This window comes from Megalobrama amblycephala, linkage group LG14 (genome assembly GCF_018812025.1).
Source record: "Megalobrama amblycephala isolate DHTTF-2021 linkage group LG14, ASM1881202v1, whole genome shotgun sequence".
NCBI classification, from domain to species: domain Eukaryota; kingdom Metazoa; phylum Chordata; class Actinopteri; order Cypriniformes; family Xenocyprididae; genus Megalobrama; species Megalobrama amblycephala.
The window spans coordinates 24,381,458-24,449,580 of NC_063057.1; the positions used below are offsets into that span (position 1 = coordinate 24,381,458).

At 40.7% G+C, this 68,123-nt stretch overlaps 7 protein-coding genes and 1 long non-coding RNA gene across 8 annotated transcripts; 4 read left to right on the forward strand and 4 right to left on the reverse strand.

Annotated features, from left to right (window-relative positions):
- Positions 1-551: 551 nt before the first annotated feature.
- Positions 552-6,752, reverse strand: LOC125244595 (E3 ubiquitin/ISG15 ligase TRIM25-like; the record flags this gene model as incomplete). The annotated part of the gene is made up of 3 exons (XM_048154694.1): positions 6,093-6,752; positions 690-785; positions 552-605 (listed from the first exon to the last, which is right to left on the reverse strand). Coding segments are annotated over exons 1-3 (720 nt in total), but the record flags the coding sequence as incomplete, so codon positions are not given.
- Positions 6,753-9,591: 2,839 nt separating this feature from the next.
- On the reverse strand, positions 9,592-29,297 carry LOC125246133 (tripartite motif-containing protein 16-like). The gene is made up of 6 exons (XM_048156989.1): positions 28,671-29,297; positions 25,375-25,470; positions 25,055-25,288; positions 19,845-20,004; positions 19,680-19,727; positions 9,592-11,418 (listed from the first exon to the last, which is right to left on the reverse strand). Exons 1-6 carry the CDS (start codon positions 29,247-29,249, stop codon positions 10,892-10,894), a joined length of 1,644 nt encoding a protein of 547 aa, XP_048012946.1. The 5' UTR covers positions 29,250-29,297; the 3' UTR covers positions 9,592-10,891.
- A 5,260-nt stretch (positions 29,298-34,557) lies between these two features.
- On the forward strand, positions 34,558-37,329 carry LOC125245403 (inhibitor of nuclear factor kappa-B kinase-interacting protein-like). Its single transcript, XM_048155973.1, is given in 4 exon segments — positions 34,558-35,196; positions 35,270-35,387; positions 36,378-36,650; positions 36,652-37,329. Coding segments are annotated over 4 exon segments (948 nt in total). The 5' UTR covers positions 34,558-35,017; the 3' UTR covers positions 37,030-37,329.
- Positions 37,330-37,809: 480 nt separating this feature from the next.
- LOC125245404 (inhibitor of nuclear factor kappa-B kinase-interacting protein-like) lies at positions 37,810-40,517 on the forward strand. Its single transcript, XM_048155974.1, has 2 exons — positions 37,810-38,310; positions 39,433-40,517. Exon 2 carries the CDS (start codon positions 39,681-39,683, stop codon positions 40,188-40,190), a length of 510 nt encoding a protein of 169 aa, XP_048011931.1. The 5' UTR covers positions 37,810-38,310; positions 39,433-39,680; the 3' UTR covers positions 40,191-40,517.
- Positions 40,518-42,509: 1,992 nt separating this feature from the next.
- LOC125245405 (cytoskeleton-associated protein 4-like) lies at positions 42,510-46,239 on the reverse strand. The gene is made up of 2 exons (XM_048155975.1): positions 45,679-46,239; positions 42,510-43,872 (listed from the first exon to the last, which is right to left on the reverse strand). Exons 1-2 carry the CDS (start codon positions 45,994-45,996, stop codon positions 42,724-42,726), a joined length of 1,467 nt encoding a protein of 488 aa, XP_048011932.1. The 5' UTR covers positions 45,997-46,239; the 3' UTR covers positions 42,510-42,723.
- A 4,838-nt stretch (positions 46,240-51,077) lies between these two features.
- LOC125244371 (sperm-associated antigen 1-like) lies at positions 51,078-57,599 on the reverse strand. Its single transcript, XM_048154463.1, has 10 exons — positions 57,514-57,599; positions 56,614-56,731; positions 55,113-55,272; positions 54,491-54,598; positions 54,337-54,407; positions 53,231-53,331; positions 52,721-52,826; positions 52,519-52,649; positions 51,530-51,636; positions 51,078-51,236 (listed from the first exon to the last, which is right to left on the reverse strand). The coding sequence occupies exons 2-10, from the start codon at positions 56,724-56,726 to the stop codon at positions 51,078-51,080; spliced, it is 1,056 nt and encodes a 351-aa protein (XP_048010420.1). The 5' UTR covers positions 56,727-56,731; positions 57,514-57,599.
- A 1,655-nt stretch (positions 57,600-59,254) lies between these two features.
- On the forward strand, positions 59,255-60,270 carry LOC125246226. Its single transcript, XR_007179787.1, has 3 exons — positions 59,255-59,376; positions 59,495-59,598; positions 59,730-60,270. It is a non-coding gene; the product is annotated as an uncharacterized LOC125246226 (long non-coding RNA).
- Positions 60,271-63,264: 2,994 nt separating this feature from the next.
- Positions 63,265-68,057, forward strand: LOC125246067 (F-box only protein 43-like). The gene is made up of 5 exons (XM_048156904.1): positions 63,265-63,350; positions 65,440-66,595; positions 66,672-66,774; positions 67,379-67,549; positions 67,760-68,057. Exons 2-5 carry the CDS (start codon positions 65,481-65,483, stop codon positions 68,006-68,008), a joined length of 1,638 nt encoding a protein of 545 aa, XP_048012861.1. The 5' UTR covers positions 63,265-63,350; positions 65,440-65,480; the 3' UTR covers positions 68,009-68,057.
- The last annotated feature ends 66 nt before the right edge of the window (positions 68,058-68,123 follow it).

The following is a 68,123-nucleotide window of genomic DNA, read 5'->3' on the forward strand; positions in this document are numbered from 1 at the left end:
TATAAGGGTTTTCCATGCAGGCTTTCCTAACAGGCTTATGTCACTATCGTCAGACATGCCGCTGTTTAAAGACGCTCAGCCTGATCCTTGAGCAATGCCAAGTGTGCCATTCTCACCAATTCTCACAATAAACACCTTTCTTACAGACCCAGATTACAGACCTCTCATGAGCCAGCTGTACATATGCGTATATCTGCATTATTCAGAGAAACTTCGCAGCTGAACATAATAACTCTATCTGATTAAATGTACACTGTAAAGCTGCTTTGAAACAATCTGTATTGTAAAAAGTGCTACATAAATGAAGGTGACTTGACTCTGTGAGTCTCTTGCTCAAGTCCACTATGATCCTGTTCTTCTAGATCTCTTACCTGCAGGAAATGGATGTGATCCTGTGTGTGTGAAAGCTGCTCCAGCTCAGCGTCTCTCCTCCTCATATCATTGATCTCCTGCTCCAGTCGCTCCAGTCGTCCTTCAGCTCGACTCACTGCAGTCTTTTCCAGATCTCTGATCCGCTGTGTGGCCTCAGAGCGGCTTCTCTCAATGGAGCGGATGAGCTCAGTGAAGATCCTCTCACTGTCCTCCACTGCTGTCTGTGCAGAGCTCTGTTAGGACACACATCACAATCACACAGTGGCTTCAGTGAGTCCTGACTGAGACTTCTCAAACTTCTTCTTCTCCAGACTCACCTTATGAGACTCCACAGCCTCTCTCAGCTGCTGAAGATCTTTCTCTCTCTGCTGGATCCTCTGCTGGAACGACCTCTGCGTCTCCTTCAGCTGGTTCTGGAGCACAAACCAATAACAGAGATGTGAGATCAAACTACTGTCACTATATCTGTCAGGGTTCTGTCACTTCAGTCTAGTTAGGGGCCAAGCCCCGAAGGGGCTGTAGCCCCTATTGTAATTGTACGTTTTCCCTTTTATTAGGGGCCAAGCCCCAAAGGGGCTGTAGCCCCTATTGTAATTGTACGTTTTCCCTTTTATTATTATTATTCTTCCTCCCGAATGGGAGTCTATGGCAGCCCTATCAACGGAACATGAGAAAATGATGAAATTTGGCACACTTGTAGTGATTGTCATGTCTAGAAATCTGACCAATTTTGGAGTCTCTAGGACCAACTCTATAGCGCCACCACCAGTTCAAAAATTCAACATTCTAAAGGTTATAACTTTTGAACCATTTGGTCTAGAAAAATACAATTTAGTACATCTGATTCGTCTCTTTATGCTGATGCTATTCAACTTCTTACATTAAGTCTCCGCCCATTACAGTAGCGGCCATTTTGAAAAGTACAGTATTCCGTTTTTTCGCTACTCCTCCTTCAAATTCTGTCCAATTTTGTACAAATTTTGATCAGATGATCTTTGGACTGAGCCGCATAGAAATGACTGAACAGATTTTTTTCATTCATCTTTGTTCAAAAGTTATAATGTCACGAAGTTAACGAGGTCGACCCAAAATTAGTATAGGGGCTGTATCTCGGCCAAACTTTGAGCAATCGAAACAAAAATTGGTACGCTTCATCAGGACCATGATCTGAGGGTCCATGCCAAACTTGGGAACAGCGCCACCTACAGGTCATGAGATATGAAAAATGGATATTTTTGCCAATAACTTTTGAACAGTTTGACAGAAAATCAAGATATTTGTGTCTATGGATTCCTTGGATCATGCCGAATCCGACGATACCGATTCTGTCAATATTGGATGAATCACGTGTCCGCCATTTTGAATTTTGTCATAAATTGCAATATCTTTTAAACAATTTGACATATCTTCACAAAAATTGGTACGTATGACCTTTGGAATGTCCTGAAGGTAGCTGAGAAGTTTCAGCACAGCGCCACCTACTGTTCCACAGATGTAATGATTATTGCAAAAACGCTTATAACTTTTGAAAACACTTTCCAAAATGTGTATGCTTTATGTCATTTTATTCCCTGGCTTATGCCGATTCCGACAATGTGTCATTTGTCATTTTCCTTAAATGTACCTGTCTGCCATATTGAAGTAAATGAAAAACAGCTTTTTCGCTACTCCTCCTACAAATTTTGGTCAATTTTGTCCAAAATCAGCTCAGATGATCTTTGGACCGAGCCGCACAGAAATGACTGAACGGATTTTTGATATTCACTACCGTACCCGAGATATTCATCTCTGAATGTGACCTTGATTGTGTTTGTTGTCTTATGCTAGTTAGCTTAGCATGCTAATTGCTTAGCATGCTAACCAGTTGTCATTCTCTTTAATGTGGCGCTTCAGTTATCAAGTTAACCATGAGCTTCATTAGCATTAAGTTAGCTTAGCATGCTAATATGGTTAGCATGCTAAGTAATGCTTTTTTTGTGAATTCTTTGTTACACTAAAAGTTCTCTTCCACAGCCTTTTGAATGTGCATCCTCAAGTAGCTCAATGTGTAAAGCCAGTTACCTGAAGAGCCCTGTATCCGAAGCTAGTGGGTTCGAATCCCAGGTGGAGCGTTTTTATGAAATAGTGTGTTTTGATTCCTTTACTGCGTCTTGGATTAGAAATAAATGCTTTTTGTTTCATGCTGTGTTCATTTTCATTTAAGCTTATGTACATTCTGAGTTCATTCTCGCCCGTAATTCTGAACCAGCTGTTTCATGTTTGTTCATTTTCTGCTGTTTTTCCTCTTCCTGCTCTGTATTGCGCTACAGCATGATGAGCTGCTGAATGATCTAAAGTAGTTATTAAGTATAACATTCAGTGCAGTTTTTTAAGAATTCTTCATTTTGAGTTCATTTTCACATAAACTAATAAACTTCGGCAGGTGTGGTAATATTCACCTGCACAGTGGCGAAATGAGATGAGAAATGGACTTTGGACCCGGAGGTCGTGGGTTCGAATCCCGTGCGGGGTGCCTTAATGCAATTGTGTGTAGTTAGTCATTTTGATACCTTTTTTATCCAAATAAGCATTGTACTAATCTTTATTCCTCTTCAATGAGATACAAGTGTTTTTAGTTCATTCTGTGTTCATTCTCTGAACTTCTATTGATTTTCATTTCATTTCCACCTGTCCTTCTGAACCAGCTGTTTTGCATGTACATTCAATTTCTGCTGTTTTTGCTCTTCCTGCTCCGTATTGCGCTACTGCCCCTTCTGGGGCTTGGCCCCGAATTGCTGCTTGCAGCTATATTTATTATTATTCTTCCTCCCGAATGGGAGTCTATGGCAGCCCTATCAACGGAACATGAGAAAATGATGAAATTTGGCACACTTGTAGTGATGGTCATGTCTAGAAATCTGACCAATTTTGGAGTCTCTAGGACCAACTCTATAGCGCCACCACCAGTTCAAAAATTCAACATTCTAAAGTTTATAACTTTTGAACCATTTGCTCTAGAAAAATACACTTTAGTACATCTGATTCGTCTCTTCATGCTGATTCTATTCAAATTCTTACATTAAGTCTCCGCCCATTACAGTAGCGGCCATTTTGAAAAGTACAGTATTCCGTTTTTTCGCTACTCCTCCTTCAAAATTTGTCCAATTTTGTCCAAACTTTGATCAGGTGATCTTTGGTCTGAGCCGCACAGAAATGACTGAACAGATTTTTTTTATTCATCTTTGTTCAAAAGTTATGATGTCACGAAGTTAACGAGGTTGACCCAAAATTGCTATAGAGGCTGTATCTCGGCCAAACTTTGAGCAATCAAAACTAAAATTGGTACACTTGATCAAGACCATGATCTGAGGTTCCATGCCAAATTTGGGAACAGCGCCACCTACAGGTCATGAGATCTGAAAAATGGCTATTTTGGCCAATAACTTTTGAACACTTTATTAGAAAATCAAGATATTGGTGTCTATGGATTCCTTGGATCATGCCGAATCCGACGATACCGATTCTGGCAATATTGGATGAATCATGTGTCCGCCATTTTGAATTTTGTCATTAATTGCTATATCTTTTAAACAATTTGACATATCTTTACAAAAATTGGTACGTATGACCTTTAGAATGTCCTGAAGGTACCTGAGAAGTTTCAGCACAGCGCCACCTACTGTTCCACAGATGTAATGATTATTGCAAAAACTCTTATAACTTTTGAAAACACTTTCCAAAATGTGTATGCTTTATGTCATTTTATTCCCTGGCTTATGCCGATTCCGACAATGTGTCATTTGTTATTTTCCTTAAATGTACCTGTCTGCCATATTGAAGTGAATGAAAAACAGTTTTTTCGCTACTCCTCCTACAAATTTTGGTCAATTTTGTCCAAAATCAGCTCAGATGATCTTTGGACCGAGCCGCACAGAAATGACTGAACGGATTTTTGATATTCATTACCATACCCGAGATATTCATCTCTGAATGTGACCTTGCTTGTGTTTGTTGCCTTATGCTAGTTAGCTTAGCATGCTAATTGCTTAGCATGCTAACCAGTTGTCATTCTCTTTAATGTGGCTCTTCAGCTATCAAGTTAACCATGAGCTTCATTAGCATTAAGTTAGCTTAGCATGCTAATATGGATAGCATGCTAAGTAATGCTTTTTTTGTGAATTCTTTGTTACACTAAAAGTTCTCTTCCACAGCCTGTTGAATGTGCATCCTCAAGTAGCTCAATGTGTAAAGCCAGTTACCTGAAGAACCCTGTATCCGAAGCTAGTGGGTTCGAATCCCAGGTGGAGCGGTTTTATGAAATAGTGTGTTTTGATTCCTTTACTGCCTCTTGGATTAGAAATAAATGCTTTTTGTTTCATGCTGTGTTCATTTTCATCTAAGCTTATGTACATTCTGAGTTCATTTTCACCCGAACCAGCTGTTTCATGTTTGTTCATTTTCTGCTGTTTTTCCTCTTCCTGCTCTGTATTGCGCTACAACATGATGAGCTGCAGAATGATCTAAAGTAGTTATTAAATATAACATTCAGTGCAGTTTTATAAAAATTCTTCTTTTTGAGTTCATTTTCACATGAACTAATGAACTTCGGCAGGTGTGCTACCATTCACCTGCACAGTGGTGCAATGAGATGGAAAATGGACGTTGGACCCGGAGGTCGTGGGTTCGAATCCTGTGTGGGGAGCCTTTATACAATTAGGTGTAATGAGTCATTTTGATACCTTTTTTATCCAAATAAGCATTGTACTAATCTTTATTCCTCTTGAATGAGATACAAGTGTTTTTAGTTCATTCCGTGTTCATTCTCTGAACTTCTATTGATTTTCATTTCATTTCCACCTGTCCTTCTGAACCAACTGTTTTGCATGTACATTCAATTTCTGCTGTTTTTGCTCTTCCTGCTCCGTATTGCGCTACTGCCCCTTCTGGGGCTTGGCCCCGAATTGCTGCTTGCAGCTATATTTTATTCTTGGTTTTGTGACAGAGCCCTGATGCTTCTGTATTATCTTGTCTTTGTGTGTGTGTGCGATCTCTTGTCTGTGTGCCTTGTTTCATGTTTGAAGCATGGTGTTCAGATTCCGGCACTCATGTCTAGTTTGGTTTCAGTTCTGTGTTAGGATTTGGACATTCATGATCCGTGTGTTTGTCTCAAGTGTGCCACACGAGTCCTGAAAAGTGATGCCTAGGCATCTTGATCGCCCCCACGTGGCTAGAAGCAGTATAGGTCATAAACCCCACCCTCTCCATCAAATGTAATAGGACGTGAGACAAACTAAACAATCAAATTACACTTTAAACATTTTTTTTACAGTCTATTTTTTACATGTCTTCTGTTGTGAGTACACAGGATGAGTGTGCACTCTGTCTTGTTGTGTTAGCATGTGGTTTCAAATGTTCCACTCACTTTTTTTGTCTGTCACTTCATTTAACTTGTTATTCTTGACAGAGATATATTTTGTCAAACAACTGGTGAATATTTTCTATAATTTTATGTTGCTTCATCAAAGCTTGTTTTACAAAAGTTTGTGTTGATCAATATGTTTATGGTGCCTTTCAATATATTTTCTGTTAAGTTCAATATGGAGCATAAATACACTCAACAGTGAAAGTCCACTTACAGCTACTGTTCACTTCTGCTGACATCTGCAGTGTGAATGATCATATGGGTGCCAATATAAATACTGTCAACATTATTTCACCAGTGTCTAGTTTATAGTTCATACCTGTTTCTCTGTCCTCTGTGCTGCAGCTGATACAGTGTCATGGTTTTTATGTTCATCCATCGTACACAGCACACATATAAACTTCTGGTCAGTGTGACAGAAAACCTCAAGGATCTTGTCATGTGTTTGGCAGATCATCTCCTGCAGTCGTCCAGTGGCTTCAGTCAGATTGTGTCTCTTTCTTTTAAAGAAACTCTCATGTTCTTCAAGGTGATTCTGACAGTAAGACTCCAGACACCCCAGACAAGACTTGATGGCTTTGTATTTTATTCCAGTACAGACGTCACACTGCACATCTCCAGCTCCAGCGTAACAGTCAGCAAGTTTTCTCTTCTTCAGTTTCTCCACCACTCCAGCCAGCATGGTGTTTTCAGCTAAAGCAGGTCTTGGACTGACGGTCTGTTTGCACTGAGGGCATTTGTAGACACTCATCTGATCCTCCTGATCCCAGCGGCCTGTAATACAGCTCTTACAGTAACTGTGTCCACAGGGAATGGTCACTGGATCCTTCAGGAGATCCAGACACACTAGACACTTTAACTCATCCTGAGAAATTCTGGCTTTTGCCATTTCACTGCTTGAATACAGAGACACTAACACACAACAGCTCAACTGCACTTCAGTTTCAGTTTCTCTGAACTTAAGAGTTTCCTGCTTCCTGGTTCTGTGTTTGAGTGACGTGTGAAAAACGGTGGGTTTCTGTCTGCTTTGGGTTTTCTTATTAATAAAAGAGATCTCCACACAATGATATAGTTGTGATGTGATTTACTCTCGGCTTCTCTCAGTTTCTGTATCAAAATATTAACAGAAACTGTCAGACACTACTAACAATCTCTTGGTACCATGCCTCTGAGAAGTGCCTGGTTCCCACAGGTGAAGTTCAGTGATAGAAAAGCTCTTATATAGGGATGTAAGGGTGCTGAAGGTGTGAGGGAGTTGTGATTTATCAGTGCTGTCATGAATTCCCGCACAACTCTGTGATGTAATACAAAAACATGAAACAGAAGATGCTTCCCTCTCCTCATTCATTGGGCATTTTTTTCAAAATGACAAGGACGTATACATCCCCCCAAGGTGAAAAACCTTCTGTGATCATGTATTTCACCCAATTTTAATACTCTTGAGCACATGTGGGGGATTCTGTAGAGCCGAGTTGTACAACACTCCCTATTAAAGATCAGGAGGTCATCATCCAGGAGTTAAACAGGACAGATGTGACAATCTGTCATGAACCTGTACACTGCAAGCCAAGAAGGGTCAGAGCAGTATACTTAAAATATACTATACTATATTCAGCCAGTGGCTGAATTAACCATATGGTCCATTTCATTGCCAACAATTCGAGCCTGTGAGCTGGATACTTAGACTAAGCATGATGAAGTGACTTTGAAGCAAAAACGATTGGCTTTGCAACCGCATTACCCTCCTGAACTTGGCAGAGCATGGCCCCAAATCCACTTGTTGAAGCATCAACAGACAGTATAAACTGTTTTGAGAAGTCAGTGTGGGCAAGCAGAATTTGTTTTACCAGCGCAGTCATTCAGATTCTCAAATGCCCCTTTACATTCATCTACCCAATCATCAGGAGTGACCTTCCGGACAACCCCTGATCTTTTTCCTACACCCCTTACTTTCCTAGGTTTCTTCTGGCCAGACATCAGCTGAAAAAGAGTCCTCGCAATCATGGAGTAATTCTCAATGAAATGTTGATAGTATACAACCATGCACAAAAATGATCTGATTTTACCAACGGATGGAGTAACACCATCAGTTTCTATAAAGTCTTTCTCTGATACATTCTCAATAGCCTGTACATTCAGTGGATCACTAGCCACTCCCCCTGTGAAAAAATATGGCCCAAAAATTTCACTGACCTGTGCAAAAACCTACACTAGGAAGGGGACAGTTTCAAATTATGATCCTTGAGATGTTGAAACACCATTTCAAGTCTCTGCATGCTTTCATCTTCAGTCTTTCCAAAAACCAAAAGATCATTCAGGTAACAGAGCAAACTCATGAAATTTTGATCACCAAAAAAATTTAGCATCATTCTCATGAACATTGCAGTACATCCCCCAATAGTTGCTAATACATCTACCTGGTGAGGGAGAGGATGTACATTCTTCACCGTATGAGCGTAAAAGTCAGTGCATAGCCATAAATCTCCATTCTTCTTCCAAACTAACACTAACACAAATTCACTGGATGATTTCCTGAAGATCAGGATCAGACGATTTTCCAGAATCAGGTGATCCTGATGATGATGGTTGCAACTGATACCTTGATATTAGAAATGTTAGTGGTTTCTCAAAAAAAAAGACCACTTGACACCAAACTTGTGCCGAATGTCCATCCTGCAACAGACTATCCCTGATAGCTTCGTCAATTTCAGATTCAATTTGTATAACAAGGTCACTCATTTCACTTGAGAGTACTGATTCAGCTTTAGTATACTCTGGATTACCAGGTTATGTGATTGGACTACAGCACATGTCTGGCCTGGTATCAACTTGTGATTGAAGTTCCCCACCCCTCCCAGTGCTTGCAAACTCAGGACCCATAAACTGAAAATCTCTGTCAGGTGTGACTAGTAATGCACTCCCTTTCCCCTACCAGCCATCATTACACTGTGTTTAAATGTGCTAAATGACTTTCCTCCTTATTTGCCATACCAAATTCCCTCAATTGTCTTAATACACTCACAAATAAGTTTAAAAATTTGAAATAAAATTACAATCAAATTAAATGGCCATTTACCTTTTCCAGTAAGATTTCAAAATAGTCCTGCAGATCTGCAACAGTCATGCAGACCAATGCTGATGTCAACACAATCCCAGCACACAATTCACACTTGCAGCGTCCCAGGCAGTCAGCAAAAAGGAAAACCAAACGACAGGTCATGGCACCAATTTGTAGTAGGATTCTAAGGATACAATGATGTAGTTGTCATGTGATTTACTCTCTGTCACGGTTCGCAGATGCATTGTTTCCTTCTTGTCGCGTGCTCTGTGTGTGACAGCAGTGGGTGTGTTTGTGTATGTATGCGTGCGAGTGTGTTTGTGGGTGTGTCCAGGCCACGTGGATCATCAGTGGATCCAGCTGCCACTCACACCATCCCCACCTGCTGCTCATTCACTCACCCTTTAAATACTCACCTCATTCTCATCTCCATTGTCAGATCGTTGTTTGGTGTCCTGTTCGTGGTTGTCTCGTCTGTTCCTGACCGGAGTCCCTGTTGTTCATCGTCAGTTCCAGTTTGATCGTCATCGTGTTCTCGTTTCATGTCTGGATCTTGGAATCATCTCAGCGCTGCTCTTCACGTCACGACCACGCTTCACCAACCGATCATCCCAGTCCAAGCCTGCCAATCTCATGGACTGTTTCACACTCTCTGCTTTTTCTAAATAAAAGGCGTTACTTGCACTTGCTTCCTGTGTTCAATCATGACACTCTCGGCTTCTCTCCGTTTTTGTCTCAAAATAACACAACATATTTTGCTTATGGTTTTGCTTAGATTATTCAAGTGTAATTTCTTCCAAACAAATTATTTCAAAATAAAATGCCCTTAAATTGTTCAGCAACAGCTGGAACTAAACTCTGTTGTGTCTCTGCTGTAAATTTGTCATAAATCGTCCACTAGATGTCATTCTCAGACAGTCACTCAAAGAACACAATTTATTGAGAATCAGGACAACAACTTTACTAACTACACTCAAGATTGCTTCAAATAGTATTACAAAAAAAAAATACAAAGACAATGAGTAGTCCAAGGCAAACACAAAATATAACATTACGCAGCACATTTCATAGTATGAACATGATAACATAACATTACATAAACAACTTTGAGATCAATTACATGCATCTCTCTAAGATAAATAACATAGAGAAAACAAAGTGAGTAGAGGTTTGAATTCCAAGATTGACGCAATGAAACAAAGAGACTGGAGGAGTGAGTTCCAGATCTACACTGAATGACCTGCTGCCCATAGAGGAGAAACAAAATTAAGTTGACAGTAAACCAATAAAAAAGGCATTGCTGTAGTTGAGACGTGAAGATATCCCTGCTGAAAAATCCAGCATAAACTAGCATGGATTCCTGCAGTGTTATGGGGACAAGCATTGTTTTTGCTTGCATATTTCTACATTTAACACGTTAATGGTAACACATAAACGAAAAACAATATAAGGTTAAATATGATTTATTGAATTATATGATTATAACTTCGTAATTTCTTTTGCTCCCTCTGCTAAAAGTAGAACTTAAAAAGTCACTGGTAAACTGGTAAAATGTTTTAATGCATCAAAGGAATTGTCTCCTGTTTTGTACACAAATAGCTTCAAAGAGTTTATGTACATTGCAAAGTAAAAAAATTCAGAGAAATGAAAAACAAGAAAAATGTCTAATAAAAGCATAATCATGAGCAGTTTGTTCCATAACAGGGGTTATGAGAAGGGCTCTTTCTATGTCATTGCAGTCAGGAGTATGAGATATTGTTAACACTAGTGATAGCATGCACATTCTACAATTGTTGAAAGAGAATTAATTCAATCAAAGTCAATGGCCAAGTTCCCAAAGGGTTTAAAAAAACATACGAAAGCATAAAGCTAGACTGGTTTGTAATAAGTAAATATGGCAATGCTCTTTTTGGAGTTGTTTAAATATAAGTGTTTATTGTCTTTCTGTGTCGAGCCTCTTATTTTGGATTATCTAGTCAACCCAGCATGTGACAGTCACTGATTCATCATGCAGCTCAAAGCATTATGGGTAGAACCTCTCTACAGTCTATTCTGATTCATCAACGCAGTTTTACTGATGATCCTTTATAAACCCTAAACCCAGGATAGAGCGGTTGAGTGAATGTGGTCTGGACTGTGTGGATGAGGATCATTGTGTCTCCAGAGACGCTGTAGAAGGACAGAGTTCCTGCACTGTGATCCACATACACTCCTATTCTACTGCTGATGATGGGCTTTACAGAAAGTTTTGTCTTTGTTTTATTGTGTCTGAATGAGTAACTGGAGGAAGAGCAGTCCAAACTCCAGGACTGATCAGAAGATCCAAATACACACTCATTACCCTTCCTGCTGATGCTCTTATATGATACTGATATATACACACCATATTCACCACTCCACTCAATCTCCCAGTAACAGCGTCGATCACACACACTCTCTCTACACAACACCTGCTGACACACATCAAATCTGTCTGGATGATCAGGATACGGCTGCTCTGTGTCAGTGTTTGTAATCACTGTGTTCCTCTCAGACAGACGAAGGCGTTTATTCACTGTGTTCAGATCCAGAGTGAGCTGATGGGAATCTGATAGAGATAAAACATCACAATTAGAAATTATAAATCTGTCTGATGTTTTAATGTACACTGTTAAAATGATTTTTGTTGCTTGTTAAATGTACTTAATTCAAATGAATTAAAACCACAAAATTACTGAACATTTTTACAACTCCTAACAACTCCTCTGTTCATGTGAGTTATTTTGTATGTTGTGCATGGTGTTGGAATCCTGGCACTTCGGTCTAGTTTGGTTTTGGTTCTGTGTCGAGATTTAGGCATTCATGCTCTGTGTGTTTTATCGTCTGTTGTGAGCACACAGGATTAGCATTCGCTCGTTCTCGTGTGCTCTGTCTTTTTGTGTGAGCGTATGCTCTTCTGTCCATGTGTGTTGTTGTGTTCTGTGTAGCAAGCAGTTTGTGTTTTCATTAGCCAAATGCTTTCACATTTTCTTGTGTTTTGTCGCATGTGGCTCGTATTTTTCGCTGGCTGCATGTTTTCATGTTATGTCTTGTGTGAACACGTGGCTTATGAGTGTTCTTATTAGCTGCGTGTGTGCGGCTTAGAGCACATGGCTTGTCATGTTTGCTTTTTGTGCCATGTGTACATTTCCGGAAGAGTTTGTGCTGTGGGTGACGAGTTTTCGTGCAGGAGCTGTTTGGTTTAATACAATGCTTAACAACATTGGCATATTTTACATAAAAGTTCAATCTTCAACAACATATATATATAATTAAGTATATATATATATATATATATATATATGTCACAGTTCCCAGTCATTCCTGGACTTCATTTCCCATAATCCTCCCTGCCCATCACCTGCACTCACTCCACCAATTTACTGGACTCAAGGCCGCCGGTTGCTACACACTCAAGGCCGCCAGTTGCTACGCACTCAAGTTCGCCAGTGTCTACGGACAAGATGGCCACTTCGCCAGTGTCTACGGACAAGTACTGTCCTACGGACTGTAGGCCTGGAGGCTGCCCCAGAGGCCATTCTTGTGCCGCCTGAGCTCCTTGCCCTGTTGGCGCCACCCAAGCTCCTTGCCCTGCCAGCACGACCCAAGCTCCTTGCCCTGCCGGCGCCACCCAGGCTCCTTACCCACAAGCCTGCTCTAACTCACGAGCCCGGTACTGCCACCACTGAATTCCCCAAGATTCCCCAAGATTCCCCAAGGGGGGGGGGGGGGGGGGGCATATACCTGTGGGTGGGAAACTTGTGGGTGGGTCTCCAGAACTTGGTGTCCCAGGGCTCCCGAACTGCCATGGCTGCCCGAGGCTCCTGACTCGCCAGGACACCTAGAGTCCTTGGAGACCTCCTTAACTGTCTGTACATCCACCCTCACCTGCCAGTAGGTCTCCAGGGCACCTACCCCCCCTCCCCAGTTGTTCCATCCACGGCGTGAGACGGGGGATGTTATATCACAGTTCCCGGTCATTCCCGGACTTCATTTCCCAAATCACCTGCACTCACTCCACCAATCACTAATCACCACACCCAGCTGCAGCTCATTTACTGGACTATTTAAGCCACTCGCAACCTCACCATCATTGTGAGGTCTTGTATTGTACAGTTACATTTCTGACCGTCTGTTATCATGTTTGCCTGCCTGCCTGTTGTTGACCCTGTTTGTTCCCCGTATACAATTCTCTGCTGCCTGCCCTTTGGATTATTTGCTCTGTCTTGTACTTATGAATGTTATCTGCCCACCCTGACCTATTCCCCGTTCTTCGACTACGATTCTGCCTGCTCTATGCCATACCTGTCTGCTGTTGTTCGACCATTGCCTGACTTCGAACACTGTATAATAAAGCTTGCTCATGGATCCTACGTCTCTCTGTCTCTGGATTTCCCAGCACTGTCTAGAAGGCAATCTGTTGCCAGTGTGTCAAGAGAGACCATATGAATTTTATAATGAAGCAGAGCGGGAATCAAGGCTTCGTTGTGTCAGCATTCTCGCACAGAGAAGTGCAATTACACAACAGAGGCGCTCTTTGGTTTTCAGCTATGGTAAATAATGTGCTCACTCACAGAATCAGACACTACCGCTTTTTATATCACATTTCCCATTATGAATTATGATATAATTTGGTTTGTTGGTCCGTTAACTGGGTCGGATTGCTTTCACATCTCAAGCGAACCGCTCCAGAGTTAATTTGAAGGCGTACTGAGACCACCTCTTCAAGGAGGTCTTGGTACGCTTGTTTGGTCCGCATTTGGTGCACACCCGAGTGCGATTGCTGCTTTCACACCTGCCCAAATGAACCGCACCAAAGGGGGAAACAAACTCTAGTACAATTCAACTGAACTAAATGAGGCAGGTGTGAAATCACCCTTAGTGTCCTAAAGCCAAAGCCTGCAATGCAAATACGATGCCTGAGACGGATGCTGTTCCAAATACGTGAAACGTCTGGGCCTGCAGGTGGAGGAAGTGACTGTAAGGCCAAATGATGATCCCCATCATTGTTGGATTATGTTCTGGAATTTGTATATAAAAGTGTATGTGAAGAATATAGTTCTGAATGTACAGTTGTCTTGCAATATACACAGAAACCATATGACGATCTCTTCTACACTACAGTGATTATCGGTGGAAGATGAGGCAAAAGCAATGCTTGACACTGGTTCATTGGATTGCACCAAGAGCTCCAAGATCTTACAGCAAAGTGTTGTCAAATCTTTTATTTGCCCCAACAGATTTGGTCAGATGTGGAGGTGACCAGGGTGATGATGTAATTCTTGGCAGTAACCTACTGAAAAATTAGATTCTTCAGCTGAAAAGAGTTGCTAATAAATGCCTCTGAATGTTGAGTGCGATATCAGGCTAATTGATCTACTGGACAATATGGAGAAATGGAGTAACAGTACTGTCCCTATCTTAGTAGGAACAGTAAAGATCAAAAAGGTAGTGTCACTCAAGCCTATGACTGAAAACTTAGTTTGGGGCAAACTGCAAAGCACTCATGATATCTTAGCTGGCAGCGCTGTCACTTTGAAGCCCAGCTGCATAAAATCATGGCCAAGGTCAATGCTAGTTAGAAAAACCGTAGCTAGTAGAACAAGGTCTTTTCTGGGTATGGTAGTGTATTACCAGCAGTTTACTGAAGACTTTTCGGCTGTTGCCCAACCATTGTTCAATCTTACTGCTGCAAGAAAGGTTCCATGTGGAAAATGAAAGTGTCAAATGTGTCAGAGAGAGTTGTCCACTTTGGATTGGACTGAGGAATGCAGTCAAGCTTTTTGCAAACTGAAGCAGGCTTTGCTTGATCAAGTCATTCTTGCTTTTAGTGGATGCCTCAAGTAATGGGCTCAGGGGAGTTTTTTCCCAGCTTCCAGCTGGTGAAACAGTATCTAGGCCAGTTGCTTTTCAAGCAAGTCACTTACCTATGCTCAGTCACGATACCCTGTGCATTGATTGTAGTTTTTTGCCATGAAATGGGCTATCTGCGACAAATTCCCTCATTGGCTCAGGGGTCAGAAGTTTACGGTTTGGACAGACAACAAACTATTAACATACATATTGTCAAAAGCAAAATTAGATGGTTGTGAACACAGATGGGTTGCTAAGCTAGCACCATACAAGTTTGACATTAAGTATGTTCCTGGTCCAAAAAATGTGGTTGCTGATGCCTTGAGCTGAGAGGCCTTTACTTTAATAGAGACATCTCACATAATGAATATTATAGCAATGAAAACACTTTCCCTTCCCACAGCCCTTGTTAACTTGTGTTAACTAATTAACCTTATTGTTAATTACTATTAGTTACTATTAGCAAATTTGTTGAGATAAACAGTCTGTTAAATTCATTTTACAACATTAATAAACACAAAAAGGACTGTTTGAGTCGAGTATTGTGCATTTTTCCCTTACTACTATTTTTTATTAGTTTTTTTTTAATTATTTCAATGGAACCGGAACCGGAATCATTAGGCAGAACCGGAATCGGAACCGAAAAATTTCTCACGATTCCCAACCCTAGACGTTGCAGGCCTGGTCTTTGAGTGACCTTTGAATGACACAGAAAAACCCACAAAGACACAAATAAACTGTATCAAATTGTTCCAAACATAAATTTTATATGATGTCCACACATGCTACATGTAACCAGTTATGCTTTAGAACACCCACAATTCATGTAAATGTGATAACTTTTGAATGATTGATTGAAAGAGTTTCTTGTTTGGAATGTATTTAAAGGTGATAGAGAGGATTTTTTTCGTCGACTGAGAATCCAAAGACTGTTACTGAGTTTTTGAAATGAGCGTATGCGTAAGAACAGCCCCCTTCCTTTCGAGGGAACGCCTCCCAAAACTCGTGCACGAGTATTGGAACACGAGTGTTTACCACCGGCATTCTCTGTATCATGTTAGTGGATTCATTATGTCGGACTCACCGCAGGTAACTCATAATCTGCAGTTGTTACTCCTGTCTCCAGACAAAAACATTGCATGCGGCGCCTGTGGAGTGTGGAAAGTTACTGGAGCGCGCAGCCGCGCTCGTCTCTCACAAGGAACGCCATGGCAGTGATTGACAAGCCAGAGGGCCAATCGTTTACGCGATGATCGCATAAATGATTGGCTGATTTTTTTAAGGCCCTACCTCGTGCACAGATGATGTATATTAATATTATTACTTTCAGTGCACCTAATAAATAGTCTTTTATCAGTTAGTAAAGACAGTTTCAAGTAATATTGCAAAAATGTATAAAACAAAACATCCTCTTTATCACCTTTAAATCTCTATTTTCTGTCCATATCATGGCTTGAATGAAATCTGTGTAAAATATATCATATTTTGTTTAACAGCAATCATGTCTAAACTGTACTGTCTGCCAAGACCGGCAATTCCAGAAGCCCGAGATAACACTTATTTGTGACCCAATCTGGCGAAATGAGTCGGAAGTCGCAACGTTCTATTTTAAGATATGGGCCGATAATGTGGAAAAACAATGAAAAAATCTTTTTTTTTTTTTTTTAATTTCAAAGAACAGACTTTCAAAAATAATCTCCCAAAGTTTCGTAGTCCAGATAATTGAGTAAAGGTATTTAAATGGCTATTAAATTTGACATGGTTTTACTAAATTGGCTGGAAATGAACTTCTCAACTCCTCTGTCACTTATGAGCATTTCCCGGTATCCCCTGAAACGTCACTATCTCTGCTCTACAAATATGGTGTTACACGTTGTATAGAATCAATCAAAAAGCTTAGAAATGTAAACACACTGACCTAAATGCTGATTTTTAACAATGGGAAGCCCCGTTTCGACTGACAGGCACGCGATCGGTCCAGCCATCCTCCTGTCAGACTAGCGCGCCTTATAAAATAAAACTCCCATTTGCGTGTCTCTCTTTAAAAGCTAATAAAAATTGAATCCATTTAGGTGGCACAAAAATTCTTTTTGCATACAAAACCAAAGACTTTAAACTTTCATATCAAGCCTCCAACATGCTTCTGTTGCGTTGTTTTCACCCTCTAATGAGTCTGAGTAATATTACAACAAAAACAGCACAACTGCTAACGGTGTACAAATGTGTATTTCACGTGCTCATAACTTCATGAAAAATGCACAGATCATAAAAATTGCACATCAATATTTAAAGCAGATTCTCAAGATTAAAATGAATCCAAAATCAATATAATATATTGCGTTGATCACAAGATATTACTCACGAAGTGATTTAACATGGCTAAAAACATGTCTCTCATCTCTCCGGGATGCAGTGTGTATCCAATGTTCCCGGACCCATCCATGTTCGTTTTCCAATGTGGAATAACACAAATAGATATCATTTTAAAGCTTAGAATCTCATCTTTTTAATGCATCTAACCATTTTCAAAAACTCCAAACGAGTGCTGAGAAGCACCTCTAAACCGGAGTTTACCGCCCGTTGGCGCCACCTGGCTGTGGAAAAAATGAACAACAATTTTTCAAACTATTCTTTATAATATCACCACGAAATTTGAACCAGATGCAGCCCACATATAGGAGAGCATCACCAAAAAAGATTTTTTTAGCAATCTTATTGTGTTCCTGAGTTATTCCATGTCAAATAAAAAAAGAAAATTATTTTTAAAAAATTATATATATTTTATATATTTACTTTTATCAGCTGTTTCTCAGCAAGAAAATGTCCAAATGTAATGTAATTTATATTTTCTTAAAATTTCAAATGTTTTCTATCAAATGATACCTACCTTTTGACTCTCCTTGCTAGAGTTTTGGAGTTATGAGTCTTTACTTTTGTGTGTGTCGCTCAGAAAAAAAAAACTCTTCAGGTCTTAAAGCCTTCAGGTCTTAAAGGGTTAATTCAAATAAATACTTTAAAATAATTTGAGCTTCAGCCTGGTTTAATAGCATTTATATATATATATATATATATATATATATATATATATATATATATATATATATATATATATATATATGTCTTTGGTCAAATTAAGCTGTGAAATAAATAGTTTATCCCTTTAAATGCAATGGATTTTGAAAGATATCAACAAAAAAACGGGCAAAAAAAACTTTAAAAGCGATTTTCTCAGGTTTTCAATTGGAAAAAGACGGCAGACGACCATAATTCAAATGGGTATATCTTTAAAACCGTTCAAGGTATGACTTTGACTAGGATATCATTTTAAAGCTTATTGTCTCATCTTTCCATTGATACCAAAATCTCAATTTTGAAATTTGGGTCACTGTGACTCATTTTGCTGGATCAGGTCACATTTTATGATCGGGCAGAGAAAAGCCACCTTTGAAACAAGACTATACCTCATTGGCCAGAACTCCTCAAAGAGGTGGGACAAACACCTAAGTTTAAATAGTTACATCACTAAGACAATAGAAGACTAAGACTAAGATGAAGACTAAGGCAGAATGTAACTAATCCTTGAACAAAGAAGAATATGGTTTAAGATGAAGGACAGATGACAAAGGACAGACAAGCAGCTCATTCAAGCCATCCAACCTTACTCACTTGCGTTCTCTTTTACTTTAACTTTCTTTTCCGTTGAGAGTCTCGTGCTCTAAGCAGGTTCTAAGTTAAGTTTTGCTGCAAAAGTTTAACCAACGACTTTTGCCACCTCATCTTTAAACTCCAGCCATGACAAGAGACTTTATTTCATTTGCCAGCACGCAATGCGATTGATTTTTACCTGACAACAATCCAGACCTGAAAAGATCCTGCAACAAATCATCGACTCAGAAAAATCCCTTTCTCCAAGCCAAGGGCGCCGACATGGGAATCCGCATTCAAAGAACAAACAAGCAAGTACCTCCAAATTCTAAAGCTGAACTGGTGCATTAAATTACTGTGGTTCATGGTTCATTCAGGTCATGTCTTTTGAAGTGCATATTTTGCTAGAAATCATGCTCATCATTTCATTCTCTCTTAAAACTCTTTCTCTCTCATTTCCTTTCTTTCTGCAACGTGTATGAATGTTTGTGTATGTGTGCGTGTTTGTGTTAAATTAGTTTATGTGTTAGAATAATCAATAAAGTCTCATGTAGATTTTTAAAAGAAAGTGTCTTGTATTATGTGCTTGTAAATATTAATGTCTTAAACTGTCGATCTTAAAGTTACTGTGCTATAGTCTTTTCACGATTGTATATTCATATCTGCTACAAGAGCTTATTACGGCCCGAGCAAATGAACGCTGGATGATTCAGTTGCTCGGTCGTAAACTAAACAACTCTTTTCTAAACAATTCCCTATAAACTAATTAACAATTTCATTTGAGCTGATTTTTTCCTACATTGTGTAGAAAGTTGCCCTTTTTATAATTTTAAATAATAACATCTCAAAAAGAGCAAATTTTTGAAAACTATATTGTTATTTTCTCTGTGTAAACTACAAAAACACAAATTTGTGAAAATGGCAATGTCATGAGGATACGTATGTGTTCAGTCAATATGTACATGTAGTTTTTCTTTACAAAGTGACATTACTAACTACTGGCATGAATAATACAGCATTTTTACATGGAAAACACAATGGGGAAAAAATCCTTTTTTTTTAATTCATTGTTCTGTAGAGACCAGTCTCTTTTTAAATGCTCAAATTTTTCAGGTTGATTCAATGTTATCATTTTTTTTTTTTTTCATTGTAGCCGAACTCTTCATGTTCAATATATCAGCAGTGTCTCAGTACATTTTACCAGATATCCTGTGTAAATCATCATTTACATGATCAACTCTAAAACTCTTCTGTCATGTTTTCTTTCTCCTTCTACATGAAGAACATGAACACACTCAGTGAGTTTTTCTGCTTGTTTTCTTAGTGACTTACATTGTAGGAAGTCGTTCCTGGTCCTGGGAACAATGTTGGTGAAAGTGACTGTGGAAATCAACAGACAAGAAGAGTGTGATTATCAACATTTCTAACATGATAATCTACATGACATGAGATGATGGAGGATCATTTCTGAGAGCAGATGAATCTCCAGGACTTTACCTCTGTTAGAGGTCTTCTTGAGCTCCTCTTTGCAGAAATCCTCCAGTTTGTCTCTCAGCTGACGGACAGATTTTCTCACTTCATCAAAAGAGGAGAGAGAACTGAAGGGATTGTCATTTAAGTCTGTAGATTCAGGAGGAGCTGAGAGAGACTGGTAACTCTACAGAAAACAGAAATCAAAGATCATCACCTCCACACTTCAGACAATAACCTTCACTACTGTCAGATTTGAGCAGCTCTTGTTGATCTTTAGTAACTCTCCTCAATCCAGCACTTCTCATATTCATAATGTAATTAGAACTACAAATTCTAGCATTTACCATTTACATTATATGTGAAATTTCTAGTAAATCACTTGGATGATAAAACATCTGCCAACAACATAAATGTAACTGATCAGGTTTTCAGGGTCGTTAAATGTGGCATAGGAGACGTTAAGACCGTAACATAATGACACTACACTTTATCAAAAATACACCATGTGCTAAAAAAATTTAAAGGGTTAGTTCACCCAAAAAGTAAAATTCTGTCATCACTTACTCACCCATATGTTGTTCCAAACCTTTAAGACTTTCCTTCAATTTCGGAACACAATTGAAGATCTTTTTAATCGAATCTGAGTGGTTTCTGTCTACCTATCACCTATCACTGTGACGATACAAAAAGTTCAAAAAGAGATCACAAAACTATAAGAATTGAGCAATTTTGTCCAAAATATTTTCAAGAGACACAATCGCTATATATAATGAACAGATTGAATTTAGGCTTTTATTCACATATAAACATTTATCAACTCATACATCAGTTGTGGTAAACGGAAGCTCAAACATGTTTACTTGATGTGCGAGTGTAATGGACGTAGACTGTGGTAAGACTGTCATGGTAAGAGCTGTGCGTGAAAAGCTCAGCGACTGATGCTAGAGTCTGCAGTCTTTAGCCTCCTTGTTAGAGCACCTGACGGGCCCAGGTTTGAGTCCCATTTAGTGCTGGCTGTTCGATCAGGAGGTGTTACATTGGTGCCATGACCTGGATGGGAGTGAGGTTTAGCGGGCTGAGTAACGGACGTAGGCCGTTAAGAGCTGTGCATGTAAACCTCACTCCCCTGATCTCAAGAGGCACTCTAGCAACTGATGTTAGAAACTGCGGTCCTTAGCCTCCTTGTTACCACCCAACTCCCATGCAGGCGGACCCGGGTTTGAGTCCCGCTTAGTTTTTTTATCAGAAAGTTCTATCAGAAAACTTGGACTAAACAGCTCAATTCATATAGATGAGTTTTACGATTTCTTTTTGAAGTATCAAAGTGGTTGTTGCATAGACTGTCAACAAATGGAGAGAAATATCAGATTTCTGTCATGGTTCATGGATTCATTTACTCGCCCTCGTGTGTTTGTTGTGTGTGTGTATGTGTGTGAGTGAATGATTTTGTGGGCATCACCCATTATGGTCTGATTGTGATCTGTTGCCAGCCGTGTCTTGTTTGTGCGTGTTATATAATGCACGTGTCTACATGTCGTCTTTGTCAGTTCGTTGCAGGCTGTCCCGGTGTCGTGCTCTCTGTTTGTCTCTCCCTGGTTCTCGAATTTCTGGACTGTAGTTGTGTGCCCTGCTTTCTGGGCTGGGTTGGCAATTTGTCCATAAAACATGGAAGTGATCCATGAACACTGCCTCCAGAGTACAGTTGGCAGGGGCTGTCCTCAAGGGAGCTTCATCGACTTTGTGGAGTGGGTGCTGGCTTCCTGCAGATCGCCGTTCACCGTTGGACCTATAGACAATGATGCCAAACATACTAACATGCCAGTGCCCAGCCAACTACACCCAGTCATTGAGGATCTACAGTCTGAGCCCACCACAGGCAGTAGGTTTGACTCCGCCGCGACGTTAGAGCCAGCGCCCACAAGAGCGACTGAGCGAAACATCACCAGAGCAACACATGTCTGACCAGGTGTGTGAGCCAGCTACTTCATCCATCGCCAAGGAGTGTAAGTGGAGTTTGAGGGGATGGAAGTGAACCCCGCCCACCCTCCTGCCACCACACTGCAATTCTGTGTTTTTGGAGAGGATTTAACCTAGAAAAATGTGGGGTATTCAAGTGTGTGCAGGGATTGTGAAAGCTGAATAGCAGTGCGCTTACTGCATGACAGCTAACATGGAGGCGCCGATGTGATCACTTGCACTCAAAATACTCCATTATTTTTGGTCATACTGGTAAGAGTAATACATCTTTTGAATCTGTCACTGTGGCAAGCTTTATGCGTGCACTTGAACGCTGATTAGGCTATGTAGGCTGTCACAGAGACGAACTCCGTGATTCCCTCCTCTGGCCATCGGAGGGAGCCCTCACCAGAATACTAATACACTCACACATACACCACACTACATTTACCATAAGCCTCTACCTCGGACTGATTACCCTGCCAGCTGTAACTCATTAGCAGGACTATAAAGGACTCTCAGTTCCATTCATGCTCCGCGAAGTCTTGTATTGCCACGGTGTACATTTCTGAGCGTTTATATCCTGTCTGATTGCCTGTTGCTGAACCTGTTGTCTCCCGTTTACGAACCATCGCCGCCTGTCTTGACCCTTGCCTTGTCTACCGTTTGTGAGTGATATCTGCCTGTACTGACCATTGCATGTATTCTGACCACTGATTCTGCCTGTCTCTGCTGTTCCTGTCTGCCCCTTTTTGACCCAGCCTGTCTGACTTCGATATTGTACAATAAAGCATGCAAATGGTTCCCAGCTCTAGTGACGAATCATTACATAGGCATTAAAGGCTCTTTATTATGATTTGTATGGTTTATTAAAAAATGTGTGATTAGTCGACTAATCACTTAAAATGAACAACTACTAGTTGACAAGAAATATCAAGGGCAGCCTTAATGTTACTGTTGTGTTTCATTTGCATGCCTTATTTGGATTATCTTCAGTGTGGGGGTTAAAATTAAACCCTTTTGAACCTGATCATCTTCTTCCCATGCTTTCTACAACCAAATTGTGACAATAGCAACATCTATCTCATCTTCAGTTATACTGTAAGTCATATAAGTTTTTAGTTAATGATGAACTAATCATTCACAAAACATGACTATTGTTACGTAATGGTGGTCAAACACACGACGAGGAAGAGTAAAGTATAATAAGTCTTTTCTTGATAATCCACAGGGAGAAACACAGAATCCAGAGCAGAACATACACCAACACATCACTTGCTACAAACGAGACCCGACAGAAGACAAGCAGGAACTAAAATACACTGACGAATTAACTCAAATAATGAACAGCTGTGGTGAATGTGATTAATGTCCATGGTAACTGATTGTGGTGGGAAAAAAGGAACACGTGACAAATGAAAACAAACAAACTGAAAGTCCATGTGAACGTGACAACTATACATTCATAAATTATTAATAAGTGGTATGCTAATGATTTACAAATGTGTTGTAATTTATCTTACAAGAAAAATTGTAAATTGAGATAAGAATCTTCTCAAAAATACTGCTTTATTATACCTGCATGTTTGTGCCAGCTTCACAATACATCAACAAATTATATACTGATAACTTACTAATGTTTTTTAATAATTTGTTCATGATTAATCATAGTTTGAGATAATGATATGACAACAGTTTTAATATAAATATTTCAATGATTTGTGAGTAATAATATGTAAACTATTAACTTATTAACCATCTACTAATTATCTGTTTTATTATTTGCTATGATTTACTATTACAACACATTTATCTATTATTAATCATTTATGAATGTATAGTCATGTTTTGTAAATGATTGGTTCATCATTATCTAATAACTGAATTAACAAATTATTTATAAAATGTTAGCATATCACAAAAATTATTTATGAATGCATAGTCATGTTTTGTACTGATTAGGTAATTGTTAACTAATAACTTATAAATTATAATTAAACATTATTATAAAGTGTTACCCATTATCCTAATCAAATGTATCAATCACCATCTTAGCTGTATATAACGTAAATGTAAATTGTTGAATTATAGGGCAAGGCGTCACAGGGTTGTCAAAAAAGGAGAAGAGATGAGGATCTAATTAATGAATCTGGTACTAAAGTCAGGAACAAACTAGTTTTTGTTTATGGATTCTCTGGCTCTACCTCTGACCTCTGAGTCCATTACTCCACCTCAGCCTGTTGACACATTGGCTCCAAGCTCCTTCAGCTCCTAGACACCCAACGGTGCTGTAAACAAACAATACACCATAGTGGTGCGAGGACCCTGAGAAGAGTCCACAGTGGCACTGGTGGTGGAGGATCTGACCGTGGAGGAGCCGTTATAGGAAGAGCTCATGTTGGAGCCAAAGGAAGATGGTGCCAGGGTAGAGCCTCAGCATTGGATCCGGTAAGAAGCAGGGGACCAACCGATCAAGGCAGAGCTGGAAGAGGTGGAGACCCAGACGGAGCTGAAGTGCGAAGACCCAGGGCAACACCACTGATCTGGAGGATCCACAGGCTCACGGGAGTAAGGATGAAGGAAAAACAGATGGAAAGCAAGCTTGTGGAGCCAAAGGGGTGGAGGGAAGTCCATGGTGAAACCAGGGTAATGCCTGACCAAGGCAAAGCCAGAGAGACTGGCTTCCATGGTTGGGACTTTTCTCCTCTTCGCCCACTGTGAAGGGGAAACCACAGCTGGAGAGTGTCAACTCCATGTACTTGCAGAATGTCCCTTTAGGGCTATCCCCAGGCAGGCACGCTTTTGTCTCCTCTTAGAAGGTGGTATGATACAAGAAACACAGGGAGTCATCTGAGAAGTGCACCATGTGATCTAGATGGAAATACTCATTGGTGTGATCCTCAAGGGAACGGTCAAACAATTATGAAAATGCATATTCATTTTATTAGGTATGAAGATCACCTGAAGCAACTTTAGTGAACATTACTCAAAATTGGTACTATCAATTTCACCATGAAATCTTGGCGCTAGTGGAGTTTGGCAGCTAAATATATTTTCCTGAAGAAAGAGCACTGAAAATAGTTTTCCAGAGCTAAACTGCATTTGTAAGTGTGTGTCTTTCAAAAGAAGATTATCAGATGAGAGTCTGACTGATTATATAATAACCGAACACACAGATCAACACTTCAGTCAACGGCTCATTCTGCTGTCATTAAATGTTTCTCTGTGGGTCTCTTGCTCAAGTCTGCTTTGATTCTGTTCATCTAGATCTTTGTTACCTGCAGGAAATGGATGTGATCCTGTGTGTGTGAAAGCTGCTCCAGCTCAGCGTCTCTCCTCCTCAGATCATTGATCTCCTGCTCCAGTCGCTCCAGTCGTCCTTCAGCTCGACTCACTGCAGTCTTTTCCTGATCTCTGATCCGCTGTGTGGCCTCAGAGCGGCTTCTCTCAATGGAGCGGATGAGCTCGGTGAAGATCCTCTCAGTGTCCTCCACTGCTGTCTGTGCAAAGCGCTGTTAGGACACAGATCACAATCACACAGTGGCTTCAGTGAGTCCTGACTGAGACTTCTCAAACTTCTCTTCTTCTCCAGACTCACCTTATGAGACTCCACAGCCTCTCTCAGCTGCTGAAGATCTTTCTCTCTCTGCTGGATCCTCTTCTGGAACAACCTCTGCGTCTCCTTCAGCTGGTGCTAAAGGACAAACCAATAACAACAAATGTAACATTATACTACTGTCACTATCATCATGTGGACAATTGAATCTAGTAACAGTAGAATTGGTAACCAATGGCAGTAGGTTAGAACTCCTAAAGGGTTGATAGATCATGAGCACCATAATATATGAATTTACATGAAGCATAAGGCCTGTTTCCCACTGCAAGCCTATGTATCATAAAAGCGAAACTGACAAAGAGCTTCACACTTACAGTGTTTCTGTTGCGTACAGAGCTGTAGCTCTATGTGACAAAAAGTGGCTTACTGGATCACTACATTGAGTATTTCTGTTAATAACTAATATCTGCCATCGGTTATAAAATGTTGATGGGGAATCAGTCATTCTAATTTGCATGAAGACGGGCATCACATTTCCATCAAAAACTGATTAGTCTACAGAGAACAGAAGTCGGTAACACGTTAGAATATTGATCCTTCATTAATGAATAACTACACAGGAACAAATAAGTAATGCACTATTAACACTCCAGTAACTACTATTAACTAACAAGCAACTCTGATTAATGAATTATCAAGTAATAGTGCTCAGTTGAAGGTGGTAGTTCACTATTAGCTAATCAGTAACTACTGTTTTTTCATACCTCCCAGAGAACTATAAGAACTAATTCCTTACATTTATATAGCGCTTTTCTGGACACTCAAAGCGCTTTACATATTGAAGGGGGAATCTCCTCAACTGTCACGGAACGGAGGAATTAAAGATGGCAGGCAGAGGTGAAGATCCAAATGCAGGGAGAATTTAATGGAAATAAACAATTCAAGCATAAATAAGGAACAAAATAACACTGAGAAAAAACAAAGAAAACACGAGAACCACAGACACCTGCATGACATCAAACAACGATCGACAGAGAACCAGAGAATACAAGGGCTATTTATACAGAGAGGTTAATGAGCTAAACAAGGTAAACTGACACAGCTGGAGCAGACTAATGAAAAAGGAAAAAACTACAAAACTACAATCTGGCCACAGGAAACAGGACAAAACACAGAAACTAGGCACAGAAAACTTCAACATAAAAGTCCCACAGAGCACCAAACACAGAACCAGATCTGACATTACTCCCCCTCAAAGGAGCGGCTTCCAGGCGCTCCACAAACAGTTCTAGAGGGAGGTGAAACGGTGGCGGAATGGGAGAGGGATGGAGGGTTAGAAACGCAGATTGTAAGCAGGTTGGGGACTGGGGCAGTTCGGGTAGCCAGGGCTGAGCTAGCGGATCCGGTGGCCAGTGTGGAGCAAACTGGTCAGGTGGTCTGGGTGGCGCAGGCTCAGCAGGAGGCCAGCCTAAAACAGAGCGGTCAGGTGACCAGGGTGGCGCAGGCCGATCGGGAACCCCAGCAGGAAACCAGGGCGGGACCGAAGGGACAGACCAGGGAGGCTCCATCAGGCCTGGAGTCCTGGCTGAGGGCCAGGGCGGTGCTGGAGGATTGGACCAGGAGGGCTCCATTAGGTCTGGGGGTGGAGCTTGAAGCATGGATGGCGCCGGCAAGGCTCTTTGGTGGCGGCGACAGGGCAAGGCTCTTGGGTGGCGCCGGCAGGGCAAGGCGCTTTGGAGGCACAAGAACGGCCTCTGGGGTGACCTGTGGGGTGGCCTCCGGGCTTACAGCAGGCTCTGGGAAGGCCTCCGGGCCTACAGCAAGCTCTGGGAAGGCCTCTAGGCCTTGAGGGATGGAGGAAGCCTTCTTCCTCCTCTTCCTCTGTTTACATGGGTGAGGCGGTGGCTCTGTGCCTACCTCCTCTGTGGGCGCTGCAGCGGGCTCACAGGCTGGAGTGGGCTCTGGAGGGGACTCATGGGCTGGAGCAGGCTCTGGAGTGGACTCACGGGCTGGAGCGGGCTCTGGAGAGGACTCGCAGGCTGGAGCGGGCTCTGGAGCGGACTCACAGGCTGGAGCGGGCTCATGGGCTGGAGAGGGCTCTGGAGCGGACTCATGGGCTGGAGCGGGCTCTGGAGCAGACTCACGGGCTGGAGCGGGCTTTGGAGCGGACTCTCGGGCTGGAGACTCAGGCGTGGAGGCCATTCGGGCTGAAGACTCAGGCATGGCGGCCATCTTGGCTGGAGTTCCCAGTCTTGACCCCATCGCAGAGACGCCAGCCGCTCGCACCAAACAAAGCTGTGTGTCCTCCAGATTTGATGCCAGTCTTAAATACCTATGTACCACCCTAATGTCTTCATCAGCAACGATCTCAGCTACTAGGAACTGTGTCCATGACAGTTGAAGACTCTGGCATGAGTGCTAATGTATCGACTCCCTCAGTCAATACTGAGCCGCTCAGTTCCAGTGCAAAACCCATGTAGCTTTCCAGCATCCAGTTAGGGTCCCATAGTGGCATGCGTGAACGGAGCAGCTCTGATAACCAAAAGTTTACAATGACTCCAGTAGTTACTAGAGAGTTATCATGTTTCTCACTTTAGAATACTGATCCAAATAATTAGTAATTCGTTCTTAAGTATTTGGTAATACTTCAGTCATTACTAGTGGGTTACCATGACCTTAATTTTAGAATTAATTATACATTATTCATTATTCATGTTAATTTTGAACCTGTATATAGTAGTTCTTAATAGTTCTCTGGGAGGAATGAAAAAGCAGAAGTTAATGATTAGCTAATAGTGAACTACTACCTTCAACTGAGCTCTAGTACTTACCAATTCATTAATCAAAGTTTATTGTTATTTAATAGTAGTTACTAGAGTGTTAATAGTGCATTACTCATTTGTTCCTGTGTAGTTATTTGTTAATGAAGGATCAGTATTCTAAAGTGTTTCCCAGAATCCAAAGTCCAAAGTGAAGCTATAAATGACTGAGTTCATATGGACTGAGACAGATTTACTGAACAGAATGTTTGTGTCTGTTACTGTGTTTAACTTACGTCATTCTTGACAGAGATAGATTTTGTCAAACAGGTAAATATGATGCTTCATCAAAGCCTGTTTTACAAAAGTTTGTGTTGATCAATATGTTTACGGTGCCTTTCAATATATTTTCTGTTAAGTTCAATATGGAGCATAAATACGCTCAGCAGTAAAAGTACACTTACAGCTACTGTTCACTTCTGCTGACGTCTGTAGTGTGAATGATGTTACCTGATCAGATGGGTGCCAATATAAATAGTGTCAACATTATTTCATCAGTGTCTAGATTATATTTTATACCTGTTTCTCTGTCCTCTGTGCTGCAGCTGATACAGTGTCATGGTTTTTATGTTCATCCATCGTACAAAGCAGGCATATACACTTCTGGTCAGTGCGGCAGAAAACCTCGAGGAGTTTATCATGTGTTTGGCAGATCATCTCCTGCAGTCGTCCAGTGGCATCAGTCAGATTGTGTCTCTTTCCTTTAAACCAACTCTCATGTTGTTCAAGGTGATTTTGACAGTAAGACTCCAGACACACCAGACAAGACTTGACAGCTTTGTGTTTTCTTCCAGTACAGACGTCACACTGCACATCTCCAGCTCCAGCATAACAGTCAGCAGAAAGTTTAATCTTCTTCAGTTTCTCCACCACTTCAGCCAGCATGGTGTTTTTAGCTAAAGCAGGTCTTGAACTGAAGGTCTGTCTGCACTGAGGGCAGCTGTAGACTCTCATCTGATCCTCCTGATCCCAGCAGCCTGTAATACAGATCTTACAGTAACTGTGTCCACAGGGAATGGCCACTGGATCCTTCAGGAGATCCAGACACACTGGACAAATGAACTCATTCTGATCCACTGAAATTCTGGCTTCTGCCATCTTACTGCATGAGACTCACAAACACAGAATAGCTCAACTGCACTTCAGTTTCAGTTTCTCTGAACTGAAGAGTTTCCTGTTTCCTGGTTCTGTGTTTGAGTGACGTGTGAAAAACAGGTTTATCTCCAATCTGTACAGCAGGTTGCTTAATCCTGATCTTAGAGAGCCTTGTTCCTACCGAGTTCAGTTTCACCTGCCTGTTATTTTAAATGCAAAAACTTGTCTTAGTTGATTCAGGTGTGTTCAGTAACAGCTGGAACTAAACTCGGTTGTGTCTCTCCAGGAATAGAAAGAGGAACCCTGCTGTAAAGTCACTTATAATAAAACATCCACTAGATAATTTACAGGGAGTCACTCAAAGAACACAAGTTATTGAGAATCAGGACAAATCAGGCCAAAACCTTTACTAACTGCAGTATAACTGCATCCTAATTACTACACTTGTACTTCATTACCTTAAGGAGAAGCTCTTTGTAGTAAATGGGGGTCATGTGATGTCATCAAGCTGATAGATAGATTTACAAAAATGAATATGTATACAAATGTTATATGAGAGGTTGCAGCAGAGATGAAACGTATACAAACTTCCACAAACAGGGTATTTAATATCAACGAAGGAGCACATACACAACCATCTCGGTGACAGAATTCACTGGGGACTGGGGCTGCTTTGCGGCCTTCATCTTAGGCCGTTTGGGTCTAGCGGTGGATCTCTCTTTGACCGACTCGAGGACACCAGGGGAATACCCACTGGAGGCGGAGGAAACTGGCGGTTTGGCGAACTGGCTAGGCCGCTTGTATTTCTGTGGGGACTGGACGAGGAATGCGCGACTCGTTTTGAACCTCTTCAATTACAAAATCAGAACAATTTAGAAAGAGAATCAGATTAATTGTCTCGACTGGGGGAAAAAAACATTTAAGTTCACTAAAATTAATCGTGTCCTCGTCCAGACCCGCCAGAAAACAAGCGTTTAATGGGGCATCTGGCCAGTTCTCCAAATAAACAAGCTCTGAAAATTCCTCCACATACCTCTCCAGCGGGCGACTGTCCTGCCGGAACCTACACAGGCGATCCACCGCTGAGGCATGCTTTTCGCTGGGAAGTAGGCGCTTGCAGTCCTCTGTGGACACGGGGACAAGGTAAATACCCATTCCAGTCTGTAGAAGTCGGTTGTTCTGTTATATGAGAGGTTGCAGCAGAGATGAAACATATACGAACTTTCACAAACAGCGTATTTATTATCAACGAAGGAGCAGATGCCACAATTATCACACATACAAACTAACAATAACAACGGACAGGGAGTGCAAGGATTGAGTCCAACTTAAAGGGAGTGCTAATGACAATACACAGGTGCAGGGAATCCAACAAAATTCACCCAACTATTAAAAAATATAAAAACATTATGCCTGTTCTCTTCAATTCACCAAATAAATCTGACTCCAGAGAGATTGTTTCCAAGTGTGACAGTCTTTCTTGTCCACAGTTACTGCAAAGATTTTTTTAAGAAATTTTTTCTTTAGAAATTTAAGAAATTTTTGTTAACTTCAACTTTAGCAGTTTGACCAGTTCTAGCAGGGTGGTATGAAAATCATCTTGTACAATAATCTGAAGTAAATCGCTTCATGAAAATTGTTATCTTTATAGATCACAAGCAGCTCAACTGCCAAAGAAGGGGTAGACCTTTAAAAGTGTGTCCATCATAGAACAAAGATCGGTAAGAGTCAGTGATGCTTAGATCTTCACTGCAGTTAAACACTTCCTCATAGTCTTGCCAATCCCGACAGCACCGCTTCCTTCAGTCATCCTCTTGCCCAACAGCACAGACAGTGATGTCATATATTTATCATTATGTCAGTACAAGGGATTTAATTCAGGGAATTAAGGGTCACATCTATGTAGTGAAACAACCATCTCAAAACAAGAGGCCTAGCTTGAAAAACTTCCAGCAAAAGCATGAACTTTTTGTTTGAATCCCCTGGCCTGGGCTACTGTGCCATTATCCGTTTATTAGCCTGTTTATTGGCCTGCTTGTGAACTGTTTATTTCATTTAAGACTTGAATCAACATCGATGCACAGCATTCTGATCAGCCTTTAGGTGCTGTTTTTCCCAGGTATGTGTTTTATTGAGTTTTGTTATGTTCTGTGTTAAAATATTAGCCCCAGTTGAGTGTTAGCTATTAGCACACATGCTATGTGCTCGCATGTGCTCTCCTGTGTAACTGCGCCATTTTAGGGCTACGTTCGTCTCTCCTCATTTCATTTATACAAAGTATGTAAAATGATGGTTACTGAAGTTTATAGTTGCACTGTATTAATGTGAATTGTCTGCATTAGTGTTTTATTTTCTTTAATGTATGCTTTATTTAGAATTTTGTCCACTATATGTTCACGATCACTTTGCAGAAATGTGTAATCAGCAGAGTTGCATATCTCGTCCTGCCGACTTCTCATGCAACATCAATGTACTGTGTGCTGATCAGCATTTTGGTGCTGTTTGTCCCAGTCTTGTCTTGTCCCAGGCCCAGTAAAGCAACTTTGAGTGACCATCCACCTGATCTCAGCCTGAATTATTCCATACAACACACATTCACATTTATATCATTTTTTACCTCTAATACGCCACTATGTCCAACTGGTGTGTACGCGCTCTGGCGTAGTTTAAAGGATTAGTTCACTTCCAAATAAAAATTTCCTGATAATTTACTCACCTCCATGTCATTCAAGATGTTCATGTCTTTCTTTCTTCGTTAGAAAAGAAATTAAGGATTTTGATGAAAACATTCCTGGATTATTCTCCATATAGTGGACTTCAATGGACTCCAAACGGCTGAAGGTCAAAATTACAGTTTCAGCGCAGCTTCAAAGAGCTTTAAACGATACCAGACGAGGAATAAGAGTCTTATCTAGTGAAACGATCGGACATTTTCGAAAACAATACAACTGTATATGCTTTATAAAGACAAGTAATGGCTTTGAACGTACTTCCGTTTTCTGCATTCTTTGAAAAGCTTACACTGTATGTCCTACGCCTTCCCCTATTCTACTTGCAGAAAAAATGGAACTGGCACTGCGTTTATTATGTAAGTTGAATAGGAAAGGGTAAGCATTTTGAAGAATACGGAAAGTGGAAACACGTGAATTAGAGCGGAGACTGTGAGCCAGGCCTTCTCACAAACATCACTGCCTGACCTCACAAATGTGCTTCTAGAAGAATGGTCAAAAATTCCCATAAACACACTCCTAAACCCTGTGGAAAACATTCCCAGAAGAGTTGAAGCTGTTATAGCTGCAAAGGGTGGCCAACTCCATATTAAACCCTACGGATTACGAATGGGATGTCATTAAAGTTCATGGGCACGTAAAGGCAGGCGTCCTAAAACGTTTTTAGAAAATGAGCGATGGTTTCTCTAGATAAGACTCTTATTCCTCGTCTGGTATCATTTAAAGCTCTTTGAAGCTGCACTGAAACTGTAATTTTGACCTTCAACCGTTTGGTGCCTATTGAAGTCCACTCTAAGGAGAAAAATCCTGGAATTTTTTCATCAAAAACCTTAATTTCAACATAAGAAAGAAAGACATGAACATCTTTGATGACATGGGGTGAGTAAATTATCAGGAAAAGGTTATTTAAAAGTGATCTAATCCTTTAACATGGTGATCTAAACACACTCTTTCCTTGAAACAAACAGTTCAACTTTACTGCAAAAGAAAGCACTGCATTTCTTTCTAGCAATGCATTTATTAAAAGTAAATACTAACATCAAATCTACGCTACGTAAGCATTTTAAACTGCGAGAGGCTTTGCGCTTTCTTCATACGTTGAATATGGAAGGCAGTCTGGTGGAAGCTAGATATTTTACTACATATCTTTTAAATTCGTTTATGTTAAAAGTCATTTCATAACTTTTAAAATTACACTCTCTTCCATTGTAGAAACGTGAAGCTGCCAATGTCCCTGTATGGCACTGACATCTTGTGTTGATTCGGGACCTGAGTCTGCACGGTAGTGAGCATGAAGTGGAGCCGCACTATTAAGGCCCACCCACACTTGCGCAGGATTGTTTAGTAGAGTTTATTGCAGAACAACTCAATATGTTGGAACAAACAGTTCTGGAAATGTAGAAATTAAAGTTGAAGCTCAGATCTCTTGCCTCTGTGGTCTGAATTGAGTACAACAGTTTGCGGTTGAGGTAGCACTGAGCATCTGTTCTAGGTGGCTTCATTCTCACTTAGCACCCATCAATGCTTCCTACAGCATCTTTCAAAGATGCTGATCTGGCGAGATGAGCAAATCCATCTCCAAACTCCTGCAATTTCTCAACAGCTGGGAAATGAATGACTTGGGCTCTTTTGCTCTCAATCTTATTTGCCACACAGTGAACAATGTCATGTATAGTAGAGTAAGCCTGTAGTCTGGCCTTAGATCATTAACTCCCTCATAGAAAATAGTTAACACTGGGATGTGATGGTTGATGTGGCAATACTGCATGGGTGGTGGTTCAACCTAAGAAATTGTAAAAAGATATCAATATTATGTCATTTTGATCCCAAAACATAGAAGACTTTTTATTTTTTTAAATGAATTTAACTCAAGCTGATTCCAAAATGATGAGGTATGCATGTATTTAATATTTTTAAACAAAACTATTAAGTCTTTATTTTTACATTAAATGCTTATGAGTTACTTGTACTATTACTCTTACTGGTAAGTGCAGTCCCACAAGAGTAGAGTTGAGTTGTCGGCCACTGAGTAAGGAAATCACTCATTTGGATATTATTAAAGTCTGCATATTTGCATTAAATTAGGCCGTTCCTCCATCTTCCTTCCCTGATGAGCTGCCACTGTCTATGACGTGAGATTCATCTAGCCTAAATGTAAATGTTGAATATATAAGTCCACACATATTATGATCAAACCCTAATTTCGGTGAAGATTCAAGATGTACATTGCTATAAAAAACACATCATAAGATACATTTCAATTGGATCGCTAATCATCCACATTGGTGCTTGGACCCAAATTATTTATGAACTTGTTTATTCGTTTGAAATTATTTAAAATAATCAATAAAATCAAATCAAATTTAAATCAATTCTAAAGTGGGCGGGCGGAGACTCGTGTTTCCTGCGAGACGCACACGGGGGCGCGCGGTGGCCCACAGACGCGATTCCTCCATTGAGACCCATTCAAATCTTAGAGCGTTGTTTAACTTATTACCGACTTTTGTTTTATAGAACATATAATCGTTTAAATCTTTAACGTCCAATGATTAATTTCTGATATGCATATGTAAATAAACTAGCAAATAATATCTACAAAATGATTATTCGAAATCCTTCATCGAGCAATAACAAGCAGCTCTGAGTGGTCCGTTCTAGCCAGCGCCGAGAAAAGTAACAGGGACCACGTGACAACAACGCACATCGAAAATAATTTACAGAGCTAAATAATTGCGTTAATTAATGTGAATAGACATTAAACGAAATATAAACAGTATAAATAGTAAAAACAGCATAACTATTATTTATATTCGTCTAAGCCCCGCCCACTCCATACACGTAAGTAAGTCAGTTCGCGCTTCTGCCTTCATTCTGTTTCAGCGGAACTGCGTGGCGATTTCCACAACTTCCAGCATCTGATGGGAAAAACGGGACGCGAGGAAATCTCCATCGGAATCCAGACACCTAAATAATATAACTGAGAATGACATCTGCTCTCTAGACTCACACTTTCAGGTGTGTTTTTAGCACTGCTCTTCAAACATGCAGAACAGCGACTTAAAACAGCGACAGAAGAGTTCAAACAGGCAGCAGAACGGAGAGAAGCGGAGCGCTGCTGAGGAGAAGAAGAAGAAAGAGGCCGATAAAAGAGAGGGATTCAGTCCTGACGCGAAGCTCTGCGTCAGTCTGATCTGTCTCGCGCTCTCCCTCCTCATCACATGGTCCGTTCACTTCTTCTCAGTTATTATAAAGCTCTTTCCTCTCTATAAGTGTGTGCTTCATCTGTCCTCACAGGCTGCATCTTCAGCAGAGCGCCAAACTAGCAGAAATGACGGGAAAGTGCGAGTTTCTGCAGGAGAAGAGCCGCAGTGTTCAGGAGCTCGACGACAAACTGACTCAAGTCTCTCACAAGGTTTGTGGAAATACTCTGAAAACACACATAACAGACACTTACCAGTGTAAATCCACTGAAAACACACATAACTCCAGTGTTACCACAGTCTGTGCTTGTTTCTTATGCTTTTCCAAAACCTTTACACACCATTTCTACAAAACAAGCTAGTTTGAGTTCACTTTACAGTAAGGTTTCATTTGTTAACATACTCTAGTTAATTTGAACTTACAATAAACATTAAAATCAAAAAGTTGTATCTTGTAATAGTAGTCACAATGCGTAAGGAGATTAAAAAATGAAAATGTATAAGGTTTGCTTATATCATGAGTTGTAATAAGACTAATTGCCTTATTACAGTCTTCAGCTATACACACAAAAATATCAAAATAACTTTTTATTTGTAAACTAAACATGTTCATCATGATAAGCAAGATATATTTGTCTTTTTTTTTAATTAAATGCATCTTAAATGTGTTTTTTATAACTTAAAAGTCATGCGAAATCAACATTTATGCCATTTCTTAATTTGTGTTACTAGTTTTAATGTGAATTGTTCATTCATGCTTTTATTTTGTCAATCAGCCGATAAATTCAAGTCGCGCCCTCAGTGTTTTTTCCTGTTCGAAAGCCGTTTCGCTCAGAAATACATCACAATACTGCAGTTTCGAGTTCAGTTTAATAGCTTCAAACAAACATGAGCGTTGTCCATGTCATGAACTCATATATGATTCATGTTTGTGTAGTTTGAGGAAACGATTATGAAAACCACCCCAATGGCGTCACAAGCTGTGTTATTGCAAGATGGCGGCGCCCTTGCTCCAAAATCCTTTTTTTTTTTTGGTTACATTAATCGAGTTTGTTATATATACATTTTTATTAAAGCAGAAATCAGTTTACTAAATAATGTAAACTTGACTGACTGCTTCATCTCCACTTTAATGCAGTAGTATGCAGCGCTGCATGAGTAGTGCACTAGACAGACGTCTGACGCGTGTGTTGTGAATGCAGCTTCAGGCCTCCGCAGACGGCGCCACGCTGCTGTTGAAGCTGAAACACGCCCTCGGCTCCGTCCTCAACACCTCAGCGGCACTGCAGGCGGAGCAGGAAGCGTCTTCAGACCGGCTGCAGGCGCTACACCTCCGCTTCCAGAGCGCGAGCGACCAGCTGTCCGTGAGCGACGAGCTCCACACGCTCAAGACGCAATCACGCGCCGCACACGGACATGTGACGGAGCACATCAACGACATCGACGGGCGTCTGCGTGAGCTGAGCGAGCGGCTGCAAGGAGGTGCAGGACGGCACGAGGAGGAACGCGCGTGTGCTGGACCGCACCGAGGAGGAGGACGCGCAGCGGGTGCGCGAGCAGACGGACTGGAACGGCCGCCGCGTCTCCAGGCTCCAGGAGCAGCTCGAGCAGCTGGCGGCACAGGGCCGCGGGCTGCAGGAGAAGCTGGAGTCACGCGCTCCTCACGCTCAGGACACGCAGCTGGCGGCCGCGGAGGAGGCCGTGCGCTCCATGCTCCGGGTCCGAGCGCACGTGAGCGCCACACACAGGAGAGTCCAGGAGCTGGAGCAGCAGGTGCGGAGCACGGAGGACCAGATGAGAGAGACCCGCTCGCAGATACGTGACCTCAGACCGGCTTCGCAGGAGGAGATCTGAGCCGAGGAACCAGACCGATGTGCCGCATCTACTGTACTTCTGACATATGGGGCATCTTAAAGCAGTATGCAGTGTTATAAGCTTAATCAACAAAACATCACTCATTTCCTTTAATAGTGAAAGCAGAAATCTGGGTTACTGTGAGACACTTACAGTGGAAGTCAACTGATTCATTAGTGTGATCAAAAGACAGTATTGAGATTAGAAAAAAACACTTACCAACCATTTCTGTCTAACGTTATATCCACATTTATATCTTCATTGCGATGAAAACATAATGCCATAAAACGATTGTAAAAATGATGAGACCAGCTTTACATCTCAATGCACTTGTTTTAACAGTATAATTAATGTATTATATGTACACTATTTTAGTGTGGAAAACACTAGTTTAGACACTAAATTATATCCAGTTTGACAACTTCGTTGCTATGACCACATGATGCTGTAAAAATAAGAACAACTTATCTAAAGCACAATTTAGGAACTAATTTAAATGCTTTAATATAAAAATACTTCAGATTTCTTTCAATCCATCCAACATTGCTTTGCGTTCATTATAAACGCCTCATCGTGAGCTCAAAAATGAGTTATTTTTGTGGTTGTGACATAATTGTATTGTATTAAACCCAGAGATGTTGAGCTTTTTTTACATAAACCTTATGTTTATTATTAATAGCAAATATAAAATGCGTTCATTTAATTATTTTGTGTCTGTTCATTTCATTTACAGTTTATTTCCACTACATCTGTACATGTTTACATATACACATATACACACATGCACATATAGCACAAATTATACATGTATGCATATACATATGTACATACCTACATACACATATACATAAATGCATGAATGCATGCATTCTGGATGTGCAAGTAAACACTAAATTCAACATAAAATCAAAATGATGAACTTTATATGCGGTTTTAATACATGTGTCATGTGTTGTTGCGGCTGATTTATTAGTGCAAATTATTCCAAAGGGACAAAATGTTTGTCTACATAATCTTTCATCTAAAATTACTTAATTTTTTCTTGGCTGATGTCACTTAAAAATGTTGACCAAATATCTCAATGTGCCAAATCCAGTCCTGCGACTCTTTCCACCTCCAGTCATCAGACCTGTCTGTCATTGAGATCTGTAGTCAGAGATGATCTAGCTTCACGTCTCTACAGCGTTCTTGTTGGCTCGTATGTCCGTATGGATTCACTCATGGACAATGGTTCTTCTTTTACTGACCCCTACAAACTCTTCTCCTGGCCCTGATATTACAGTATGTCATCTCATATTGTTTTGCTCTGTCCATTTTAGTATTAAAACTTAAATAAATTATTTTATCAGTAAATATGTGTAATATGTTCTACATGTTGAACATTTCATTTTACATCCCTTCTGGACTTAATCAGACTTTGTTGTGGAAAAAAAGTAATCTCTTTCTTGCAAATGAAGCTCAAAGAGTTCTAGAAGTCAAAATTAGACTATATTGGACAAAGTTTATTGTTTGAGTCCCCATCTTTATACCGTTTTCTTATCAACCATTAACCAATGATAACACATCTCAATCTCCACACCTGCTTCCCAACATTGAAGCCTACTCCCCTTGTCTTTGGGCCTTACTCATCATTTCCCAAGGACACTTGCTCATCTTTAGAGATAAGGTATCCCCATGTGACATTCACATCTGGGCAGTCATTTAATAACCATTTGTTCTCCACTGCCACTTGTTTGATGGAAATCACGTAATTCTGTCAAGTGGGCCACAAGATCCTCTCAGTCGGCTCTCAAACTCATCTGGTTTTTAAAATAATTACTTCCACAGGTTCATTATACTACTTCTACAATTATTTACTGTATATTGAATTAAAATATTCTGACAACTTCTATTAAAAAAAAGCCCTTTTCCACCACTTAAGAAAAAAATCATGCATGATTGTATGACATAATTTTGACATACTGTTATAATTACTATTACGACATACTAAGTTAAAATTATAACAGTCAAAAACGACAAGTCGGATTATAGTTAAGATAAGTTATAATAGACATGTCATGCAATGTTTATCTCAGAATTTATGTATGTCATAATGACTTATTTTTTGATTAAAAAGATGAAATAAGACGAGCAAAATTATATCTTATGTAATAGTTATAACTTTTAAGTCATAATTTCAGCTTTTTGTTAATTTAAACTTAGTATGTCATAAATGACTTAAGTCAATTTCAACTTTTTTCAAATTTTGACTTTTTAATATCATCATAATTTTGACTCTATTGATTTTAATGTTAATATTATGATTTACAAAAGCATAATTTTTTCATATGTGTTGGAAATGGGCTTCCACAGACTTCATTCTGCCTGAAGTATGTACTCAAAGTGTACTTGTGTCCTCTCTAGTGTGCGAGTGTCCATGCGCTGATGTCCGGTCCTGAGGGAACGCCGGTCGTCTCCCAGATAGGAGGCTTTGTCTGCGGAAGTTGATGAACTGAAGGAGCGTTTCTCCAGCCTAACCGGTCAACGGCAGCAGCTCCAGCAGGACCTGAGCACTCTTGATCAAGCCATTGGAGCACGTGGAGAGCCGAACCCTGCAGGTCTCCAATGACGTGACCTCCAAGGTGGCCTCCATCCGTACAGATGTGCGGCGTATGGCTGGCCTGGAGACCGAAGTGGAGGCACTGCTCAATCAGACAAACGTCCTGGAGGAGAAGGTGGTCCAGACCGAGAAGCTCATGGTCAAGCGCATTGGCGATCTTCTAGCGGGTAGCATCGACCGCATCTCCGGTCTGAAGAGCTCTGCCGAGAGGAACGGCCAGAGACTGGATCAGATCAGCGCACTCGTTCACCAGCTCTCCGCGGACAACCGCAAGGTCGCCGAGCAAATCCTGGCGCTGGAGAGCGGCCAAGCCAAGCTGCGCAAGATGGTGACGTTTGCAGATGACCTGAAGCCCAAAGTATTCACCATCAGACAAGACTTCGCCATCGTAGAGCCCAAACTAGCCGACCTGACGCTGAGAATCGGCCAGCTGGCTGAAGACATGATGAGCAGAGAGGGAGAAGTGGCGGAGTTGAGGGAGCACTTCTCCAACCGTGACTCGAGTCAGACCGTGAGAAATGAGATGACACAAGACACACTGGACCAGCTGACGCCTGAATGAGGAGTGGACTCACTCACCTCAAAATCAACATGATCGGACAGTGTGTGCTTCCAACGGGAAAACACACGGCATTAGTGTGCTTTTCAAGAGCTGCTACATGAGATCTGCTAATTTAAGCAAGATTTACATGTAAAGCATTGATATGCCCTTGCAGAAACACTGAACCGTGAAATCTGCCATGATGATTGTCATGTATCGACCAGTTGTGTGCAATGAACTTCTGGAATGAGGCGGCAAAGTCCTCACTGTTTTATTTAACTGTGAAGTCATGTTCCAGTTACACTGATGTTGAGTTTTTCAGGTTAAATATGTACCTAGACTATCAAGAAAACGAACCAAAACAATTCTATTTTTACAGTAACATTGAAATAATTACTTTATTTATTAAAACAAAGAATATTTCTCAAGTCGTCGTTATCATTTTTATATGTTTTACATAACTATAAGAACATGGTAACCAATGTCATGTTTCATGTATATGCTATTTGTGAACTGATGTTCATTTGTAGTCATCAAGGTCACAGACACAGAGATGCGCCTTTAATTTCACCTTAATTTAACTGATCGCTCAATAAAAACACTCGCAGATCATGATTTCAAGCAGTAATATGACATGACAGAGAGGTGAGATCAAGTGGGTGAGTTGTTTGTTTACTTTTAATTAGTCCATTCAGGCCAATTTGCCAACTTTCATGAAAATAAGAGGCGGGACTTACTTGAATGAACCGCCAAATGGCCAATCATTCTCGGACTGGATTTCTAGAACCCTATTTTTTCGAAACACTTCATTATGCTGATTGATGTTGTAAACTAGTGTTTGTTTTCATATTTATTTAATTTATTAATGTACTACTGTTTACTACACAGTCTGTCACACACCACCAAATGTGAGGCACAGCTCAATTAAAAGGAAGTTTTGCACATGCATACATACAAATAGCTTACTTCTGCTTTGAAAAAATGGTCATTCTTCCCAAGGAAACTGAATTTAAAACCAGAATACTAAGTCTTCATATATTGAAACAAATTAGGTTAAATATTTCAAAAGAGGTTACTAATGGTTATGTTTAGGGTTGGTTAGGAGAATCTCAAACAATTAAATCATTCCTGAAAATTAATAATACAAATACAGAATGAATCTGATCTGATCTGATTTGTCCTCTCAGAATTGTGAGATATAAATTCGGAATTACTTTTTTTATTCCATGGCTTCCAAAGACTGATACTGCATTATTACATTGCAATATATAATGCATTGATATTACATTATATATTGACAGGTGAACTTACGAAAATGAGTCGTTTCAGAAGAGCAAATGGAACCTGTGGAGAAGTGTCCAAAGTTAGCTGAACAACCCCAAAACATACCTGGGGCCAGATTCATGAAACATTCTTAAAGGGATGGTTCACCCAAATATGAAAATTCTGTCATCATTTACTCCCCCTCAAGTTGTTCCAATCCTGTCTACATTTCTTTTGTTCTGCTGAACACAAAAGATCTCGCCCGCCACTGGTGTAATTCATCACATTAACACATAAACGGTTCCTCAAAGTCTGACGACCAGAAAGTGTCCAAGACATTCGCCTTTACTTTGAACATATCACTTGCTTCATGTTTTGAAACCCAGCAAACTTCAATCAATCAATAAAAAAATTCTATGATTGAAAAGTGTGCTTGTGCTGTCTTGATTTAAACCTATGTATCTCTTTTAAGATCAAGAATCTTTAATGACTGAGAGGAATAAGTTGGTGCTTCTCAACCTTTTTGGCTCAAAGGCCAACCCCCATTGTCCACAACAATACTGGACACTCCTAGTTTCTGTGCAGTAGTAGCTGAATGTTCTTCAGGCTTCCACTCTTTTTAACCATGATCTACTGGATTAAGGACAAACACAACACAATTTACACCTGGAATAACTACAAAAATGTACATTCATCAAAATAAATAAATGCCCATGGAGTTTTAATATATAATTAATTTGACTTTTCCAGGTCAAGGAATCACACTTTTAGGTATGATTAATTAGTCTTCAGTTTTTCAAGCCCATGGGAACACTGATTCCTCAAAGACAAAAAACTGGATGAATTATTATATGAAATATCTTGATTTTAATTGTTTTAGCTGATTTTAATGCTTTTTTAATGCTTGAGGCTGCCTAATGCTGAATAAACAAAATGATATGGAAAATGTATTTGTAAATTAATAGACTGAAATGTGTAAAATGTTCCCATGTCATGTTGTCATATTAACAGTGCCATTTTATGTATTTTTAGGTCTAATATAGATAATTTGAATAGGTAAAGATATTGACACATTAGTTTGAAAGGGTTATAAAAATTTTATTGGAAAAAAACTACCATCCTGATACATTCAAAGACTGAACTGTTACTGAGACCTCCAGTAACCCTGGAAAACAGCTGAGCTGGTAAAAATACAGTGCAGGTATTCATAGATTGAAGAAACAGCAGTTTATCCCTTCATCATTCCTATAAAAAGCTTCTTGTTCACATTTCTACCACACACAACACCCGATCATCCCGAAATACAGCTTTGCTTCCAGTAGCTTGCCTTTGTCTCACTCATCCAGCTGTTCAGGAGGACTTTCTGGTTCTTCATCTTGAACAGCATCCAGTTCCTGCTCTGGCTCCTGCTCCGGTTCCTGCTCCAGTTCTTGCCTGCTTGTTCCTGCTTCAGGCTTCCTGCTCTGGTTCCTGTTTCCGGTTCCTGCTCCAGTTCCTGCTCTGGTTCCTGGGTCTCATCTAGAGCAGCTACTCTCGTCTGCAGCTCTCCCACACGGCTCCTCATCGCCTCCAGATCATCTCTCAGTGCCTCCGCTGCCGTCCTGTAGCCGGACAGCGAGTTCTCATGGGATTCATATTTGGACTCGAGAGCGTTCAGTCTGTTTGTCTGCTCTGACAGCGAGGACGCCGAGACCTCCTGGCTCTCCTCCGCGGCCTTCAGTCGGACCTCCAGGTCGTCCCTCCGTTTCTCCAGCTTGAGCAGTTCCTCTCTCAGCTGCGCTTCCAGGCTCTGGAGAGCTGTGCTGGACTGGTCCTGCCGGTTGTTCAGAATCTGAAGCTGGTCTGACGCGGTCTGGACGATGGCTCGCGCTGCGGACACCTCCTCCCGTAAGGCTCCCACAGCGCTCTGCACCAGCGTCCTCACGGCGCCCACCTCCTCGGACACCGACGCCACCTCCCTGTTCCTGGTCTGCAGCTCGGAACCCACCAATGCAATCTGCTCCCGGAGCACCGCCATGTTTCCCTCGGCCACCTCGTTGGCGGTGTTGAGATTGGCCACGGCGCTGCTGATGGATGCCAGCTCCTGCATGTGGACTGCCGGCCCGTCCTGCTCCTCCAGACGAGCTTTGAGCTCATGGAGATCGCTCTTATACTGGCTCTGTTCATCTGCGAACTCCGCCACGCTCTCCGACAGGGAGCGGCTCAGCTGGGCCAGCCGCTCCTCCAGCGAGGACATGTCCTTCTCCCGAGTGTCCTTCACCTCCCGAATGCCCTCTGCCAGGTCCCGGAAGAGCTTATTCTGGAGTTTCTGGAGTGCGTCCTCCATCCGCCGGGAGTCGGCCTCTCCTTTCTGCACCGCGCGGCTGGTGCTTTCCAGATCAGTCCTGGCACTGACCACCGTGCTCTCCAAACCCTCCAGAGACGCCTTCATGGACCTGATCTGGAGACAGAGAAGGGCAGAAACGCTTAGTTCATGGTAACTAGATCTAGAATATCTGCGCTCTAAGAAAAAAAAATTCAATATGTTCTATATGTTGAGTTCTATATGTTCTTGACTCAACATTAAAGAAACCTTTATTGGAAAAATTGTTTGTAGTTATAAAGTACATTCACAAGCTGTTTAAAGGGGTGGTTGATTATGATTTTACTTTTTTAACTTTACATTTTTAGTGTGTAATGTTGCTGTTTGAGCATGATCAAAGTTACGACGCTCAAAGTTTAATGCAAAGGGAGATATTTTCTTTTACAGAAATTGCTTTTTAAGGACTACAACAAACGGCTGGTAGGGACTACAACGAGCTTCTTTCCAGGTTGGTGACATCACAAACCCTAAAATTTACATAAACCCCACCCCCGAGAATACGCAACAAAGTGGGCGGGGCCATGTTGGGCTGCTTTAGAGAAGAGGAAGAGTTGTTGTAGTAGAGTTGTTGTCATGCCGTCATTTTACGCCGGACTGCTTCACAAACGAGGGTCAATTTAACACTGGATTTGCACAAAAGATTAACATGACGGCACATGCTTGAATCAACTCCACAGCAACTACATAAATTTATCCACTAACCATTCAGAAACGTCCAGTAAAAGTTGTAACTTCTTCCTGAGTCTCTCCATCAGTGTCGACTCCGGTTTGAACAATGTAAGGCTGAACACCGTTACTGACAATCCTCATTTTGGCTGCGTGAGATTCTCCAGCTTTGTTGTTGTTGAGCTGTTAAAGCTCCGCCCTCTTCTGGAGCAGCAGCTCATTTGCATTTAAAGGGACACACACAAAAACGGCGTGTTTTTGCTCACACCCAAATAGGGTCAAATTTGACAAGCTATAATAAATTATCTGTGGGGTATTTTGAGCTGAAACTTCACAGACACATTCTGGGGACACCAGAAAAAATATTGTGATAATATTTTTGTTGGCCAAATCGCCCACACTTTAAACTGTGCTGGGACTCTCTACACATATTTGTCCAACTAACTTCAGTGCAGCTTCAGCGAGACAAACGAAGTGTAAAAGAAGCTGCTGGATCCAGTGATTCACCCTCGAGGCAGGGTCAAACAGGTCTCTCAGCCTGTGCCTGATCTGTCAGGGACTCCCAGCTCAGGCAATTCAAGCAAACGTCTGTCATTCCAGTCAATATCTTTGTATTTTTGTGTCCTATATGTTTGACGCTGCAGCGCATGAAACTCCTCCAGGCATAAACAAACTTCCTGTCGTGTTGGACACCAATACTGTGCCTTAAAACAGTCATTTAAGCAGCTCGGCACAACCCTGTCAGCCAATCACAGACGAACACATCATCCTGACAGCCTGCAGGACTATTTCTCCTCATTTCAGCTGAATTTAATGTCTTTCTCTTGTGTGATCACTCAGAAAACAGAGTCTGTGTGTGTGGATGGACTAAACATGGACCATCCACATTAACAGCTGATAGTTTGTCTATTTGTGATTGATTTCATGAAGTGTGCTGCCATTATTCAGTACAGTGTTGTTCAGTTTTATCAGCTCAGCCCAGCGAACAGAACGTTCTCGCAAGGTCCTCTCAAAGTTATGAACAAACATTCTTAGAACCATTACCCAAATTTCGAATCATTAATAGAACGTTCAACGTTATCTGGCCATTAATAATGTCCATTCATGGAGCGTTTTGAGAACTTTAAGAAAAATATTTTTTGGAACGATCCAAACGCTCTTGGAACATATTTTTGTGAGCTGTGTGTCTATGTGGAGGCACGAATGAAGTCAACTAACCTGTTGGAGTGCATGTTCCACCTCACGCGCCGCTGCCGTGCACTTCTTCATTGATTCTTCATGTCTGGAGTTCGCATGTTTGATGTCCGACAGCTCTTGATGGAGGTACAGGGACGCGAACACGGCTCCGGCCGCCAGCGCCAGATAAAATAACGCGGATAAGAACTTTTTCAGCGCGTCTGATCCGGATCCGCGGCTCGAGACCGGCGCGTTCTCAGCTTTAGCGACTTTAGGACTTCTCTTCGGCGCCTCATCGTGCTGTTGACTCGGGGCAGTTTTGTCGTTGGAGTTGTTCTTGTTTCTGTTTTTCACGGTCATCGTTCCGTGTGTCCAGATGCCGTTCCGCGTCCAGCAGCGTTCTGTCGTGCAGTGACGTCACCGAGCGTCGCGTTCAGTTCGCTCTGTATCTGCTCTCATTCCTTCACTCACTAGTTTAGTTTGCTTTCTGCGTTCACACTTTTTCAACTTGTTCGAACGACGCGAACGCTTCTAGTGCATGAGCGCGGAGTTGACTCGTGAAGGAGGATGATGAAGATGAAGGCTGTCGTGTCGTGTTCTCGTTTGCTCCACCCTTCTTCAGACGTGGCACTGATTTTCCTCAAACATCTGCATCCTCCCATGTGTTCATACAGCCAGCCACAGTATGGACAGTATGCATTTATTTCTCAGGATTCTTTACATGAGCTTATTTGACATTGAAATCTTTGTAGCATATTGTCCTTTTAATGAAAAACATTGATTCTTGGACATTTGTGATGCAAGAAACATGCTCCAACATTTCTCCAAAACAGAATTAAGATTAAAACATTGAGAAAAGTTAAGATTTTAAACATTGAAAAATACAAGCACAAATCAGTGTCACTCTTAAAAAAAATCTGTAAAACAAAATAAACAAATTTACACAGTAAAATACTGTTTTCCTCTGAAAAAATAGCTATTATACCATAAAAACAATGCTTTCTGAGTAATATTTGTCGTTTTAAGAAAATAGACCTATAAGCTTCTTTGTTGAAAACTACTAATAATATTACCCAGAATGCACTGTAATATCCTCCTGGGACCCAGGAATAGACTTCTGTCCTCTGTAGCAGACATTATATTTTCTCTGACATCATACATGTCACAGTTTTAAGTATGGATGTCCTGTAAAGAGCATGTTCAGGGCTTTTCAGAGATTTTTATTGCTTTTGCCATGAAAACAACAACTTCTTGGTCTTTAAATATGACTGAAAATTAGCATTCTTATGGAAATATGATAATATTTTGTAATTATTGTTTAAATTGGATTAATTTTCAAATTGTTTGTTATAAACCAGCATCTCAGGAAAATATTATGGGGTTTCAAATCAAAATATGACTTTCTGTTACAAAACAGGGCATTGATTTCATACATTACCTCTGTAAAGGACACCAGGACTTACAGCATGTTTATCAGGCATTTTAGAAGTGAATAGGGAAAGAAATTATACATCAATATTCCTATTAATTATTAGATATTATTATGAAAATGTTACCAATTATTACTCCCATTATTACACTTCTTTTTCATTACATGCTGCTCCAAGAACACATTAATATGCAAATTAGATACAGTGTACAGATACATTGTATTGGAAAATCCATGCATGACTATTTTACCAACATATTGCATAAAGTACAATGGTATATCAATTAATTCCATTATTTCTTTCATAACATAGTTGAGAATCATCTTTATACTAAGTTTGGTTAAAAACAATCCATTGAAGCCTAAAAATTGGTGATTTAAAAAAATCCCATTGTTTTTGCCTATACATGTATAATTTCATGCCATGTTATTTTTTTAAACAATTTAGTCCACTACAGAGGACATATCATAATATATGAATAAAATATAATTTTTCAAAAATGTTATTTTTTTTATTTGTTTCTTATGCTCTGAACAATATAATGATAAAAAAAAAAAAAAAAAAAACTAAATTCAAAAAACCTTTTTTTTTTCTGGGTCTCAGGAGGATATACCGAATTAATACACCGCAAAAACAATGCATTTTAGGTAATATTTTTTGTTGTTTTCAAGAAAGTAACCTATAAGCTACTTTCTCGAAAACAACAAAAATATTACCTAAAATTAATTGTTTTTGCGGTGTATTACAACGCATTCTGGGTAATATTATTTGTGTGTACATTTGTTTTTTGTTTTTTTTTAGTTTTTTTTTGTGTGTGTGTGTGTGTGTGAAGACTTTTTTTTTTTACGTCAACTCATTAAAATGATTTAAGTTGGTCTACAATAAGTTGATATTAATTTTACAGCCAGTTTATTAAAATATATAAGGCAGGATATTGAAATAGGTAAACATTTTTGCATATGTTTTTACATTATTTAACTCTTTAGCATATATAATTCACACATTGCTATTATTATGCTGTTGTCAAAGTGTGGTCCGATACCAGTCACCTAGTTTGTTTCTTTTCTAATGGACCTTGAGTCTGGAAATAAAGTTGAATCAGTCAATCATAAAATAATATTATTTCTTCTTATTATTTAAACTACATAAAATCAACCAACCACTCGGGGTGAAATATATAATATATTAATTTGCACAAGTCTTACTACTAACATTCAGCATTATATTACTTATTATTTAAATATTGTTTTCTAGTGGCGTCATCGTCTCTCCTGACCAATCAGAGCCGCCGCCGCGACGCTGTGCCACGCCCCCTTCTGCACGCGCTCGCAGGAGTGAGTGAGTGATGCGCGCGTTCACATTAAACCCGTCCAGAATGAGCGAAGACGAGCGGATCATCAACAGATGGTATTTCGACGTCTGCGTGTTCAAAGCGCTCGAGAGTTTCAGAAATGGAGACTACGCGATTTTCGCCAACATCATCAACGTCATCGAGAGTAAGTGGCGCGAGCGCCGAGTTTGTTTACATCGGCGCGCGCATGTTAGCTTTAGCGCGGGGCTAAACTCCCAAACTCCGTCGGAAGTCCGTGAAAGTCAGCTTTTTTACAATGAGAAATTATTGAATTAGATCGATGTAGTTTGGAGTGCAAACCTAAGGCTGGTCTCTTGTTAAAAAGCCTCTCATGGAAGTTTAAAAGAGTTGTGCGAAGTGATTTGGACAATAGTACTATCACAGATATGGATCCTCGAGTCTTTACAACGATATGTGTTTTGTCAAGATTAGAAAATACTTGAATTTTATCAAATGAAACCATGTTTCTGAGGTAAATCTCTTTTTCTCTTTTGAGTGTGTAAGATATGAATGATGACCCCTAGAATACACATGACTCTCATTAACATCACGTGATCATCACAGGTATGGTGGTGCTGCCCATGGATGGACACGGAGACACCGTCCTCAAGCTGCGGGTCATGCAGTTCCTGTCCAGGATCAACAACGGAGACAAGCTGGGTGAGCGAGTGACCTACACGAGCGAGTGTGTGTGTTTCTGACGTGTGTGTCTGACGTGTCTGTGCCGCAGATCTGACGTTCGAGGAGCCCAAGACGCCGCTGGAGTCGGCTCTGGGCGTCCTGGAGTCCCTCTGCAGAGAGCTGGACGTCCCGCAGCGAGAGCATCAGCGCGTGCACAACGCCATCACCGAGATGGTGAGACGCAGCACACCTGCACCGCCATTCCTGTCTCTGGAATGATTATCTGACTCGTATTGTGGTGTGTGTGATTTCTGCAGCTCATAATCGTGTGCATCAAGAGTGGAGAGTTCGAGAAGGCCGAGGAGATCCTGAAGAGACACTTCAGCGCAGCCGCAGATTCGTCTGGGAAGGTGAGGAGCGCTCCTGACGCTACGGCACGCTCGTGTCCCGCGTCTCTCGTGTGACGCCTGTGTGTGTGTGTGTGTGGCAGAAGAAGCTGCTGGTGAACCTCATCCGGAGGAGACGCTCGTCTCACTCGGTGCTGCAGCTCAGCTCGTACAGCGACTTCAAGCAGGACATGCTGGAGTTCATCGAGCGGCTCTACTGCGTCCCCGAGCCCTTCCTCATGCAGGTCCGTCTCCTCGTCCTCACTAATTCATAGGGCTGGGTATCGACACAGTTTTCACGATCCGATTTGATTTCTATTCACATGCTTTTGACTCGATATCGATTATTTTGGATCAGTTACACTATATGCTACATTTTCTAGAGGGAAAAAAACACATGAGAGTCAGCTGGTACTACTATAATAATATTGAAGGTTAAATTAACTTATTTATATACAAACACTTAAATCATTGATGTTTGTTTTTAATAATAAATAAAGTTTAGACTTATATAATGTTATTTCTACTCCAATTCGTTTATTTGAAATATAAACATTTAAATCGCGGCTGTCAGAACTGATTTATTCAAACATGCATTAAATATTGAAGAACATTATAATGAATATGTAACGGTGCATAGCTATATTTATCTTTCTAGAGTCACTTTTCTAGCTGACTAATGAGTTTATGGTCACTGAATATGTTTTTCTGAGGTAAATGTGACGTCACGTGACATTGAAGCTGTTTTATTGAGTCTTTCCGAGGTTGAAACACTGGTTGAGCGATTACACGAGACATGATACGGATTTCAGTAAGTTGTACTGTATATTTTAACATACCTTCAGATGTTCATGTTTATTTCTCTGTAACTGGTATTAAAGCGGAGGAGAGGATGATCACATGCTTCTCTCTAACTGAGGCGCTAAAGCGATCTGTCACGCCACATTAAACAGCGCCAAAACGGTGTTTATTTTCTGAATCTCATAATAAGATGGACGTCATTTGAAATCTGAGACTTTGCTTCATATCAAAAGTAACAAAGATTATTGCGATTTATTGGATGGGAGGAGCTACATATTCTGCTCATTCATCAACTGAAAACAGACTAGACTAATCGATTGTTGGGATTTAAGAATCCAATATCGGCTTCATAAAAATGAGAATCGATTAAAATCGAGAAATTGATATTTTTTACCCAGCCCTATCAGATTTCATCAAAACTATCTTAATTTGTGTTCTGAAGATGAACGAAGGTCTCACGGTTTGTAGATTATCATTGTCAAAAGCTCCAGTAGTTTGAACGCGCCACGCTCATGTCGCTCACCACTGCGTGTTTGTTCTGCAGATGCTGAAGCGTGCCGGACATCTCCGCGTGACTGCTGAGCCGATGACATCATCACGGGGGGGGCGGCGCTCCACGCAGAAGCCCAGTGCAGCAGAGGATCATGGGTACAAACGCACTGCTTCAGCTTCACTCGATGAAGAACTATGAGTATTAATGACTGCTTTAAATAATGGCGTGCATGTCACCTGTCTGTCTCGCTCCCGCTCTAGCGGCGTGTCGTCTGCGGCGCGGGTGCAGCTGAGCTTGCAGAGCCTGCGTCAGGTGTACGGCGAGCTGAGCGGGGAGTGCGGCGTGAGCGTGCCGTTCTCTCAGCTGCTGGAGGAGGTGGAGATGGAGGCGCAGCAGCAGAGCCGAGAGACNTCTTTCCACAGACACTCATCCTCACCTTCATCCACTTCCTGAATGAGGATCTTCCTGCCTGTGCTGCGTCTCTCCTGATGCTGCGCCGTCTCTTCCGTCAGGAGCTTCTGAAGGTCAGAGGTCACGTTATGTTTATAGGGATAAAAATAATCACTCTGTCATCATTTACTCTCTGTCATGTCACTCAAACCTGTAAGACATCCTTCTGTAATTCACAAAAGAAGATGTTTTGAGTGTTTTTTGTCCATATGAAGAAAGTCGATGGGGTCTAATGTTCTTCAGATCTGAACCACATGAGGGCAAGTAAATGATGATTTTTGGTTGAACGTCTCTTTCATGTACAGTATGTGTCTTGTGTAAGAGCGCCATCATGTGGTCAGTGTGAGGCGTGCATCTGTACCAGTGCTGTGGTGTTGTGCGGCTCCATCAGAAGAACGGCTCTCAGGTCATCATGTGATTCCTGCTGGTGACCCAGATGTTTGTGCACAGTGGCGCGACGCAGGAGAGCTACACACACACACACACACACACACACACACACACACACACGTTATTACAGCATACAATAGTTACAGTCGGTATGAAATGTAAAGTCAGCCTGTTTATTTTCTAAATGCATGTTATTGTGAACAATTCATTGGTGCATATTTTTAAAATTAATGTTAATTCTAAAAAAAATGGACCTCATAATGTTTAATCAGAATGTGTGTTTCACTGGGATGTATATGGAAGCCCATTTCAGCCACATAAGAAAAAAGATCATGCTTATTATGACATATTTTATGACATAAAAGATTAAAAAAATGTATATAAAATGTCAAAATTGTGTCTTTCTTTGTAATTTTGACTTTTTATGTCATAATTATGATTTACAGTCGGTGTCAAAACTGCAAAAAACTTGTTCTTGTTCAAAATTCTTGTTTCTAGTCAAAATATCTTAAAGTTCTTAAATCAAGAAGCATTTTCTAGACAAGTAAAAATGATTTTCTTGTTTTCAGGAAAAATAAATCAAAATTAAGTTTTTCCTAAAAACAAGCAAAATAATCTTATTTCAAACCAAAAATAAGATATATAATCTTGTTTTCAGTTTGGATTAAGATTATTTTGCTTGTTCTAAGGAAAAACTCACTTAATTTTGATTTATATTTCCTGAAAACAAGAAAATCATTTTTACTTATCTAGAAAATGCTTCTTGATTTAAGAATTGTTAGATATTTGGACTGGAAACAAGACAAAAACTCTAAGTAAGAACAGCATTTTTTGCAGTGAATGTGACAGGGCTTAATCACTCACACACACACACACTCACACTCACACACACACTCACACACACACTCACACTCACACACACACACACTCACACTCACACACAGGTGGTGTTTTCCTCACCCTTGATGTTTTCTGGCTCCAGCTGTAACACCGCCTCACAGTCGCTCAGGGCCGCGCTCCAGCGCTGTAGTCTGATGTGAGCCTGCGCGCGGTTATTGAATGCAGCGGCTGAAGACGCGAGAGACAGACTCCTGCAGAAACACACACACACGTCACAGCAGCTCGGCAGCGGCGCTCAGGCTCTCACGGCTCCTCTGCTCACCTGCTGTAATACGCCACGGCCTCCTCGTAATCTCCACTTCTGAAAGCTTCGTTGCCTTTGTCTTTCTCCCGGCGGGCGAGAACGTCTTTCTCCTGCGCTGTCAGAGCTGAAGAGAGCAGGACACACACCTCCATCAGTGAAACACACTTACTGTGGCGTCTGTCTGCTTTCAACCATACATCTGTGAGTGTGTGTGTGTGTGTGTGTGTGTGTGTGTGTGTGTGTGTGCGCTGTTACTGCTGCTGTTTATCTCGTGTGTTCAGCTCAGATTTATGCTTTATTAGTTTCTGCTCTCAGTGAACGTTACTGATATTGAGATAAACTGAAAGTTTATGAATAATAAATCATTTTAATATAAAAACAATCAAAACACTTTCTTACACTTAACTGAATAATTAAAATGTCATATTAAAATGAATAATTTTACGAATAAAACAAAAGTTTTGTGTTGTTGCAGAGCGAGTGTCTGAAGTGACGCAGCAGCTGCAGTGTTTGCTGATGAGGATTGACCTGAGCTGCTGCTGACCGTCTGCTGGACTGAAGGAGGATCTGGACGGAGAGTGTTTGTGTGGCTCTCGTCGATCTTACTGACCTCTGCCTCCACATCAAACCTGCAGCCAGAGCACACACACCGTTACACATTGTTACATTTATTACACACACACACACACACACATTGTTACACACAGTTAGACACAATCACACACACACAGTTACAGAGTTACACGCACAGTAACATATTGTTACACACACACACACACACACACCGTTACACACACACACACACACACACACACACACACACACACAGACAGTTACACATTGTTACACACACAGTTACATATTGCTACATTGTTACACACACACACACACACACACATTGTTACACACAGTTACAGAGTTACACACATAGTAAAATATTTTTACAGTTACACAGACAGTTACACATTGTTACACACACACATACACAGTTACACATTGTTACACACACACATACACAGTTACACATTGTTACACACACACACACACACAGTTACATATTGTTAGTTACGCCAATTGTTACACACATTTACACATAGTTACACAGTTATACAGTTACATATTGTTACACACAGTTACACACACACACACACACACACACACACCATTACATATTGTTACACAGATACACACGCAATTACACACACACACACACACACACACACAGTTACACGCAATTACACACTGTTATACACAGTTACGCACACACACACACACACAGTTACATATTGTTACACAGATACACACGCAATTACACACACACACACACACACACAGTTACACGCAATTACACACTGTTATATACAATTACACACACACACGGTTACAAACTGTTACAGTTACAGACAATTACACAGTCACATAGTTACACAGACAGACACACACATACACACACACACACACACACACACACACACACACACACAGACAGTCACACACACACACACACACACACAGTGTCACACACACCGTTACACACACACACACACACACACACACACACACACACAACACACAGACAGTTACACACACACACACAGTGTCACACACACCGTTACACACACACACACTCTCACCTGTCCCAGTCTCTGTAGGAGCGCGGGCCGCAGGACTCTCTCACAGTCTTCACTGTAGCGCTGCTGCTTCTCTACAGGAATGTTTGAGCAGATAAGAAGCGTTTCATGATGGAGTCTGAGAGCATCAGATCTGCTCCAGCGTAAAAACCTGTACCTGAACGAGGCCGTTTGAGGAACGAACAGGCGGCACGTTTTCAGCATCACTGAATATGGCGCTTCGCTTCAGCTCCGCTTCATCTGTTCTGATGTTTCTCTCCCACATCTGAGAAACACCACAAAACTCTGATCAGAGTGAGAACACACTGATCATTAACAATCATGATTATATATTAGCAGATTATCTTGCCATTCTTAAAATGAAAGCAAAATTTTACATAATATTATAACTTGTTTTCAGAGAATATATCTCAAATACAAATGTATATTTTCAATTGTTTTAAACATAAACCTCATTAAGTTTAGTTAAAAACAAATGAAATGCACCTTGTTTAAAGGATGTTGTGATAGCACGTTTTCTGAAAACAAGTCTTAATTATTTGATCAGATTTTCCTTTTCAGGTAAATGTTCTTATTTAGAGGATGTTCTGCAGCATCAAACAGTCAGATTCACATTACATCAGAACTCTCCTGAAGTTACAGCAGATTCCTAGTTCCCAGCATGCTTTGAGAAAATGAAAAGTTATCCAATGTAACGTTATATTTGAACTAAATGAATATAGAGTTGATCTGTGAGGGTTGATGTTCTGTTTGAGGATTTTTATCTCTGTCTCCAGCACCTGCAGGTCTTCAGAGATGTTCCTCCATTCCTCCGTGGAGAAACAGGAAGCAGTTGCAGCGCGATTCTCTTTCCTGAGGACTCGAGACTTTGGGTCCAGTTTCTCTATGTGTCTCTCACAGAACTCAATCAGATGAGGGTAAAAACCCTCCTGACCGGACCTGAGAAACACCAGCAGCACATGTGAGTGGAGACAGACAGACAGACACAGACAGTCAGCAGACGGTCAGACAGACAAACACAGACAGACAGACAGACGGTCAGACAGACAAACACAGACAGTCAGCAGACGGTCAGACAGACAGACACAGACAGACAGACAGACGGTCAGACAGACAGACACAGACAGACAGACGGTCAGACAGACAAACAAACACAGACAGACAGACAGACGGTCAGACAGACAGACACAGACAGACAGACGGTCAGACAGACAAACAAACACAGACAGACAGACAGATGGTCAGACAGACAGACACAGACAGACAGACAGACAGACGGTCAGACAGACAAACACAGACAGACACAGACAGACAGACAGACGGTCAGACAGACAGACACAGACAGACAGACAGACAGACGGTCAGACAGACAAACACAGACAGACACAGACAGACAGACAGACGGTCAGACAGACAGACACAGACAGACAGACAGACAGACGGTCAGACAGACAAACACAGACAGACACAGACAGACAGACAGACGGTCAGACAGACAAACACAGACAGACACAGACAGACAGACAGACGGTCAGACAGACAAACACAGACAGTCAGCAGACGGTCAGACAGACAGACACAGACAGACAGACAGACGGTCAGACAGACAGACACAGACAGACAGACGGTCAGACAGACAAACAAACACAGACAGACAGACAGACGGTCAGACAGACAGACACAGACAGACAGACGGTCAGACAGACAAACAAACACAGACAGACAGACAGACGTCAGACAGACAGACACAGACAGACAGACACAGACAGACGGTCAGACAGACAGACACAGACAGACAGACGTCAGACAGACAGACACAGACAGACAGACAGACGGTCAGACAGACAGACACAGACAGACAGACGTCAGACAAACAAACACAGACAGACAGACAGATGGTCAGACAGACAGACACAGACAGACAGACGGTCAGACAGACACAGACAGACAGACGTCAGACAGACAGACACAGACAGACAGACACAGACAGACAGCAGACGGTCAGACAGACAAACACAGACAGACAGACAGACGGTCAGACAGACAGACACAGACAGACAAACGGTCAGACAGACAAACACAGACAGACAGACAGACGGTCAGACAGACAGACAGACACAGACAGACAGACAAACGGTCAGACAGACAAACACAGACAGACAGACAGACGGTCAGACAGACAGACAAACACAGACAGACGGTCAGACAGACAGACAGACACAGACAGACAGACAGACGGTCAGACAGACAGACACAGACAGACAGACAGACGGGTCTCACCGCAGAACTCTCAGGATCTGCTCCAGATGTTTGAGGTCAGAGCAGCTCTGGATGAAGCTGTAGTCCAGATGCTCCACAGGAACTGACCTGCAGCTGGAGTCTGGAGCACTCATGACACCTGCAAACACACACACACACACACACGCACACATGTTTGTTTTTGTAAATTGTGGGGACTTTCCATAGGCCGCAATGCATTTTATACTGTACAAACCTTCTATCCCCCTACCCTACCCTACCCTAACCCTAAACCTAACCATCACAGAAACTGTGCACACCTTTATTTTCTCACAAAAACATCAATTAGTATTTTTATTAATTAATTTACATTGTGGACCAGTGGCTGGTGAACTCAGGTTTATATTGCATCGTGGGACATTGTGGGTCCCCACAATGTAATATAAACAACACACACACACACACACACACACACAGCTATCTACTGTAAATGGAGACACTGCATAGACTTCTATTGTTTTTTATATACAGATAGTTATAAAAACTGTAACCCTAACATACAACACACACTGAGCCTAAGAGAAAACTTTCTGCATTTTTACAATAAAAAAACTTTATTTACTTTATTTTATACCGTTTTTACAGTGTGGACGTCCACAAAAGGAGTTTTTGTCAAGTTTAGCTCACTTCTGTGTACAAATTTGTCCCCAAAATATATTTAAATACACACACACACTCACACACATTTTACCTGTCGAAATGAGGGAACACCTCATATTTTCCAATATAATGACTGTATGCAAACACAAAGCTAAACGTCGCCAACAATAAAACATGATGTACTTTATGACTCTTTATAGACGTCACATTTCTGTCCCCAGACTACACACACACACACACACACACACACACACAGATAATATCTGAGACTCTTAAACTCACCAGATTAGAGTTCTGCTGTTGCTCTGTTAGATTACAGGACGAGCTCGAGGAGCCGCGTCAGGTTCCCATACAACACAAACATAGAGAGGGCGTGGCTTAGACTGCTGCAGGAGGCGTGACGTCACACCCCAAAACACCACAGGCCAGTTCGAATGATAAAGATAACTTTAATAACGATAACTATATTAGCGGACGATATCGTTTTGTTTATTATAAGTGTTTAGCATTAAGCATTAAGTTAGAGCATTAAATAGATTTTCATCAATTCTGTGTTCAGGTTTTTTTGGCCGGGGCTAAAACAGTGGCTCGATGACAGTAAGCATTGATTTTGCTGAGTTCAACATGTTCCTGTGTCAACATTTTTGTTGATCCTGGAACAACATTCAAATCAACCAATCAGATTTGAGGGACAAGTTTACAGATTATCTCAAGTTTAGGCTTAAAATCATGAATTGGTACTTCTACATCAGTGTTATTCATCTATCATTTCCCTCTGATTTTTGGGATAACTTATGGGTAGGGTTAGGTTTAGGGGTAGGAATAGGGTTAAGACTAAATTTTCAGACTAGAATGTTGTTCCAGGATCAACAAAATATGTTGACCCAGGAGCGCATCTAACTCAGCAATATCAGGACGTGCTGCATGACACTAACACAACACAATCCCTTACTGTCATTACCGTTAGTTATACAGCCTACATTATAGCTATGCCTTCGTCACTCAAATGCATATTTCCTGGTTGCGATAAAATAGTCGTCAAGTCAAGTCACCCTTATTTATATAGCGCTTTCTACAATGCAGATTGTGTCAAAGCAGCTTTACATTGATAATTGGTATATAATTTTCCTTTTAAAGAATAGTGTCAATGCAGGCAGATCAAAAGCACTGTTGAATAAATGTCAAGAATACTGTTGAATATCAAATGTCAAGTCAAATTAAATTAAATCAGGGCTGCACGATTAATCGTATTTTATCACCATAACGATATCTGCTTCTCTCGATTGATTTTAAATAATCGTCACGATATTGGCCCGCTCTATGAAAATGAACATAATTTGGAAATATTGGAAGTAATATTAGGAGTTTCGCTGTTTTATCTTTTGAAGTTCCTAAAGGTTTCACCAGTTTTCATAATGTTGATCAGCTAGAAATGATTGTTCTTTGCTTTACAAATTTGCTGGGCAATTTGAATCTGGTTTGTCTTATTGCAAACGAATTGTGTTGCTTTAAAATCTAATGTGAATACATATTACAAAGCGCTCACCAAAACCATGTTTTGTATTGATTTACCATCTAACGAAGTTATCATAGTTGGTTAAATTAAGTCGTTGTGCCACCTACAGGCCTTTTGGGTGAAGTGTAGGTTGGTAAAGAACTTGCAAAATAGCCATAATTACATTACACAACAGCTCGGTCTCCTTATTTAAATTTCCTAAAAATGATGATTATGAAGAAGAGGTAGATAAATTTTGTGAAGAGCCACCAACACCCGTCTCTGCAGTGATCATTTTACACCGGATAGTTTTACAAACTTTCATCAGGACAGCTGGGATTCACTGATAATCCGCTGTGATTGGTGAATGGGGCTGAACCGACTGTCTCCCTCCCCGGCCTTCATCCTCCCGTCCCGCCGACATACGATTTTTTTCAACTATACAAAAAACTAGTATTATCCGCTTTGGGATTTTGAATGCCCTGCTTTTAAATATGAAGCTTTTTATTGTCTTTATCTTTGTTTTGCCAGAGCTCTTGCTTGACATGTTTCAACAAAACTCTTCTCAATGCTGCAACAGCTGCGCGACGGCCTTGATACGATCTTACCAAAGTCATGCAGGAGTGTCACAATCTCTTCGTCATGACAGTGTATGCAGAAACACTGTTTTGAGCATTTATTTATTTTGTAGGTTTTTTGTTTCTTTTTAGTATGGCACAAATTACAAATATTAAAATCTATTTTTATGCTTTTCTTTTTGGTGTTTAGGTTGACTCCCATTACATTTTATCCCACCTGGCCTCAGAGATGAGCCCAAATGGTTCGATTAAACAAGTGAAAGAGTCAAAAATCAAGAGATTTTAAGCTTGAAGGTATGGAGTAAAAAATAGTATAAGCTGTTATTTGATATCCAGGTGTAAATATGCTGCTGCAGTTCCCATTTTAAAAGGGTATAAATAAACTAAAACATTAATTCTAATTTATCTCTTTATTTCTTCTGAAGACACACAACCAGAAGATGGGCAGCAGGAGAAACCTTGTCTGTCCTGAAGATAATGCAGTGAATGGCATCTGCTTGGATCAGAAAGGGAGAAATTGAGTTATTAAATTTGACCACTGCTGTCTTTAGCATATGCCAAACCACACTGTGTTACCCAACTGTCAGCGCTTGCACTATACCATAACATTTCCTGAAGTCCATATGGTAGATTATGAGTCTTTCAAAACACTTCTGGAAACTGCTGTTACATGTGGAGCGAGCTCTGACAGAGTGTAGCAAATTTGCTGAAATTGTCTACTGTAGAAACCTGCAGTTTCATTGATTCATGTATACCAAACCATTATGTTCACTCTTTACTTTACTCTTTGGAATGATTTTAAATGCATGCAAGGCAAAATAATATAAATTTGTATTTGGTGTACATAAAAAAAAAAAAAAAAAAATCAAGTATCTATTATCAAGTATTATTATTAAGTATCTGGCTGGCACATGTACAGTGCAATAGCAATCCATTCAAATATAAATCGACAAGGTGTTTTATTCATATCAGATACACATTGTGTAAGTAACTATAAAGTTTATTCTTCTTCCACTTTACTGGCCACTTACTTTCATGTATTTCGGGAGAAGTGGATGAATTCACGTGTTGTAAATCCGACAGATCTGACTCTGAACTGTGACGTAAACATGGCGGCGCCCATCACGCATTATAGATCAACCAAGATGATCGTTATAAAATTGTTTCAACAACAAAGTTGTTTCAACATCATTTACATGTATTTGAGAATCGAATATCAGATAGTTGATGTCAGCCAACAAGTTTGTGAATATTTTGAATAAAAAAGGAAAAACATCTGTCATACAGCGCTGGCAGGCCTCCTTCACCTCGAGCCGCTCGCAACCTCCTCGACCACAGATTTAACAACGCAAGTTCATCCTCATTTCTTCATTCATCGCAGAAGATATTGATTACAACTTCAGCACCATCGGACCGAACCATCAAGAATTTCTCCTGAGACTGCAGATCCGGACGCTCCTCAACAGCTAAGGGATTTCCAAATATCATACATTTGAACACTAAACAGCGATTTAGCAGTAAGTTTGTTAACCCCTTTGTTAACAAAGGTGCTTTATAGTGAGAAACCGATGGTTCTTCCAGTTGGTTAAATGACTCTTTTTCATAGCTCCACTCCCCTGTTATGCTACGGTTCAATGTCTGTGTGTGTTTAGCTATGTGTTTGTGATTTAGTTAAAACTTTTGTGCACATTCTTGCGAGTTGATTCTGATCTGCTTAAGATAACGATTATGATCACAGTTACATGCTGAGAAAGCGTTATTTTTCTGTGGCCACGGAAAATATCCTTTCTGAAGAGTTGATAGACGATCAATACTGAGTGTTCGCTGGCCGAACAGATTAATTGATTGTAATATTAATTCAGCTACATCAAGTTAATTCGATTAACTGATTCAAATATTTATAATTAATTATAATGATTATGATTAATTATTCATATTTCTATTTTGAGCAAATTTGCTACAACAGTAATCTGTAAAAAGAGTAAAAATTTTACACAAATATTTTTTAACACTATTTTAAATATCGTAATACCTCATAACAGCAGTATTACTGAGCTATACTGAGCTGTGGCCGAATCGTTCTGCTAAACATTGCTGAAGAACTACATTGCTTGAAGGAATGATTTTGTTATCAATAAATTATTACATTTTTGTAGCTGCATGCTTATTTTATAAAACTTTGCTGGTTATGTGTAGTAACTACTCCGCTCCACATGGTGCCTATCAAATGCCTAAATTCTTCAAACGGTGGGACAAGAGGATGTGGTGCCGGTCCTTCAAGAGTCTTTCTCAATCTGTCTGTCTATAAAGCATAAACCAGTCTTCATGTATGTCACAACACTTCAGCTTGTGATTCTTATGAAGTGTGGGTCAATTTTCTGGATTCTTTACCTAAGTCTCAGATCCTGTGTCTTTTCTTCACCTGTTTTTGTCTGACCTAATGAGCATTTCACTGTCCAATGGTCATGCCTTAAAATTGCATTAGTATTGCATCCTTCTCGTGGGCATTTAATAATTTTTGACTTTTCAGTGTAAGTTAAACTCAAAAGTGTAAAAACATTTTATTCAGGATTCTTTGATGAATAGAAAGAAAAGCATTTATCTGAAGTAAAAATCTTTTGTAACATTATAAATGTCTTTACTGTCACTTTTGATCAATTTAATATATCCTTGCTGAATAAAAATATTAATTTATGTCCAAAAAATAAAACATTCTGAACACTAGTGTAAATGTTAAAAACCTTTCTATTTCAGATAAATGCTGTTCTTTTAAACTTTCTATTAACTTTCTACTTTCTATCTCTTTATATTCATAAATATATTCAGACATTCATGAAGATAACAGATAAATCTTAATAAAACAAATTAATGACAAGAAACGTGTACCTCATAGGGCTGCCTCCGCGTCACGTGATTCCCGATAGACCAATCGCTTCACGACAGACACTGTTGAATATAATCTTACAGCTGTACTTTAATATTGTGAGACTGGGTGGGATGTCTTACAGAAATATGTTATTTTTGCGATATTTGTGCTTTATGCCATTCACAATGACAAAACTAACGAAGATATGAATTTTCAGTTACATTCACAGAAAAAGTGTATTTAATTTGGCCACATAGTAACTTTTTCTAATTATTTATGGAAGTTTCTTTATTCAAAATGCCAGTGGTTAAAATTATATAATTACAATTTTATTTTGTAAAAAAAGAAAAAGAAAAAAAAAATGAAAACGAGTGCTGATGTCATGTTTATTTGTAACATTTCCGAAATCCATGATATCTCATTAATATATCTAATAATTTTGTATTAAATATTTTGTATGTTTAATAGTTGGAAAAATGATTCAGTGACATAAATGAGTCTCTTTAAATCCGCGACCAATCAGTGAAATGGGCTCGAAATTTGAAAGGTGGAGCCTCATTGACCTGCTGCTCACCGCCTCTCTCTCTCTGAGCGGAAACTGATCAAACACGCGTGAGTAACACAGTCTGTCATTATCATGAATTAAGTTCGTCTTTCTAAAAAGTATTAATGTGTCACAGCTCTTCGTGTGTGTGTGTGTGTGTGTTGAACGCGCGCGTGATGAGCTGCAGCTGACGAGACTGTGTGTGTGTGTGTGTGTGTGTGTGTGTGTGTGTGGTAGTAGTAGTAGTAGTTTGTTTGTTTTTTTATTCTGGCATCTTTCAGTCAGCTGTGATGCTTAAATCTCGTGTTCCTTCACAAAAACTGTTTAAAACGAATTGTGCTTCTTATAAATGCTTTAAAGTAGTGTGTGTGTGTGTGTGTGTGTGTGTGTGTGTTTGGCTGCAAGGTGCGAGCACGAGCGCTATCGTGCACGCGCACTTCAAGCGGCGCAAAGTTTGAATCTGCAGGAGGGAAACCGCTCAGCGCGTCGCCATGACAACCGTAACCGACTCCTCCAGAACCGAGTGTAAAGCCAATTAACGAAACGGTCTAATTACACACAGTCTGAACGGCGGAAGATGTTTAAACCTGAACGCTGAATTTCTCCAGGCTTTTCTGACAGAAACTTTCCACACTGGTATCTTCAAACAATGTTTATTATCCTCACATTGTAATCATTATTAGCTCAAGCTGCATAACGTTCGTCTGAATACACGACGATAATTATTTTATAGCTGTATATCACTGTCATATGGACATTACTTTGATGAACTAATTTCTGACTGATAATATTCTTCCTAATGTAACGTTATATGAAAGCCTGTCCGCCACATAATAGAAATATAAAAAGGTAATCGCGACTTGATCTCGCAATTCTAGTTTAAATTGAGCAATTCTGACCTTTTCCCCTCTTATCTCTCTCTCTCTCTCTCTCTCTCTCTCTCTCTCTCTCTCTCTCTCTCTCTCTCTCTCTCTCTGTTCTGGCAGAAACAAGCTTCCATTTAAATTCTCTTTAAAATGTTCAAGTTTTGAATTAATTGTTTAACACTAAAACTGGATCCAGCAAAAACTTAAACTTGAAGACACCTTAAAGTCGTAATAAAAATTAAGTTTGGCTGGTATTCTTTATTGTGATGTATATTCTGAAAACTGTGGTGAGAATCGTGTCCCCCCCCACCTTTAGGACCCCAGCAACAGACTTTTAATGGGTAGTATTTTTAGCGCCTGATTATAATTCCTGCAAAATCACGTCATGATTTATATAGTTTAAAAGGTGTTATAATGAACATTAATGTCATGGTTCATATACTAATATATAACTGAAGCTATAGGTTGTGAAATCAAGCATTTCTCGTTCTTACTGTTTTTTTTTATTTATTTATTTTTATAAAGTTTGCTTATGTACTAGCATAGTATGCATCTACCCGATTAGCCTGCTAACTTAGTTTATATTATATTAGGTATTATATTATATTTTTTTGCTTCCAATATAGTTTCCAATTACAAGTTTAAAGTTAATGATGTTTGTGTGTGCTTAACATGACAATTTATTCAATTTATATTGGTAATATTATATCCTATACCACATTGTTATTATTGTGTAAAATTAATATTAAATTACTTATACAGAACATAGTATGTTGCAACAATCCTTATCTTTATAAAAATGTTTTATAATTATTAGGGCTGGGTATTGACACAATTTTCACGATTCGATTCACATGCTTTTGATTTGATATCGATTATTTTGGATGTAGTATTTCAGTTTCAGCACATGGCAAATTTTCTAGAGGAAAAAAATCTCTCAACTAATGCTGTAAACTACACATGAGAGTCAGCTGGTACTACTATAATAATACTGAAGGTTAAGTTAACTTATTTATATACAAACACTTAAATTACACTCAATCATGATTTAATATAAATAAAGTTTAGAATTACATAATCATATTTCTACTCCAATTCGTTTTTTTGAAATGTAAACATTAAATCGCGGCTGTCATAACTGATTTATTCAAACATGCATTAAATATTGAAGAACATAAAAGATTATAATGAATATGTAACGGTGCATAGCTATATTTATCAGAATGCTTTCTAGAGAACTTTTCTAGCTGACTAATGAGTTTATGGTCACTGAATATGTTTTTCTGAGGTAAATGTGACGTCACGTGACATTGAAGCTGTTTTATTGAGTCTTTCCGAGGTTGAAGCACTGATTGAGCGATTACACGAGACATGATACGGATTTCAGTAAGTTGTACTGTATATTTTAACATACCTTCAGATGTTCATGTTTATTTCGCTGTAACTGGTATTAAAGCGGAGGAGAGGATGATCACATGCTTCTCTTTAACTGAGGCGCTAAAGCGATCTGTCACGCCACATTAAACAGCGCCAAAACGGTATTTATTTTTTGAGTCTCATAATAAGATGGACGTCATTTGAAATCCGAGACTTTGCTTCATATCAAAAGTAACAAAGATTATTGTGATTTATTGGATGGGAGGAGCTACATATTCTGCTCATTCATCAACTGAAAACAGACTAGACTATCCATCTTGGGATTTAAGAATCGATATCAGTTTGTAAAAATGAGAATCGATTAAAATCGAGAAATCAATATTTTTTTTTTTTTTACCCAGCCCTAATAATTATAAATATCTGTAAAATAATGTATGACATGCTCAAATTAACCTTTAATTCACCGTCTTGTTGACTGACAGTACTCGTGGGTCCACCGAGTGTTGAAGGCCGGCTGAAGATAATGGAGGGCGCACAGGTAAACGTCAGCGGCCGCATGGACCGGGTCTATACGCCCAGGAAAGACCGGCATCCAAACGGCACCAAGGCCACCGTTCTTCTACACAGAAAAGACCAGAGCTGGTCCAAGGACTCGATTAAAGAGCCAAAGAGGGAACCGTCAGCCTGGTGCGAGACCCCAAAGTTGATCAGAAAGGACGCTCCGCTCCGCAGGCGTCTGCTCGTGTCCCGCTCCTCATCTGAGGGGACACCTGGTGAAATCGCTAAAGATCACCTGACCCACGAGAGCTTCGACTCTCCGGACATCAGCCCGACCGGGCCTTTGTCTTACAGCACTTTAAACGCAGACGACTTTGTTTTCTCCTGTCGGAAGCGCCGTCTTCTGTTCGCCCAAGCCATTACGTCAACTCTGGAGACGGGCAGGAATGGCGTCCATGTGAGCCCCGCTGACGCCCTCGCTGAACCCGATCTCGACGAAAGCATCATAGCTGGTCTTCCTAGCTCACCGCAAACTAATGACTTGAACTTCCAGTCGCCCGTGAGAGCGGGAAAGCTCATCCTGGACACGCCGTCGCTCACGCCCGCACTGGAGGACAGCGGCTTCAGCTCTCTCGGTCTGGATAAATCACACGACTCCTCCGTGGATCATGACGGGTCTTTCCAGGAGCTGGTGCTGCCGACGGGCTCGTGCGGCCGAGACAAGAGACGCTCGCGGCTAGAGAGACAGCGGAGACTGTCCACGCTCCGAGAGGGAGGCTCGCAGTCAGAGGACGGGCCCAGAGAGCTGCGGACGAGCGGCGAACCGCACAAAGACGAGGTGTTTTTAGACGGGACCCCGCTGAGCGCCGCCACGCTGAAGATGCAGGATCTGTCTCTGACGCCAGCGCTGCAGGCCGTACACGCCATCAGCCGCCGCGGCGCTCGTGACCTGCAGCAGCAGACCAGTCTGGAGGAGCTGCTGCGTGACGGACCCATCAGAACCAGACTGCCTCTGTCAGGACTTATCGGCCGCAAAATGGGTCTGGACAAGGTGGACGTGATCTCAGAACTGAGGATGAGGAACCTGAGACACGTGCTAGCTGTTATCTTGAGTCTTCTGTCTGCAGCTGACATCTACAGGTCAGTTATGGTCAGATATTCGTCATTGTTTTGATGTTTGAAGCTCAATAATAATAAAGCGTGCGGTTGGTGGCAGGTTTGGCCAGGTGTCTGATGACTGGAACGACGTTATCACAGAAGACAAGAAAGCCACTCAAAGGAGAAGAAGCCACATCAGAGAGCTCAAGATCGCACTGGAGGTGATGTGAGCATTTAAATTATGAGGATTAGTTCACCTCAGAATTAAAATGTCCTGATAATTTACTCTCCTCCATGTCATCCAAGATGTTCATGTCTTTCTTTCTTCAGTTGAAAAGAAATGAAGGTTTTTGAGGAAAACATTCCAGGATTTTTCTCCATATAGTGGACTTCACTGGGGTTCAATGGGTTGAAGGTCCAAATTACAGTTTCAGTGCAGCTTCAAAGAGCTCTACATGATCCCAGACGAGGAATAAGAGTCTCATCTAGAGAAACCATCGGACATTTTCTAAAAAAAAAATTAACTTTTTTTATACTTTTTAACCACAAATGCTCGTCTTGCACTGCTCTGTGATGCTCCACGCATGACGTAATCATGTTGGAAGGGAAGGAAGGAAAGGAAGGAAATTTTAGTTCTGAGGTGAACTAGGTAAACTCCAGCCATGTTAAATGTTTCAAACAGTACAATGCTGCATTGTCACATGACCTCATGTTGAATGCGAGTGGCTTCCAGTTATCATCTTGGAAATCATTTCCAAGCACAGTATGCAGTGAAGAAGTGTCGTCGTATGCTGGGCTTTTCTCTGACGGTGTCTCTGTCTGTAGGGTGGTAAACCGGCCCATGTTCCAGATGCGGACACAAGGGCGGCGCTGGCGTGTAGATCCGCTCTGGGCAGCGTACAGGCTCAGGCCAGAACACCCCACACACACCCGCCCTGCACTCCGACCCACGGCTCCGGCCGCCACTGCAGCTCCAAACGCATGCAGTTCCTGCAGGTGCGCATGAGAACTCACCTGTCCTGATCACATAAAGACTTCTTCACCTTTTGTTGTGTCCCAAATTACGTACTCAACCATCTAGAGGTTTAAAAAGTTATTCTGTCATCTTTTGGCTGCGTAATAACGTACTGGAAGAACGTTTGTTCATAACTTTAAGAGAACGTTCCCTGTCAGCTGGTACTAACGTCTCTCTGTCTGGACCCTCAGGTGGCTGAAACCCTGTTCAGCGATGAATACTTGAAGCCGTGTCCGCGCTGTCAGCATCCGGCGCGCTGTCACTCGCTGCGGGGCGAAGGTCTGTGCAGCTGGAGCGACTGCCGCTTCCGCTTCTGCACCTCGTGTTTGTGCGGCTTCCACGGATCCAAAGACTGCGCGCACCTGTCTGCCAAACGCAGGAGCAAGAGAGACGTGCTGCCGGGCAGCGCACAGAGCAAACGCAACGTGAGGCGTCTCTGAGAGTGTGTGTGTGTGTGTGTGTGTGTGTGTGTGTGTGTGTGTGTCTTGCACTCCTGTATGTGTGCGTTTGTTTTTAATTATGAACTTCTCATGAGTTTTGCACTTATGTACAGCG

Coding starts and splice junctions, on each gene's coding strand:
- LOC125246133 (XM_048156989.1), bottom strand. CDS start 29,249: ATGGCAGAAGCCAGAATTTCAGTGGATCAGAATGAGTTCATTTGTCCA. Junction 19,728..19,844: donor CAAGAAGACCTCTAACAGAG/GTAAAGTCCTGG, acceptor TGATTTCCACAG/TCACTTTCACCAACATTGTT. Junction 11,419..19,679: donor CAGGAACGACTTCCTACAAT/GTAAGTCACTAA, acceptor TATCTCTATCAG/ATTCCCATCAGCTCACTCTG.
- LOC125245404 (XM_048155974.1), top strand. CDS start 39,681: ATGGCTGGCCTGGAGACCGAAGTGGAGGCACTGCTCAATCAGACAAAC.
- LOC125245405 (XM_048155975.1), bottom strand. CDS start 45,996: ATGACCGTGAAAAACAGAAACAAGAACAACTCCAACGACAAAACTGCC. Junction 43,873..45,678: donor TGGAACATGCACTCCAACAG/GTTAGTTGACTT, acceptor CTCTGTCTCCAG/ATCAGGTCCATGAAGGCGTC.
- LOC125246067 (XM_048156904.1), top strand. CDS start 65,481: ATGGAGGGCGCACAGGTAAACGTCAGCGGCCGCATGGACCGGGTCTAT. Junction 66,596..66,671: donor TCTGCAGCTGACATCTACAG/GTCAGTTATGGT, acceptor GGTTGGTGGCAG/GTTTGGCCAGGTGTCTGATG. Junction 67,550..67,759: donor AACGCATGCAGTTCCTGCAG/GTGCGCATGAGA, acceptor CTGGACCCTCAG/GTGGCTGAAACCCTGTTCAG.